A 60,948-nucleotide genomic window follows, 5' to 3' on the forward strand; every position below is an offset into this window, starting at 1 on the left:
GGAAAATTCATCGCAATACAGGCACATCTTAACAAACAAGAAAAATCCCAAATAAGCAACCTTAAAGCACACCTAACTGAACTAGAGAAAAAAGAACAAATGAAGCCCAAAGTCAGCAGAAGGAGAGAAATAATAAAAATCAGAGCAGAAATAAATACTACTGAAACAAAAAAGGCAGTAGAAAGGATCAATGAGACAAACAGCTGGTTTTTTGAGAAGATAAATAAAATTGACAAACCACTAGCCAGACTTACAAAGAAAAAAAGGGAGAAAGCTCAAATAAACAAAATCAGAAATGAGCGAGGAGAAATAACAACAGACTCTGCAGAAATACAACAGATTATAAGAGAATACTACAAAAAACTATATGCCAACAGAATGGATAACCTAGAGGAAACGGATAAATTCCTGGACTCCTACAATCTCCCAAAGCTCACTCAAGAAGAGGCAGACAATTTGAACAGACCAATCACAAGGAAAGAGATTGAAACAGCAATCAAAAGCATCCCAAAGAATGAAACCCCAGGACCAGATGGCTTTCCTGGGGAATTCTACCAAACTTTCAGAAAGGATTTAATACCTATCCTTTTCAAGCTATTCCAAAAAATTAGGGAAGATGGAACACTTCCTAATACATTCTATGAGGCCAACATCACGCTGATACCAAAACCTGACAAGGACACCACGAAAAAAGAGAACTACAGGCCAATATCACTGATGAACATAGATGCAAAAATTCTCAACAAAATTTTGGCAACCAGAATTCAGCAATTCATTAAAAGAATCATACATCAGGATCAGGTGGGATTCATACCAGGGACACAGGGATGGTTCAACATCCGCAAATCAATCAACGTGATACACCACATCAACAAACTGAGGAATAAAAACCACATGATCATCTCAATAGATGCAGATAAGGCATTTGACAACATCCAACAGCCATTTATGATAAAAACTCTGAACAAAATGGGCATAGAAGGAAACTACCTCAACATAATAAAGGCCATATACGACAAACCCATAGCCAACATCATACTCAATGGGCAAAAACTGAACCCCATCCCCCTGAAAACAGGAACAAGACAAGGATGCCCTCTATCACCACTCTTATTTAACATAGTACTGGAGGTCCTGGCCAGAGCAATCAGGCAAGAAAAAGGAATAAAAGGAATCCAAATAGGGAGGGAAGAAGTGAAACTCTCGCTGTTTGCAGACGACATGATCTTATATATAGAAAACCCCAAAGAATCCATTGGAAAACTGTTAGAAGTAATCAACAACTACAGCAAAGTTGCAGGGTATAAAATCAATTTGCATAAATCAGTAGCATTTCTATACTCCAGTAATGAACCAACAGAAAAAGAACTCAAGAATACAATACCATTCACAATCGCAACAAAAAGAATAAAATACCTTGGGGTAAATTTAACTAAGGAGGTGAAGGACCTATATAAGGAAAATTACAAGGCCTTTCTGAGAGAATTGGATGACGACATAAGGAGATGGAAAGACATTCCATGTACATGGATTGGAAGAATAAACACAGTTAAAATGTCCATTCTACCTAAAGCAATCTACAGATTCAGCGCCATCCCAATCAGAATCCCAATGACATTCTTTACAGAATTAGAACAAAGAATCCTAAAATTCATATGGGGCAACAAAAGACTCCGAATTGCTAAAGCAATACTGAGAAAAAAGAACAAAACGGGAGGCATCACAATCCCTGACTTCAAAACATACTACAAAGCTACAGTAATCAAAACAGCATGGTACTGGTACAAAAACAGGTGCACAGATCAATGGAACAGAATTGAAAGCCCAGAAATAAAACCACACATCTATGGACAGCTTATCTTTGACAAAGGAGCTGAGGGCATACAATGGAGAAAAGAAAGTCTTTTCAACAAATGGTGCTGGGAAAACTGGAAAGCCACATGTAAAAGAATGAAAATTGACCATTCTTTTTCACCATTCAGCAAAATAAACTCAAAATGGATCAAAGACCTAAAGGTGAGACCTGAAACCATAAGCCTTCTGGAAGAAAACGTAGGCAGTACACTCTTTGACATCAGTATTAAAAGGATCTTTTCGGACACCATGCCTTCTCAGAGAAGGGAAACAATAGAAAGAATAAACAAATGGGACTTCATCAGATTAAAGAGCTTCTTCAAGGCAAATGAAAACAGGATTGAAACAAAAAACAACCCACTAACTGGGAAAAAATATTTGCAAGTCATATATCTGACAAAGGCTTAATATCCTTAATATATAAAGAACTCTCACAACTCAACCACAAAACATCAAACAACCCAATCAAAAAATGGGCTGGAGACATGAACAGACATTTCTCCAAAGAAGATATACTGATGGCCAATAGGCACATGAAAAGATGCTCATCATCGCTGATCATCAGGGAAATGCAAATCAAAACTACACTAAGATATCACCTTACACCCGTTAGAATGACAAAAATATCTAAAACTAATAGTAACAAATGTTGGAGAGGTTGCGGAGAAAAAGGAACCCTCATACACTGCTGGTGGGAATGCAAACTGGTGCAGCCACTATGGAAAACAGTATGGAGATTCCTCAAAAAACTAAAAATAGAACTACCATACGATCCAGCCATCCCACTACTGGGTATTTATCCAAAGAGCCTGAAGTCAGCAATCCCAAAAGTCCTGTGCACCCCAATGTTTATTGCAGCATTATTTACAATAGCCAAGACGTGGAAGCAACCTAAGTGCCCATCAACAGACGAATGGATAAAGAAGATGTGGTACATATATACAATGGAATACTACTCAGCTGCAAAACAGAACAAAATCATTCCATTTGCAATAACATGGATGGACCTTAAGAGAATTATGTTAAGTGAAATAAGCCAGCGAGAGAAAGATAATCTGTGTATGATTCCACTCATATGAGGAATTTAAAACTATGGACCAAGAACAGTTTAGTGGATACCAGGGGAAAGGTGGGGTGGGGTGTGGGCACAAAGGGTGAAGTGGTGCACCTACAACATGACTGACAAACATTAATGTACAACTGAAATTTCACAAGATTGTAACCTATCATTAACTCAATAAAAAAAATAAGAAAAAAAAGGAAAAAATAAATAAATAAAAAAATAAAAATCTTTTATAATCTCTTTTTGAAGAACAGACTAAAAGTCCAAGAAAATCATCCTTTTAAGAGAAAGAAAACCAAATTTTAATTTTTGTACCAGCTTACTTTTGATAGTACAACTTATTTACTTAATTAAATTCATTTTAACCAATACGCAAAACTTTTCCTCAGGGTTCCTCTTCCACAAACCTTCTATAACTTTCTTTTTGCATTCAGAATTTGTCCCAAGTCTTCTCTCCTTCCTAGCACTTCAGGACAAATTTATCTTTCTTAACAAAGCAAACAAAAACATCTCCAATCTTTATACCTTTTTTGCTATGAATCAGGTATAATACAAAACTCACTAGTTCATAAAAGAATAGATCCAAATTTTGTTTCAGGATTTTCTACTAATATTTGTGGAGAAGACACTCAAGATGCTAGATTTTGGGCAAGGGCACTTCTCTAGCTGTCCTTACTTCCTTTTACAGAACAAGTCTAATTGCAAGATGGTACTATAGTGCAAAGACACATCCTCAGGCCACACCTCATCTGACCCCTGTGAGTATGGGGCCAGGCCATATTACAAAAGAAAATATGCCATTTACATTTCCCACTTTAGAGGGCTTTTTCAAGGTGGCCATAACAAACAAGGTCTTTCTAGGAGTGGTGTTTAGGGTCTGATGGTGTGGTGCTTGTGGGAACAGCTCCCCCAAGAATGACCAGACGAACATTTGTCTCCTTTATGTGTTTTGGCACCAACAAAGTTCAGGTAAGCCCCAGACAAGCTGCTGCTGCTGGCTGCTTCACCTCAGACAGTGAAGGCTTGATAAGGTATGTTCTTCAGGGCGAAGGGTCCCTGGGATGCCATTGTATGTCATGGACAGACACCCCCACATCTCTATAAAATCCCCAGTCACTTAGGAACATCCCAAAGACTGGGGGGAACAACTCCCCTTTTCTATGGAGTCAGAAGACCCTCATAGAATTAACTTATAAAGGGAGTTTGTTATGGTCACCAAGAAACTCAGTCCCCAAACAGCCAATTCAATTTGGGCAAAGAACATTAATACACGATACAATTCTGCACAATACATAGACATTACAATTCAGAACCAGACTACCAGGATTAACTCACGAGCGAACACTTTATCCTGGCTCTAACTATCTTGGGTGGTTCAGGCCCAAGATTTTGGACACAGCCTGCCAGGATTCCCCAGAATACAAGTCAAACTTATATTTCCAAGGGATCAAACTAGAGAGATGAGGTAAAGGACAGTAGCTTTTTTAAGGTTACTCATCCAGAGCCCAGAGACATCCTGATCCTGAAGCAATTTCTTTTCACAAAAGTTAAAGAAGTGCTGAGGAGCCTGGAGTGCGGCAGCAGGAAACGGACTCCAGTCAGTGGAACCTCTAGACCAAGTAGTCTAGGCGGCTGCTTATGGTTGGCAACGAGAGTCCTTACCCTGCCAGGGGCTGCAGAGCCTTGGGCAGGTGGTCACAGGACCATGGTCCCTTCGTGGTTGCCAGAAACTGTTACTGATCAAGGGCCCACTGCCCAACATGCACAGAAGTCAACACTATGGCACCGGCTTTTGAGAAAAGATTTTACTGTAAGGCTGACTGGCAAGGAGACAGGAGACAAAGCTCTCAAATCTGTCTCTCCAATCCAAGGTTTGGTGTGAAATTTAAGGAGTTAGGGGCTATTCATCTACAGCACGGCCCATGTAAGCCGACTGGCTAATCTCAAATCAAGCCATATATAGTAATCAGGCTACTTGGGCTGCCAGAAGCCAGATTTTCCTTCCTGAAGATTCTTGGTTCTGGGGTCATCCTAGGGCTATGGGTTCCTGCCTGGCACATGCAGAGTACCATCTTTGTTACTGAGCAAAATTTGATTAAAACAAACTGTTTTAAGGAAGCAAAACTACTTTAAGCTGGTCAATGTTTTTTGTGCAGTTTCAACAGTTTGAATGCAGAAGCAGGCGCGAAAATCCAGCTAACTTCTATTAAGCTTGACATTAAAGAGAATAGCACAAATGTAAAACAATGCCAGTCTTCTAATTTTTTATGTTTTGGAAAAATATGTATTTTTCATAAAGTATGTTATTCATGTTCTCATATAATGGAGTCTATTATTTTTAAATGAAATAATGAGTAAATATTTCTTAAATTTCTCAGTTTTAATTTTAAAAGTTTTGATAGATGTAGCATACATAAACAACCTCTTTGGAGCCTTTAATAATTTTCAAGAGTGTAAAGGGGTCCTGAGTCCAAAAAGTTTGTGAATCTCTGAACTACAGTATTACTTTTTAATAGCTGATTTAGTCCATTGCCCTGGAGTGTCATAATTCATGTAACCAGTAAGTAATGCCAAGAATAAGATCCTTAAGGTTAAATTTGGGTACACTCAATTATTTCTTTAGGATAGTTTTCAGGGACGGTTTTTAAAATGTATACTTACTTGCTTATTATATAAAAATGGACTAACGTCAACAATGCAATCCACTTCCTCAACCAATCAATTCTTTGCATTCTTTCTGTTTTCTTCCAATAAACAAAGGGGACTGTAAGGCACTTAAGACTCCCACTAGCTTAGGATTTAGTACTAGGTCACATTTCCAAGGGGAAACTACCTTGTGGGTCATCTAGCCCAATGGGCTCCAAATTAATCACTCTGGAATCTTTTTTTGTTGTATGCTGAGGAAGATTCGCCCTGAGCTAATGTCTGTGTCAGTCTTCCTCTATTTTGTATGGGGGTCGCTGCCACAGCATGGCGTAGGTCCCCCTTGGAACAGAACCAGGGCCACCTAAGTCAAGCATGCTGAACTTAACCACTAGGTCACAGGGCTAGCCCCTAGAATCTTTTTATTTATTTATTTATTTTTGAGGAAGATTAGCCCTGAGCTAGCATCTGCCACCAATCCTCCTCTTTTTGCCGACGAAGATTGGCCCTGAGTTAAGATTCATGCTCATCTTCCTCTACTTTATATGTGGGATGCCTGCCACAGCATGGCTTGACAAGCAGTACATAGGTCTGCACCCAGGATCTGAACTGGCAAATGCTGGGCTGCCAAAGCAGAATGCATGAACTTAACCACTGTGCCACTGGCCGGCCCCTAGAATCCTTTTTTTTTTTATAGGCCACTTTTTTTTTTAGTTCATAATAGTTTCCCTCATTACTAAATCTCAGTTGAACGTTATTTCTTGTCTGTCCCCACACAGGTGCTCTCCTTCATGCCCTGGGCCCACCCTGACCCCCCTTCCCCTGGTAACCATAGAACTGTTCCTTTGCCCATGTGCTTGTTTATATTCCACATATGAATGAAATCATCTGATGTTTGTCTTTCTCACTCTGGCTTATTTCACTAAGCAAAATTCCCTCCAGGTCTTTCCATTTTGTTGCAAATGGGATTAATTTGTCTTGTTTTTTTCTGGCTGAGTAGTATTCCATTGTATATATATACACCACAACTTTATCCAATCGTCAGTCGATGGGCACTTGGATTGCTTCCATGTCTGGGCTATTGTGAATAGTGATGCAATGAACATAGGGGTATGCATGTTACTTTGGATTGTTGATTTCAATTTGTTTGGGTAGACACCCAGTCGTGGGATAGCTGGGTCGTATAGTAGGTATATTTTTAGTTTTTTGAGGAATCTCCATACTGTTTTCCATAGTGGCTGCACCAGTTTGCATCCCCACCAGCAGTGGATGAGGGTTCCCTTCTCTCCACACTCTTTCCAGCATTTGTTATTTTTAGTCTTAGTGATTATAGCCATTTTAACAGGTGTTAGGTGGTACCTCAGCATAGTTTTGATTTGCATTTCCCTGACGATTAGTGATGCTGAACATCTTTTCATGTGTTTATTGGCCATCTGTATATCTTCTTTGGAAAAACTTCTGTTCATATCCTCTGCCCATTTTTTGATCAGGCTGTTTGTGTTTTTGTTGTTCAGTTGTGTGAGTTCCTTATATATTACGGAGATTAACCCCTTATCGGATATATGATTTGCAAAAATTTTCTCGCAATTGATGGGTTGTCTTTTTGTTTTGATCCTAGTTTCTTTTGCCTTGCAGAAGCTCTTTAGTCCAATGAAATCCACTTGTTTATTTTTTCTTTTTGTTTCCTTTGTCTGAGAAGACACAGTATTCAAAAAGATCCTTTTAAGTTCAATGTCAAAGAGTGTACTACCTATATTATCTTCCAGGAGTTTTATGGTTTCTGGTCTTCAAGTCTTTGATCCATTTTCAGTTCATTTTTGTGTATGGCATGAGATAACGGTCTACTTTCATTCTTTTGCATGTGGCTGTCCAGTTTACCCAACACCATTTATTGAAGAGACTATCTTTTCTCTATTGTATGTTCTTGGCACCTTTGTCAAAGATTAGCTGTCTGTATATGTGCGGTTTTATTTCTGGGCTTTCACTTCTGTTCCATTGACCTGGGTGTCTGTTTTTGTGCTAGTACCATGCTGTTTTGATAACTACGGCTTTGTAGTACATTTTGAAGTCAGAGATTGTGATGCCTCCAGCTTTGTTCTTTTTTCTCAGTATTGCTTTAGCAATTTGGTGTCTTTGGTTGCCCCATATGAATTTTAGGATTCTTTGTTCTATTTCCGGGAAGAATGTCATTGGGATTCGGATTGGGATTGCACTGAATCTGTAGATAGCTTTGGGTAGTATGGATATTTTAACTATGTTTATTCTTCCAACCCATGTGTGTGGAATCTCTTTCCAATGTCAGTATTTGTTTCTTTCAATAATGTCTTATAGTTTTCATTGTATGACTTTTGCCTCCTTAGTTAAATTTATTCCTAGGTACATTATTCTTTTTTTGTGTGTGGTTATAAATGGAATTGTATTCTTAAGTTCTCTTTCTGTAAGTTCATTATTAGAGTACAGAAATGCAACTGATTTTTCTAAGTTGATTTTATACCCCACAACCATATTGTAGTTGTTAGTTATTTCTAATAGTTTTCCAACGGATTCTTAGGGTTTTCTATATATAAGATCATGTCATCTGCAAACAGTGAGAGGTTCACTTCTTCACTCCCTATTTGGATTCCATTTATTCCTTTCTCTTTCCTAATTGCTCCAGCCAAAACCTCCAGTACTATGTTGAATAAGAGTGGTGATAGTGGGCATCCTTGTCTTGTTCTTGTTCTCAGGGAGATGGTGCTCAGTTTTTGCCCATTGAGTATGATGTTGGCTGTGGGTTTGTCATATATGGCCTCTATTATGTTGAGGTAATTTCCTTCTAACCTCATTCTGTTCAGAGTTTTTGTTTTTTTTTTTTTTATCATAAATGGCTGTTGGATGTTGTCAAATGCCTTCTCTGCATCTATTGAGATGATCATGTGGTTTTTATTCCTCAATTTGTTGATCTGGTGTATCATGTTGATTGATTTGCAGATGTTGAACCATCCCTGTGTCGCTGGTATGAATCCCACTTGATCATGATGTATGATCCTTTTGATGTATTGCTGAATTCGGGTTGCCAAAATTTTGTTGAGAATTTTTGCATCTATGTTCATCAGTGATATTGGCCTGTAGTTCTCCTTTTTCATGCTGTCCTTGTCAGGCTTTGGTATCAGAGTGATGTTGGCCTTCAACAATGTGTTAGGAAGTGTTCCATTTTCCCTAATTTTTTGGAATACCTTGAAAAGTATAGGTAAATCCTCTCTGAAAGTTTGGTAGAAGTCCCCAGGAAAGACCTCTGGTCCTGGGGTTTTATTCTTTGGGATGCTTTTGATTGCTGTTTCAATCTCTTTCCTTGTGATCAGTCAGTTCAGATTGTCTACTTCATCTTGACTTAGCTTTGGGAAATTGTAAGAGTCTAAGAATGTATCCATTTCCTCTACGTCATCCATTTTGTTTGCATATAGTTTTCCATGGTATTGTCTTATAATCCATTGTATTTCTGTGGAGTCTGTTGTTATTTCTCCTCTTTCATTTCCGATTTTGTTTATTTGAGGCTTCTCTCTCTTTTTTTTCTTTGTAAGTCTGGCTAGGGGTTTGTCAATTTTATTTATCTTCTCAAAGAACCAGCTCTTTGTTTCATTGATCCTTTCTATTGCCTTTTTTGTTTCAATAGCATTTATTTCTGCCCTGATTTTTATTATTTCTCTCCTTCTGCTGACTTCAGGCTTTGTTTGTTCTTCTTTCTCTAATTCAGTTAGGTGTAATTCGAGATTGCTGATTTGGGATTTTTCTTGTTTGTTAAGGTGTGCCTGTATTGCAATGAGTTTCCCTCTTAATACAGCTTTTGCCGTATCCCATGGAGTTGGTATGGCATATTATTGTTTTCATTTGTTTCCAGATACTTTTTGATTTCTCCTTTAATTTCTTCAATGATCCATTGCTTGTTCAAAGCATATTGTTTAGTCTCCACATCTTTGTCCCTTTCTCAGGTCTTCTTCTTGTAATTACTTTCTAGCTTTATAGCATTACAATCGGAGAAGATGCTTGTTATTATTTCAATTTTTTTAAATTTGTAGAGGCTTGCCTTGTTTCCAAACATACGGTCTATCCTTGAGAATGTTCCATGCACACTTGAGAAGAATGTGTATTCTGCTATTTTTGGATGGAGTATTCTATATATTCTATTAAGTCCAACTATTTTAGCTTTTCATTTAATTCCATTGTTCCTTGTTGATTTTCTGTCTGGATGATCTGTCCAATGATGTGAGTGGGGTGTTGAGGTCCCCTACTATTATTGCGTTATTTTTGATATCTTCTTTTAGGTTTGTTAATAGTTGCTTTATGAACTTTGGTGCTCCTGTGTTGGGTGCATAGATATTTATAAGCGTTACTTCTTCTTGTAGTGTCCCTTTGATCATTATATACTGACCCTCTCTGTCTCTCTTTACCTGCCTTATCTTGAAATCTACTTTGTCTGATATAAGTATCATGACACCTGCTTTCTTTTGTTTGCCATTAGTTTGGAGCATTGTCTTCCACCCTTTCACTCTGAGCCTGTATTTGTCATTGGAGCTGAGGTGTGTTTCCTGGAGGCAACAAATTGTTGGATCTTGTTCTTTAATCCACCTTGCCACTCTCTGTCTTTTTATTGGAGAGTTCAATCTGTTTACATTGAGGGTGATTATTGATGTATGAGGGCTTAATGCTGTCATTCTGTCACTTGTTTTCCGGTTTTCCTCCATTTTCTTTGTTTCTCATCCTGTGTGTTTTGGTCTACCCACTGACTTCTGCAGTTTCTTATGCTGTGTTTCTTAGATTTTTCCTTATTTATTTTTTGTGTCTGTTCTGCTTTTTAGTTTAGTGGTAACCCTGAAGTTTGTATTCAGAATCTCGTGCATAACATAGTCCATTTTCTGATGGCCTCTCATTTCCTCAGTCTAAACTAATTCAGTCCCTTTCCACCCCTCCTAAGTTATTATTTTCATATCTTATTCTAACTTGTGTTGTGAGTTTATGGTTAAACTGACAAGATTGTCTTTGTTTTTGGTGTTTTCCTTCCTTTTATCCTAATGCTATAGTTGAATATTTGCTATCCTATTCTGATTCTATCTGTCTCCTTACTCTGTGTTTTGTGACCCCTTTCTCCCTTTTGTTCTTTTTTCAGGTATGAGGGCCTTCTTGAGGATTTCTTGTAGGGGGGCATGTCTCATGGCTACAAAGTCCCTTAGTTTTTGTTTGTCTGGGAAAGATTTAATTTCTCCCTCATATCTGAAGGATATTTTTACTGGATAGAGTATTCTTGGCTGAAGATTTTTACCTTTTAAAGTTTTGAATATGTCATTCCATTCTCTCCTAGCTTGTAAGGTTTCTGCAGAGAAATCCATCGAAGGTCTGATAGGGGTTCCTTTGTAGGTTATTTTCTTCTGCCTTGCTGCCCTGAGTATTCTTTCTTTGTCATTCATTTTTGCCATTTTTACTACTATACGCCTTGCAGTAGGCCTTTTTACACTGACAAATCTAGGAGGTCTGCAAGCTTCCTCCACACACATTTCTCTCTCATTCCCTAGATTTGGGAAGTTCTCTGCTATTATTTCTTTGAACAAGCTTTCTGCTCCATTCTCCTTCTCGGATACCTACAAGTCTTATGTTGCATTTCTTCATTGAGTCTGCTATTTCTCAGAGATTTTCTTCATTTCTTTTTACTCTTAGTTCTCTCTCCTCTGTCTGGAGCCATTCATCATGTCTATCTTCTATTATGCTGATTCACTCCTCTATGCTGTCCACACGAGCATTCAGGGAATCTGTATTTTGTTTTATCTTTTCCATTGTATTTTTCATCTCTAGTATTTCTGATTGATTCTTCTTTATAGTTTCAATCTCTTTTGTGAAGTAGCTCCAGAACTCGTTGAATTGTTTCTCTACGTTTTCTTTTACCTCACTGAGTTTTTTGACGATAGCTATTTTGACTTCATTGTCATTTAGTTACTTATTTCTGAGTCTTCAGGACATAATTCTGGGCATTTATTGTTTTCCCTCTGGTCAGGAGCTTTTATGAACTGCCTGATGCTGAAATACGGGTCTTCCCCATTGTGATATCATTCGGTTGAAGTTACAGCCTATTGCCACTAGATGGGGGTTGAGAGGCCCGTATTCTGAGCCATCCACCTTCAGCAGAGATGGCACGGCACAGTGTGGGCCGGGGGGGGGGCATTTTCTTTTGTGTGCAGACCTGGTTTCCCAATCAGGTCTTGCTATCTGCTCTTCTTGGGTCTTGCCTTGATAAGGTCACACCACACGAAAACTTTTGCCCCATTAGAGGGCTTCCATCTGGGCTGCAAGGGCCCTAGGAGTCCTGGGTGATCCTGCAGACACGCAACCCCTCCCCCACTCCTTCCCTCACAGAGCCTCCTGTGCAGCGATCCCAGTCTTTAGGGGAGGGAGCAAAGTTCTCTCTTACCCTGTTCCAGCTCCTCCAAGGGGGGGCTCCAGCCTCTCTGTCCTCTGTCGTTTGGCTGCTGTGGGTCTCCAAGGATTCCTGTGCTATTAGAATATTTTTTGTTGGAATATTATTGCTCCTTTTTGTTGTATGTTGGAGGGGAGAAAGTCCCAGGCAAGCTCACTCCACCATGATGCTGACTTCACTCCTGTCTGGGAAAGTTTTTATTTCTCCATCATACCTGAAGGATATTTTTGCTGGATAGAGTATTCTTGGCTGAAAGTTTTTGTCCTTCACTGATTTGAATATGTCATTCCAGGCTCTCCTACCTTGTAAGGTTTCTGCAGAGAAATCTGCTGAAAGCCTGATGGGGGTTCCTTTGTAGGTTATTTTCTTCTTCCTTGCTGCCCTGAGTATTCTTTCTTTGTCATTCAATTTCCCAGAATCTTTTTATTTTTTTATTTTATTTTTTTCAAAGATTTTTTATTTTATTCCTTTTTCTCCCCAAAGCTCCCCAGTACATAGTTGTATATTCTTCGTTGTGGGTCCTTTTAGTTGTGGCATGTGGGACGCTGCCTCAGCGTGGTTTGACGAGCAGGGCCATGTCCGCGCCCAGGATTCGAACCAACGAAACACTGGGCTGCCGGCAGCAGAGTGCGCAAACTTAACCACTCGGCCACCGGGCCAGCCCCTCCCAGAATCTTTTTAAAAAGCAAATTCCCAGGGTTGTAGGAGAGCACTGAGTCCAGTTCTCAGTTGCCTTCATCTACAGGCTAAGGGTTAGTGGAAGGAACTCATTTTTCTAAAATACAGGCTGAAATGAGAGCTGAAGTCCTACATACCTGGGGAGCCCCCTCCTACGAGGTTGGAGTGGGGGGCATTTGTCTAGCTGTTCCTCCTCTCCGCAGGGCAGTGAGCTCCTCCTGGCCAGTACCCCTGGCCTCCTCCTTGGTTCCAGTGCTGAGCATCCTGCTGCCCCTACTAAGATGAGTGACTTGCTCACAGAAATTCTGCAGCTCCACCCTTGACGATCCTTATTCAGTAAGTCTAAAGATGCAGAAACGTCCCTATGACGTCAAACAAGCACTCAAGCGTCAGCTACTCAACCAACGGGTGCCTCAGCCTTGCATCCTCATAACCAGGGGGACACTGTCTCCCTCTCAGGGAACTCACGCACCTCCCGTGCTCCGCGCCATGACCAGGACGCGCTAAGGGCTGAAGCATGGGTAGCCATGCAGAAGGGACCCAGACAACCGGCCTCAATGAAGGGTCAACTGGCCTGAGCAGGCTGACAAAAGAAGCCAACCTGGGGCAGGGAAGATGGCCGAGGAGAAGCGCGGGTGGGCGTGGCCCGGCGGGGGCGTGGCCCGGCGGGGGCGTGTGCTGACAGCAGCGCAGGCGAGCGAGAGACGCCTCCTGGCGGGAGCTGTTGGCGGTGGCCGGGCGCGCAGGCGGAGGGAAGAGGCGCGGGGAGCGGGGCGCGGGTTGCGGGGCGGCGGCGGCGGCGGCGGCGACGGCGCGCGGGCCTGTGTCTTTAAGCTGCCGGAGGCTCGCTGGCGCGGCGCTGAGGGGCGGCGCGGAGGCGTGGGGCGCGGCGGCCTCCCTCGCACAGCCCCGCGGCTCGCCCCCGGCTCGGCCGACCCGCAGGGGAAGCAGGGCCAGGCGGCCTCGCGGCGCCGCGGCGCACGGTGAGCGGGAGCGGGCGGGGCGGCCCTGTGGCAGGCGGGAGCTGGGCCGAGCTCGGGCCTGTGGAGGCCGAGGCGGCGGAGGGCTTCGCGGGGCGGGGAGGAGCGGAGCGACCCGACCCTGCGAGGCCCGGCCCCGCCCACGCGGCGACGAGGCCGGACAGCGGCCGCGGGCGGGGGCTGGGCGTGAGCGCGCAGGCCTGCCCGGGCCCGCCGCCCCTCCGGGCCTGGGCCGCGGCGTCGGCGGCGGGGTGGTACCGCGGGGCTGCTGCGGCGTCGCCGGCGCGACTCCGTCCCCGCCACGGAGACTGCGGTGTGCGCCGGGGCCGAGCTCCGCGGGGCGGGCCGCGAGGCTGGGCCGGCTCTGACGCGGCCCGGCTCCCCAGAGCCCGCGGGAAGCCTTTGGGATGGCTCCGTTAGCTGCTTGGCGCACGCCCGCGCTTAGTTGAATCCTTTCTCTGGTGAGATTCTGGGAGCAGGAGGTTTTGTTAAACACTTCAGAAGACAGCCTTAAGGGATGGGGAAAAACCCCATTTTTAGTGTTGTAGGATGAAAAATGGTTCTGGAAAAATCAGCTTTTGAACGCCGCCTTTTGCTTCGACAAGCTCGTCCCGGTGGCTCCGGAAATCATCCGGCTCGGTGCGCGTTGTCGGATGCGCGTGACAGTTGGTTCCCGGCGGGCCCGGGGGCGGTCCGGGGCGCGCGTCCGGAACCGGGCCCGGCCGGAGCCCTGTCTCTCCGCCTGCTGCCTGCTTTTGCTGTGTTGTACTCTGTAATGTTTAGAATAAAAGTTTACAGTAATCATAAAGGCCCCACAAACCCGCCTGTTATTCCTCTTACATCACTAGTCAGTCACTCACTTTAATTGATCATATTTTGGGAATGTGTTTTAACCCCAAGAAGTTTTATCTTCCTTCTTTAAAAGTGTAATAACCATGTTGGTTGTTTAACCACTGTCAGAATTTGTGTTGGCCTTTCTTTCCTTTTTCTTTTTGTAATATCTTGATTTTTAATATCTTAGGATGTTAAATCTGTAATATCTTAATAACTTTGAAGAATATGATACCAATAGAATTAAAAGAGTATCTTCGCATTTTAATAGATTACCCAGAGTTCTTAATGCAATTAATAATATATTATCCCCTTTGTTATTTGCTAAATCATTTAGGGAATGACTGTCGACTCCTTTCTTTGAGCTGCTTCGTTCTGGCTAATATATGTTAAAAGACAAATGAGATAGTCATAAATAATCGCTAGAATAATTTGCATTTTAAAAATTTGTTTTAATTCTAAGAATTAAAATCTTAAATGTTTTAAATTACAATACAGTATTAATAGTTTTTATATTGGCTTAAAGTTGAATAATGGGCCTAAAACTAAAGTGGAATAGTAGCAGCGCAGTATTGAAACTAGTTATTTGCCTGATACACTCTCAGGTTACTGACATAGGTACATGTTAGATACATAGGTAGATATGTTTATATAGATATAAATCTGTATGTGTATCTATGGAGAGAGACAAATAAAGATACAAGTATATTCACCTTAACTTTCACAGTCGCCGTTTCTGAGTAGTCTGAGGAATTTCGGTGTCCTAGATCCTTGAGGATGGCTAACAAGACATTACAAGATAAAATTGTAGGTGTTTTTTTTTTTTTGGTTTAAGTCCTCTCTCATTGAAAATGATCTTTAAATGATCACTTAAGAGTCTTAACACAAACAATGAGTCTTGGCTTGTTTTGTTCATTTTTGTATTTGTTTTTACCTTATCACATACCTTTGAATTAAAGCTTTATTTTGTTTTCTTTTTGTTTGTCTAGCTTCCTGGAAGTGACTGATTCTCTTTGAAGAAACATGAAGTCACACTGTGTTGTTATGCTTACGCTAGCTGTCCTGGTGTTGCTGACATGGGTCCCTGTGTCCCTGAGTTGCAATAAAGCACTCTGTGCTAGTGACGTGAGCAAATGCTTAATTCAGGTAGGATTAAGAGTACTTCTTGTTAGTATTAAAATATATTGTGGAGCAGACATCGAGCGCAGATATACACATGTGGAGTATGTATCTAATATGGTATAGGGCCTGAGTATTACATCAGGGCCTGGGGTACTGAACCATGACACAGTGGTTTGGATTTTTGTCCGTGTGGTTCTCTTGCATCCAAGCAAGGTCAGAGTCAAGAAGTTCAGTACTGAGAATAGTATCGTGCTTTTAAACATGCCATTACAAAGTGATGAACACTCTATTCGGATGAATTAAAGGATTCCCTTGTATAGTCTAGTTTACATGGCAAAGAGGCTTACTTACTATATTTAGGAAAAAATTTAGCTAGTCGAATAATGGACAAATTGTACCCTAAGTATAATGTATTAGTTATCTCTTCTCTGTAATAAGTTACCCCCAAACGTAGGTACTTAATGCAGTAAACGTTTATTATTTCATGCAGTTTCTGACAGTTGGAAATCTGGGAGGAGATTGTCTGGGTGGTTCTAGCTCAGGGTCTCTCATAAGGTTGCAGGCAAGTTGTTGGCTGGGATTGGAGAATCTACTTCTGAGATACTTGACAGTGAGCTCTCTCTCAGTCATTAAGGCATGCCTCGTGATGTGTAGCTACCGCTGTCATTTCTTTCTGAGGAGAAAAGTGAGGTTAAGTAATTTGGCTAGGTTTATATAGCTAGTTAAGTGGCTGTGGAACGTAGTCTGTGTTTAACACAAAGCCTCTGGCCTTTCCACTAAACATACTGGTTATTACTCCATAAAGTGTGTTAATTAGTAGTAAACTTCATGTCCTATACAGCTGTTCTCTTTTTTCCCAGCATATTAGACCGTCGGCAGTCTTGTGCCCATTGTGTGTCTGCCTTTATTAGTCTCCCTTCTGGTTATTGGCTGTTGGCTAAGAAATTCAGTAACCTCGTACTAGAATTCTGTGTAAAGTGTGAGTCACCCACCTCTAGGCTGTAATCCTGACATGAGAGCAATTGTGTGTATGTCCTAGAAGTGATCATTATTTTTATAGATTAGAGGCATTTTGTGCTTATCTGACATTTTGGTTCTTCTCATTTATAGTTGAAATTCTAGAAAGCCTGACCGTGAGCATGTTTTGCCACCATCTCATACTGTTTACTCTTACTTTGCTTTCAAACGAGAACATGTAACTAGAGAATTTTGTTGGTTGGTTGGTTGTTTTTTTTTTTTTCCTTTTTCTCCCCAAAGCCCCCCGGTACATAGTTGTATGTTCTTAGTTGTGAGTCCTTCTAGTTGTGGCATGTGGGACGCCGCCTCAGCGTGGCTTGATGAGCAGTGCCACGTCTGTGCCCAGGATTCGAACTGATGAAATACTGGGCTGCCTGCAGCGGAGCGCGCAAACTTAACCTCTTGGCCATGGGGCCAGCCCCATGTTGGTTGGTTTTTAATTTCTTTCCTATGGACATTTTCAAGCATAAATAGAAGAGAAAAGAGTGTAATGAACTACTCATCAGCAGTTACAAAGTCATTAACTCATGGCTGCCCTGGTTTCCTCTATACTCCTCTGTCTGTGCCAGCTCTGTTTTAATTTCATGAAAATCCCTGATAGTATTTTGTCATAATTCTCTTAAAGATAAGAATTCTTTAAAACATAGCTATTAGCAATTTAAAAATTAACAGTAAATCTTTAATATCATCTAATTTTATACAAGGAAGTTTTGATATGGTACGTCTTCTTAGTCTTGTGCTGGCTGAAAATTTCATAGTTTGCACATAAAGTCCAGCTTTGTGCTGGGGTCATCAGATGGGGAATCTGAGCTATTTCCCAGGGTGTTTCAATATGGCTTCATGATTTGTTATTAGAGATAAAGTCTCCTAGCATTTGCTGTATTCATGATGGAAATTCACTTAAATCCCAGATTATTTTTTGATTCTCCAAGTCTCATTTCTGTTCGTTCAAATAATTAAAAGTTAGACTTTATTTAAAATACCTTGCCTTCTAAGGGAATATTTAGAAGAGAAAGCTTTTGGTTAATATTGATAAACACTCTCAAAGACTTTTGTTTGTTTTACTTTTTAATTTAAAAATATTTAAGACTTACAAAAATACTTCAAAAAGTAAAGAGTACTATGTAAGTGTAAAAACTGGTAAATGGAGATTCTAATAAATTCATTGGAAAGAAGCTAGGACTTTTTTTTTGCCACAATTAACTGATGCTGACATCTCTCAGATTCCTGTTGTTCCTTCAGAGCCAAGAGTCATCAGATCTTTTTCTGGAGTTGTAGAGATAACTCTTCTGCTGCATAAGTGGCAGAGTATTTGAGGTTAAAAATACTGAGGGTTCGAGGATTGAGGATTTTCTGGTTTGTTTTATTCACAGACACTAATTGGACATTGAAGTGAAATGTGATTAATTTCACCATTTGACTGCTTTTGTGGACTCCAGAACTCCAGCAGATTACTTCATATTCTGAACTATGCTTTCTTTGTCTTTCGCTTACTATGGCTATATAACAAACCACCCCAAAAATCCCTGGCTGAAAACAACATATATTTTGCTCATGAGTTTGCATTCTGAGCAGGGCTCAGTGGAATAGCTCGTCTCTGTTCCACACAGCGTTAGCTGGGGTGGCTTGAGGGCTGGGGGCTGGAATTATCTGGAGCAGTGCTGTGCACTAGAACTTTGTGCTGTGATGGAAATGGTCTACACCTGCCCTATCCAGTGCAGTAGAAACTAACCACATGTGTTTAATTGAGCCCTTGAAATGTGACTAGTGTGATTGAAAAACAGATTTTTAAATTTTATTTAATTAAATTTAAATTTAATTGTGACTGTTGGCTACTGTACTGGATGTCACAAATCTGAAGGCTCACCAGTAAGTCTAACACCTTGGCTAGGAAGTCTTCAGTGTGAGTGCACTCACTCACGTGCTCTCTCTCTCTCTCTCTCTCTCTCTCTCTCTCGCTCTGTCCCCCTCCCCCACCCCCCCTCCCTCCTCTCTCTCCCTCTTCTCTCTCTCTTACCTCTCTCACCTCTCTGTATAATCTCTCCAGCACCGGTTGGCTTCAGAAATGCCACATTCTTACATGTTGGCTCAGGGCTTCCAAGGTGTGCGTCTCATGAAAGAGAGCTGGGGGAAGCTGTATTGCCTTTTGTCGCCTCACCTTAGAAGTTACGGTGTCACTTCACTGCAGTCATAGACCGCCTGGATTTAAGTGGAGGGAACATAGGCCCCACCTCTTGATGGAGGCGCATGGGTGGCACACTGTAAGGAGAGCATATGGATGAGGTATAATCTAATCTGCCGCATTTTAACTGTAAAATGAATTGGCTGAGTGAGTGATCTCACAGTTTCCTTCTAGTTCTGCACAGTTCTAAAGAAAGAAACCAACTATTATGTGTCATGGTAATGCAAGTCTCTTTTTAAAAAGTCAAATTTTCAGAAGGATGCATAATGAAAAGTAAGTTCCTTGACCTAATTCTCCCTACTCCTCATTCTCTTACCCAAGGAGAACCACTTTTAATCTAGTAACTGCTTCCATTTTTACTTTTAGTGATTTTTAACCATATGGCTAAATAATATGTTTATACTGTTTCTTAATTTATCAGTTCTAGATATTATATATCTAAAACTGCCTTTCTGCTATACTAGTTTAGGACATAGCTCATGTACCATCCTCTCCTTCCCAACCCCTGCCCTGCCATAATTGTGTCGCTGTTTTTAGTTTCTCTCTTGGTTACCTTTTCAATTTCTACAGTACAGATAAACCTTTCTGTTCTGTTCTGTCAACTAGAAACACTCTCTCTTGATTCCTGATATAAGAGGAGAATATTAGTAGCCCTACCCTTTCCTTTTTAAATTTTATTTATTTTTTTGGCAGAGAGACCAAGTATAATTTCTTTAGGGATCTAGAAAAGGGAAGGCTTATGGGATTCCCTTGGGGGTTATGTGAATCTACCATTGATTGCCACACTTAACATCATAGCAAACAGGGAAAGCATCTGTGAATGCTGCCTTTAGAATTTTCACCTTTTGGAATGACTTCTGATGGACTGTATCAAAGTCTCTGCGGAATGGGATGTTATCTGTTCTTTTAGGTTGTCAAGCTTGATGACATCTACATTTTGAGGGGCAGCATAGTGTAATGGTTAAGTGCATGAACTCTAGAACGAGACTGTCTGAATTTGAATCCAGTTCGGCCATGTACTAGCCGTATGACCTTGGGCAAGTTACTTAATCTTGCAGTGCCTCAGTTTCCTCATCTACAAAATAGGGATAATAGCCGTACCTACGATGTATGGTCATTGTGGAGATTAGGTGCAAAGTACTTAGATCAGCGCTCAGCACTTAAGTGCTCTATCAGTGATTTTTATGAACCTTATTCCTCTGCTTTGTAACTATATTTGAATCTTGCATGCTTTATTTATAGGTATATTCTAAAATTGACACTCCATAAACCATGTTTATTTTATAGTGATTATATAAATATTGTTGACTGTAGTCACATAGGGTACTATGATTATGTTTCCTTTCTTGAATGATTTTGTTTTTCTTGAGTTTCTAATTGTCTTTCTTGATTTTGCATCATCAGTCATTAACTTTTCGTGTCCTTTTACATTCTTAATCTGTTTTTCTCCAAATGGAGCCTTCAGTCTTGTTTGCGGATTTAACTCATTGCCCTCTGTGTCTGATGCATGCTGTCATATAGTACATTCCCATTATTACTTTCCTAGGTTGGTTCTACCATTTCTTGGATTCCGTATCTTGTTCTTTCTTAATTTACTCTCATTTTGTTGTAATATGCCCTGAAGTATCTTCTAAGAAAGGCTGTGTTGGAAGCAAACTTCTGGGTCCTGCATATCTTGGAAATGTATTTATTCTCACTTTACATCTGACTGGTGGTTTGCCTTAATATAGAATTCTGTGTTAAATTCCTTTCCTTTGGAACTTTGAAGACGTTTCTGTTATCTCCTAGTATTCCATATCGCTGGTAAGAAGTCTGATACCAGTGTGTTTTTTATTCTCTGTAGATGACTTTGTTTATGTCTTCTCTCTGGAAATTTTTAGTTTCATCTCCGTATCCTTGGTGTGAGTCTTTTCCTGCATTGCGTTGGGCACCCTGAGAGTCTTTCTTGGGAGGAGGGATTCTCTTTCTTTTTTAGGTGAGGTCGTAATGGTTTATAACATTGAAATTTCAGTTGTACATTATTATTTCTCAGTCACTATATATATGTGCCCCCTTACCCCTTATCTCCTCCCCCACCTGGGAGGGAATCTGTTTTGAGCTAAAGACCAGAATATTCCATTTTACTATTATTTTTATATATAATATTCTTCTTCCTTTCTGGAACTTTGATTAGTATAAATCTAAGATGGATCTCTGCGTTTTAGATGTTTTTTTTAACAGCTTTATTGAGATATAATTCAAATACTATAAATTCCACCCATTTAAATGTGCAGTTCTCTGGTTTTTAGTGTATTCACAGAGTTGTGCAACCAGCACCACAATCTTATTTTAGAACATGTCCATCAGACTAAAAAGAAACCTCATATCCCTTAGCAGTTATTCTCCATTCCTTCATCCACACCCCTAGGCAACCACTAACCTACTTTCTGTCTCTCTGTATGCCTGTTTTGGACATTTCATATGAATGAAATCATACAGTATGTTGTCTTGTGTCTGGCTCCTTTTATTGAGCATAATGTTTTCACAATTCGTCCATGTTTTAGTATGTATCAGTACTTCATTGATTTATGGTCAAATAATAATCCATTGTATGGATATACCACACTTCATTTATCCATTCATCAGTTGATGGATATTTGGATTGTTTTCACTTTTGGGCTATGGTGAATAATGTTGCTTTGAATATTCATGTACAAGTTTTTGTGTATGTGTATGTTTTCATTTCTCTTGGGCACATACTGAAGAGTGGAATTGCTGGGTCATATGGTAACTGTGTATTTAACATTTTGAGGAACTGCTAAAATATTTTCCAAAGTGGCTGCATATGTTCCTACCAGCAGTGCATGAGGGTTCCACTTTCTCTCCATCTTCACCAGTGCTTGTTACTCTCTTTTTTATTGTAGTCATCTTAGTGGATATAAAGTGATTTTTATTTGCATTTCTCTAATAGGAATGATGCTGAACGTCTTTTCATGTGCCAGTTTGCCATTTGTATATCTTCTTTGAAGAAATGTCTATTCAGAACCTATGCCAAATTTTCAATTGGCTTGTCTTTTTTATTGCTGAGTTACAAGAATTTTTTATATATTCTGTGTATAGGTCCCTTATCAGATATATGACATGCCAGTAATTTCTCTCATTCTGTGGATTGTCTTTTTACTTTCTTGATGATATCATTTGCAACACGAAAGTTTTAAGTTTTTATGTAATCTATTTTTTCTTTTGTCTTTTATGCGTTTGGTGTTGTATCTAAGAAACCATTGCCTAACCCAAGGTCACAAAGATTCACGTGTATATTTCCTTTTAAGCATTTTATAGATTTAGGTCTTATGTTTAGATCTATGATCCATTTGGGGTTGATTTTTGTGTATGGTGTAAGGTAGGGATCCAACTTTACTATTTTGTGTATGGATATTCAGTTGTCCTAGCACAGTTTGTTGAAAAGACTGTTTTTCTCCCGTTGAATTATCTTGGCTCCCGTGTTGAGAATAATTTGACCATAAATGTAATAGTTTATTTCCTGACTTTAAATTCTATTCCATCGATCCATATGTCTGTCTTTATGCCAGTATCACATTGTCTTGATTACTGTAGCTTTGTGTTATGTTTTGAAATCAGGAAGTATGAGTTCTCCAACTTTCTTCTTTTTAAAGATTGTTTTGACTATTTTGGGTCCCTTGCATTTCCATCTGAATTTTAAGATCAGCTTGTCAATTTCTGCAATAAACCCAGGTAAGAAGTTATTTTATAATAGATTTTATTTTTTGGAGTAGTTTTAGGTTTACAGGAAAATTGAGCAGAAAGTGTAGAAGGAGCCAGTGTACCCCTTCCCCCTGCACACACCCACTGTTTCCCCTATTATGAACATCTTGCATTAGTGTGGTACATTTGTTAGAATTGATGAACCAATATTGTCGCTCTATTATTAACTAAAGTCTACAGTTTACATTAGGGTTCTCTCTTTGTATTGTACAGTTCTGTGCGTTTTGAAAAATGTATAATGTCATATAGCTGCCGTTACGATGTGACACAGAATAGTTTCACTACCCTAAAAATCTGTGCTCCATCCCCACCCCCAAGTCCCTGGCTACTACTGATCGTTTTTATTGTCTGTATGGTTTTGCCTTTTCCATTATGTCTTACGGTTGGAATTATACAGTATGTAGCCTTTCCAGGCTGGCTTCTTTAACTTAGCAATATGCATTTAAGGTTCCTTCACGTCTTTTCACGGCTTGATAGCTTGTTTCTTTTTATTGCTGATTTATATTCCATTGTATGGATGTACCACCGTTTGTTTATCCATTCACCTATTGAGGGACATCTTGATTGCTTCCAAATTTTGGTAACTAAGAATAATGCTGGTATAAATATCCATGTGCAGATTTTCATGTGGACATACATTCTCAACTCATTTGAGTAGATGCCAAGGAGCACAATTGCTGGATCATATGCTAAGAGTATGTTTACTTTTGTAAGAAATTGTCAAACTATCTTCCACAGTGGCCTTAACATTTTGCATTCCCACCTGTTGCTCTGCATCCTTGTCAATGTTTGGTTTGTCAGTGTTTTGAATTTTAGCCACTCTAACAGGTGTATCTTGGTATCTCATTGTTTTAATTTGCAATTCCCTAATGACATGATGTTGAGCATTTTTTCATCTGCTTTATTTGCCACCTCTGTATCATCTTTGGTGAAGTGTCTGTTTATATCCTTTGCCCATTTTTAAGTTGTTCATTTTCTTTTTTTTTAAGATTTTATTTTTCCTTTTTCTCCCCAAAGCCCCCCCATACGTATTTGTGTATTTTTAGTTGTGGGTCCCTCTACTTGTGGTACCTGGGATGCCGCCTTAGCACGGCTTGATGAACAGTGCCATGTCGGCGCCCAGGACTAGACCTGGCGAAACCCTGGGCTGCCAAAGCAGAGCGCGTGAACCCAACTGCTCGGCTGCAGGGCCAGCCCCTGTTCATTTTCTTACTGTTGTGTTTTAGGAGTCTTTGTATGTTTTGGATAACAGTCCTTCATCAAATATGTCTTTTGCAAATATTTTCTCCCAGTCTGTGACAGGTCTTCTCATTCTGTTGACAGTGCCTTTTGCAAAGCATACGTTTTTTATTTTGGTGAAGTCCAACATTCATTTTTTCTTTCACGGGTTGTACCTTTGGTATTGCCAGCTAGGGTTTTCGTAAGGATTGCATTGACTATATAGATCAGTTTGAGAAGTACTGACCTCTTAACAGTATTTAGGTCTTCTGATTCCTGAACATGGAATATCTTTCTTCTATTTAGATTTTCTTTAATTTCTTTCAACAATATTTTGCAGCTTTCAGTATTTTGTAGAAATGTAAAGAAGTCTTACACTTCTTTGGTTAAGTTTATTCATAGGTATTTTATTCTTTTTGATGTTGTTGTAAATGGAATTGTGTCCTTAATTTCATTTTCGGATTGTTCATTGCTTGTATCTAGTGTCATGGATCTTAAATTTGTTTTTACCTTCTTATTCTGCCTTTGGGGAGATTTCCTTGACTTTAGCTTTGAACGCTTTCCATTGAATTTTTTAGTATTAGCAATGACTTTTAAATTTCGAGAGCTCTTATATTCTGCTTGTTAATTTTTTTGGATTAACACTTTCACTTGTTTTTGAATGCATCATTTTCTCAGATATCTCCAAGGATGACACCTATTGTAAGTTTCACTGGTGGAGGTGGAGGTGTGTGTGTTTTCCCCCTAGTTCTGTTACCTGGATTATTTCTTTCTTCCAAGATTTTTTTTTCTTGTAACTTATGTCTCTTCCATGTGACAGGCTTTCCCCGAATCTATAGTATGCTTTAGTCGTCCATTTATACTTAAGAAAGAGGCAGTAAAAAGTTGGTTGAGAGACTGTGTACATGGGTAGAACTGACATACACAGACTGGAGGGTTTCACTGGAAGGACAGGGAGCCCTTGAGCCTGGAATGTGTTCTCTGCTGTGAAGCTGGTCATTTTCCTGAAAGGAAGTTTGTGGTTGGTTGGTTTTGATTGGCTGGTTTTCTTGCTGTGGTTGGGGTGGGTGGGTGGGTGGTGGATCTCTAGTTCTTTTTGCTGTATTCGGGGGAGAGTAGCTTAACTGCTGTGATAGAAACTTGAACTTTAATGCCCTCTTTTTAGTTCTATTCACAATTATGTATGTACAGTTTTCTAGGAAAAAAGTCCATAGCTTTCAAGAGGTTCTTAAAGTGGTTAATGGCGCTGAAAAGATGGAGAATTGCTGGCACTTTGCTTTCCGTTGCACACGCTAAGTTATTAAAATTCTGCTTTCATATTTAAGAAAGAACAAGGCACATTGACATTTTAGATGACAGTAATAGCTTTTCTCCTTAAATTTACAGAAGAAGAACATGTACAGAAATGAAGGCAGGAGATAAGTACTTTTAAGAAAGGCAATGCTATAGAAGTTTAAAGAAAGATACTAATTACTTCTTAGAGGGAATTTAGATTTTCTTTTTGTTGTTTTGGTTTAGTTTGAACATTGGTAGTGTTGAAATGAGGTACTATGAGGATAAGTTAGAACATTTGTCTATGTTGAGCCCTCTGCCCTGATGAAATAACTAAGTATAAAAAATTTTCCCTGGAAGCTCATAGTTATGTAAATATTTTTTACCAGCATGATCACAAGGCAGCACAGTCATTCCTGCCACTCCTTTAAGTTGTTATGCGTAAGGGTGGTCCCTATATAAATATTTATTTTGTGCTTCTGACAGGAAAGGAATCTAACTTTAAACATCAAGAAAGTAAAATTGTTGTCTTGGTGTACTCTTGCTCATATAATGAGTGGTTTAGCTGTCCTATTTCAGGAAAAAACTTGATAAGAAAAGATTTTGCTTTTGACAAGATCTTTACTTGTTTTTTCTTCTGCTTTTGTGAAAAGAACTTTTAAGTTGTGGATCAATATTACACTTCTAGCCTAGAAATTCCAAGACCTATTTTGTATTAAGAAGTGAAAAACAGGTTTATTGACCTGTAGGTACTTTTAACCAATATTTATGGTCATATTTAGGATGATATAAACATTATAATTCATGAAAATATTCAGACTTAGGTTCAGATATCATTGATGCATCATTTTAGCACTTGTTACCTGAATATTTATTTAGCACTTTTATGTGCCAAATTGACACTCTGCTTTTTTATTCTAAAAATTGACTCAGCTATTAAACGAATCTTAGATTTCCTGAAATAGGTTGGGATTTCAAAATAGTTTCCTACTAAGAATTCTAGTTTTTTAAAGTGTATTTTGTCTTTAATCACAGTAAACTAAAAAATTAATTTTCTCTTCCTTTTCCTGAATCAGTGCCTAATTAAGTTCCATGTTAGTCTCTTGCTACAGTTACCCTGATTTGTTACTATACTAGTAATATTTTGATTTACAATATACAGTGTTTGTTCTTTCCTCTTATGAACACTGTCTTATTTTCCTATAGTGTTTTTTCCTCTTCATTCTACTTCCTCGTTCTTCAAAGTTGTGACTCTCCAGGCCTGCCTGGTGGTGTAGTGGTTAAGTTTGCGCACTCCACGTTAGCGGCCTGAGGTTCATGGCTCCAGATCCCGGGCATGGACCTACACACCGCTTATCAAGTCGTGCTGTGGTGGCGTCCCACATATAAAACAGAGCAAGTTTGGCACAGATGTTAGCTCAGTGACAGTCTTCATCAAGCAAAAAGAGGAAGATTGGCCAATCTTTCTCACCAAAAAAAAATTGTTACTCTCATTTTTGTCCTGTTTTGCTTCAGTTAACACCTCATGTAAATCTTTAAAATTAATGTCCAAAAGTAGTGAGTTCAGCCTGATGTAATTTAAGGGAAGAATAAGTCATTGTTTCCCTTTCAGATGCTTAATGCAATTAGAATAGCTGCTAAAATTTATTAGTGGAAACTAAAATTTATTTTCACTGGCTGTTTCCTTTTTAAAACAAAAATAAAGCTTTCATCGGGACACTTGGAAAAATTCAAATATACTTAAAATAGGGAGGATAGTAAAATAGCCTCTCATACTCATCACTCAGCTATCAACATATGGCCAGTCCTCTCTCATCTGTACCTCCCTACTTCACCCCACCTCGACTATTTTAAAGAAATTCATTGGGCCACTTTTAAAGTAAGTAGGATTAAAATTTTGTTACTAAGTTTATATAAGAAATGGGTGCCATTTGTTATATTTTGGTAGTTCACGTATATACATGAACCTTTATGATGATTTATTTAGCCAAAAGGATAAATTCTGTTTTCAGTCTTGTGTCACTTAAGTTTATATTATTTTCAGGACGAAAGTTTACTACCCAGTTAGAATTTGTAAAGAACAACATGATAATGAGGTTCAGTTGATATTTCTCTTCCAAGTTTGAAAGTTTGTCTGATTTCCTCCTTAAAGAGTATAATATGTCAAGACAGATTTGTTGTAATCCAACCTAATTATAATTATGTTTGAATAAAGGCTAATTGTTTGAGGATATTTTGTTTTATTTATTTGTTCTAAAATACCCATTTGACCTAAGTGACAGTTGTCAAAGTAGTATCAGTATAGGGACACTCTACTGCTTTATTGATTACCAATGCTCACATGATATGTGTTTACTTAACTAGCTTTGTTCTGACGTTCCTGGGTTGTTTTTTTTTTTAAGATCAAGCTGTTATAAATACTTAGTTTGCTTAATGTAATATTTAAGAACCTCAGTTTGTGTTTTTGAGTATTTTATTTTTTTTATTGTACAACCATTAAACAATCTTAAGAAGTCATACTACGCAAGTAAATTAAATTTTATATGCCATTATAAAATGATTTTGTACTCAAAGAAAATTCATAGAATACATAGTGGTAGAAAAAGGAAAGTAAGTCATTCATAGTCCTATTATCCAAACACAGACTACTTTTATAGTTTGATATAGTTCTTTCTAGGTTTTTATTTATGGTTAGGTGACTTTTAACAAATATATTGTATATACTACTTTTGTGTTCTGTGTTTTTCACTAGCATTGCTTTATGTTTCTTTGTAAAAAAAAAAAAGGGAAAAGTATTTAGGTTAGTTTAGAGAAGTTTAGTTTTAGCTTAAAAGTAGAAAAGTAAAACAGCAGCTTGCATTTATATAATGCTTTATGTTTTTCAATTCAGGTTTGTTAAAATAATAAATTTATGGAGAAACCACGATGTACCATAATGGTCTTTCAAAGATGAAATAAGGTATTCCCTGATCTCCCAAAGCATTTTTTTAGTCAAATTTATTGCTGTATAATTCACATACAATGCAGTTCACTCTTTTTAGGCATAGTTTTGATTTTCGACAAACATATGCTCATGTAGCCCCTACCACAATCAGAGGAAATATTTTCATCACCCGAAAAACTTCCGTTGTGCCCCTTTGTAGTCAGAACTAGCCCCTTCCCAAGCCTAAGCACCTGGCAACCACTGATTTGATTTTTGTCCCAATAGTTTTGCTTCTTCAGAATGTCGTATGAACAGAATTGTAGAGTATGTAGCCTTTTGTGTCTGGCTGGCCTCTTTCATTTAGTATAATGCTTTTGAGACTCATTTAAATTGTTGTATGTATCAGGTAGTTTTCCTTTTGATTGCTGAGTAGTATTCCATTGTATGGATGTACCGCATTTCTTTATCCATTCACCAGCCCACAGACATTGGGTTGTTTCCAGTTTTTGGTGATTATGAGTAAAGTGGGCAATTACTTTCAGATAGAGGTCTTTGTGTGGACATATGTTTTCATTTCTCTTGAGTAAATACTTAGGAGTGGAATTGCTGGGTCGCCAAACCTTTTTATAGTCATTATTTCATTTGGATGCCAAAGTCTGTAAGGGAAAGTCTAGCAATACCATCTCCTTTTTATGACTGAGAAACTGAGACTGCAGCTTATGGGCTAGGACTTAAATTCAGATTCTCTTAAGTCCAAGTCATTTGCCCTCTATCAGACTATAATGTTCTTTTCAATGATGATGTTCCCCTGGTTTAACAACAGTGCTAACAGATATCTCAGATCGTGGCAACAGTTAGAGAATGGAAATATTTATTAGTAACTGAACAGTAGAATATAAATAAGATTCTTTCTCAAGTTATTAGTTTCCATCTCTGGCCTGGAAGTTTGGAAGTTTATGAAATAAATTTTAACTCTTAAAGTCTAGTCTTAGTCTCAGATAAGTAATACCGTCCCCCATTTATTTTGCATAGAGAATTAAGATCTCACCAGAACCTTAGTTGTATAGAGAATAAGATTTTTCCATTAAAATTGACTGAATAATTATATAAAATCTCTGTCTTCTGGCATTCAAAAATTTCACAATTTTCCATAATACAAATGTAATGAAGTACATTTTAAATGATTAGACTTCCCTAAAACTTTCATAGTGCTGGCACACATTTCTTATAAGCTTTTTAAGCAGCTTTCCAGATTCTCTCTAAATACTCATTTTGGTCCATATAGGGCAGCCCAAATGTATAAATTTCTGTTTGCCATTTAGTATAAAGTTTCAGTTTTTTCTGTCATAAATTTATTGAACAATGTGATTACCAAACTTTAATAACGCCTGGCATAGTACTACACACGGAAAACAGATGTCTTCTTCCATATTACTCTGACTCTAACATGCAGAAGCAGTGGTGGTAGGAGCAGCCTTGAGTCAGAAGCCCTGATGTCAGAGTCCCAGTTGTGTGAACTCAGACAAATCACTAACCACTCCTTCTCAGCCTTCTCATCTGTATGGTGAGCAACACCCACACTTTCTCTGAGACGTGCAGACTAGTGAAGCAGATGATAGGGTCATTAACTGGCTGAAGCAACAAAAGAATTAAGTATTAAATTCCAACTCACTGGTTTTGCAACTCTTAGCCAATGATATTTATTTTGCTTTTACAAACAATGATTAAACTTGGGCAATAGCACTTCTAATTGTATTCAGGTACTGAGAGTGAAAGATATAATAATGTCTTTGCTCAAACAACATGAGGGATTATCTCAATTTAATTATGGGCTCATTCTTTCTGAGAAAGTAATAACTATAATTATTGAAATGCTAAATTAATAAGAAATAAGCTATATAGTTCCCGTGTCAATGTTTAAAAAGCAGGAATATCTGACCAAAACTGGGGTCACATCTCAGCCACTTACTAATTGAATGATGTACAAATTTCATAACCTTATTTGAAAAATGAAGATAAATAATAACTACTTTGATAGAAGCTTTATGAGAATCAGGATAATGCATGTGAAACACTTAGCACAGCGCCTGTTAATGTCAAATAAATCCACTTGGGAGCTTCGGGGGAGGGGCAGCAGGAAGTAGTGGAGGTGTTGCATCTGTCTGTTTTTTGGACCTCTGTGAACTCTGTGTTTGGTTATAATCACATGTTCCACTCAACTGAGCAGTACTCAAATTTAGTCATAGTAAGATTAATAAAATGTATAAACAGCCAGTCCCAACAGAATATTCGACATCTCAACTCAACCATATGTTCTATTTAAGAAGTAGAGATTTTGAAATAATAGTGAAATGGAAGATACTAATAAACGTGGTGGTAAAGAATGAGAACATGGACAAGGTGTGGAAGGGATCAAGAATGTAAGGCCTATTTCTGAATTTTGGTACATAAAATGTGGCTAAGTTGTGTTGACAGATTTTTACAATAGGGAAGTGCTTATTTCTTTAGATCAAGAGAGTGCACAATCATTATTTTATTAGAAATGCATAGGAATTTACCAAAGTGGGAAGAATTTGGGTAATTTCTCCTTCTACTCTAGCAGATATTTTTCAAAATTTTTTACAATTAAAAAAATATTTTTAAAGCATTCCTTTTATCTTGGTTCTAGCCTCTTCAGCACAGCCTTTGTAGTTACAGAAGACTCATAACTAAAACAACTAAAGGTAAAGGTTTCTTTTTAAGTATCCTGAAGAAAAGATTCTGCTTAATTTAAATGGAGTAATTTTTTATGTTTTTCTGTGATCCTTGATTCATCACAGTTACGTTTTGAGTTTTTTTTTTTTTGTATTTCCAATACTTGACTCCAAAACACTTTAGAAATGTTCCTTATATTTAAAAACGTTCATCCTAACCACAGCTTGCTTACTGTCAAAAAAATTAAAGTATGCATTTCCAAATATGTTTATGACAAAACGTTATTCAATGATGTGGTTTTGAAAGACATGCAAAGTGAATAGAAAAGAGTGAATTACTTGATGAGCTGCACATGGCTGTTATTCATAATTATTTACACATGGAAATTCATTGTTTCCATTTTCTTCTTGACTATGACAACAGTCTAAAGCAAATCATTTCCATGTATTTTTGCTTTCTAGATTTGCAGTGAGGTTTTTGAGATCCTAAACGCCATCTCTTAAATTTGCCTGTATAGTATATTTCTCCTGGAAAGTGAGAAGTTAGGTGCATTATTCTGTCATGCTGACATGTAAAAGTAAAGCACAGGCATCTCTTGAGAGGGGGTGAAATGCATTTAATCTTGAAGGCTAGATAATCTGGACATGTTCAAGCAACTTTTAAATAGTTTTAGTTTAAACCTTCCATTAGTTAGCAGTAATCTGATGTTTTCATTTACCTTTCATTCCAGCTTAAAACACGTAACAGATATCCGACAGTAAGAGGCATAATGAATACTTTAAAGACTCAGATTTCTCTAATGGAAACCGTTAAATTGGCATTCATTTTAAAATTATTTAGCATAATTTACAGTAATTCATTTAACAAGCTACGATTTGGAAGCTATGATAGGAAAAAGGAGAGAGAGATTCTTTGAATAAATTTGTTACTTTTCTAATTTATTTCTCCTGTGCTAAATAAATAATGTAAATATAAGCAACTATGATAGAAAGGGGTATTTTCTATGTATAATATAAATTAAAAATTTTTTAAAGCTTTATTTCTTGTGATTAAGTGGCAACTTTTATAAAACTAAAAACAAAAAGTATCAATATCCTTAACTCTGATGCTCTTTTTTAAAAATGTGTACTCAGAAAATATTCTCTTACTCCAAAGATAGGACAGACAGTTTTTTATGGAGAAATAAGTCACAAAATATAGCTTTGGCAACTCTTCTTTCTCTAGATTTCCAAGTAAGTTTGAGCTTGTCTGAATCAAGCATCACCAGTTTTATGATGAAGCATCTATACTTCTCAGGAAGTCCCTGCCCTTTTAGCCTTTCTCTTCCTAACAGACTTAGCAAAGTTACTTGAGGTCTGCGTTACATGGATGCAGCCTGAGTATACAGAATTCCACAGTGCTACAATATTATAGTTTGCATATATTGAATCACAAATACACACTGACATCAAACTAATGAATTAGTTAGAAAATAGCACAAGTGTTGATCTTGAATGTGCTGTGTAATAGCTAGGAGACTTTTGGAGAAGAAGAAAACAAGGAATTATAAATATCAGTCTTGCTTTATCTGATAAGGGGTTCGTATCCAAAATATATAAAGAACTCATACAACTCAATAGCAAAAACATGAATAGTCTGATTAAAAAAATGGACAAAGGACCTGAATAGAAATTTTTCCAAAGAAGATATATAAATGGCCAACAGGTACATGAAAAGATGCTCATCACTAGTCATTAGGGAAATGCAAATTCAAACCACAATGAGATATCACCTCACACCTGTTAGAATGGCCATAATCAAAAAGACAAGAGATAACAAATGCTGGCATGGATGTGGAGCAAAGGGAACTCTGTACACTGTTGGTGGGAATGTACACTGATGCAGCCACTATGGAAAACAGTATGGAGATTCCTCAGAAAATTAAAAATAGAACTCCATATGATCCAGCAATTCCACTTCTGAGAATATAGCCAAAGGAAATGAAGACACTAACTCAAAAAGATATTTGCACCCCCATCTTCATAGCATTATTCACAATAGTCAAGACATGGAAATAACCTAAGTGTCCATCAGTGGATGAATGGATGACGAAGTTGTAGTGTATATATACAGTGGAATATTACTCAGCCATAAAAAAACGAAATCCTACCATTTGTGACAACGGGGATAGACCTTGAAGGCATCATGCTATGTTAAATGTCAGACAGAGCCAGACACTGTGTGATCTCACTTAAACGTGGAATCTAAATACAATAACAACAACAAAAAAACCCCACCAAACTCATAAAAAAAGAGATCAGATTTGTGTTTACCAAAGTGGGAAGTGTGGGGAGGGGGAATTGGAGGAAGGGGGTCAAAAGGTACAAACTTCCAGTTTATAAGGTAATGAATACCAGGGATGTAATGTACAGCATGATGACTATAGTTAACTGGTGTATGGTATATAAGAAAGTTGTCAAAAGAGGAGATGCTAAGAATACTCATCACAAGGAGAAAATTTTTTTTCTTTTCTTTTTATTGTGTCTATATGAGCTCATGATGTTAACTAAATTTATTGTGGTAATCATTTCACAATATATGTAAATCAAACTATCATGCCATACACCTTAACTTAGACAGTGCTGTACGTCAATTATTTCTCAATAAAACTGGAAAAGAAAATCACTGTTGCAAAAAATTGTCATATAAGAATGATAGACTGACTCCAATGGTCTAGAAATATAATAAGATAAATTTAATAGGGATAAATGTTATGTGCTATGTTTAAGTTTTAAAAAATATATATGGTATCTCATAAAGCAGGGAAAGCCAAATAGGCAGTAATGGCTATAGAATTTCCCTTTAAGTTGCATTTATTTAGGAGTGGCTGTCTGGTGGCAAGGGCTAAAGGAAACCTTGAAGCTTCATTACAATGCAAGCTGTGTTAATTAGCTTTCCTGGAGTAACAAACCACCCCAAAGTTTAGTAGCTTAAAGCAATAACCATTGAGCCAACCCAGATGGCCTAGTGGTTAAAGTTTAGCGCACTCCACTTTCGTGGCCCAGGTTCCATTCCTAGGTGTGGAACCACACTACTCCTTCTCAGTAACCATGCTGTGGTGGTGGCTCACATAGAGAAACTAGAAGGACCTACAACTAGAATATACAACTGTGTACTGGGCTTTGGGGAGGAAAAAAAAAAGGGAAGATTGACAACATGTTAGGTCAGGGTGAATCTTTCCCAGCAAAATAAATAAAACATGCTCTTCAGCCCTGAATCCAGGTTGTGTATATTTTCTGTTATTTCAAAATATCCCTTATTTAAAAAACAAAACAAAATGTTTATTTAGCTCTTATTCCTGGGGATTAGCAGTTTGGGCCTGTATCAGTTGGGTGGTTTTTCCGGGATCATACCTGTATCTGGCCTCAGCTCCTGGTTGTTTGGAGGCTGGCTGAACTAGGATGGCTTCAGGTGGACCAGTTTGTCCACATCACCTTCTCCCAGGCGTCACATGGCAGCTGGGCAAAGTTCCTAGAGAAAAAGGGGAAGCACTCTAGATTTCTTGAGGCCCAGACTCCAAACTGACACGAAGTCACTTCCACCAAATTCTGTTGATCAGAGCAAGTCTCAAGAACACCTACATTGAAGGAGTTAGGAAATAGACCCTGTCCCTTGATCAGAGGACATGCAAAGTCACATTGCAAAGTGGGTGGACATAGGGAGAGGAATAATTGCTACCTTCTTTGTAAAAAGTCTGCCACACCAAGCACACTGTTTTAATATGTCGTATATCAATAAAAATAGCAGTTTTCAAAACATACTTTTATTCACACTTTGTATATTGAGAAACCACAGCTTCCACTACAAGTCAGCTATTCATTTAGATTAATTCGGACAATGAATCTAATAGCTGGAAAGTAGATTTTGTTCTTGTACTGAATTATTTGTTGAAGTAGTGTAGGGGGTAAAGTTATGGGTTATAAAGTAAAATATTTTCTTTGTTTCAAAATAAGATAAAAGGATCCAAAATGTGTTCACTGAATGTTTCCAAAAGAAAATATAAATCTCCTTGACATTGTAGATATTTATGTTCCTGCAAATAGTTAATGATATTGAATAAAAAATTGTGTCCAGTAAATTATTATAAATTCAAATATTGTGGGGGTTTTTTTGCTGTAAAAATTTAACAATTTTAAGTACAGTTATTCAGAATTTTAAGTTTGAACATCTGTGTTATTTCTAGGAGCTCTGCCAGTGCCGACCTGGAGAAGGGAATTGTTCCTGCTGTAAGGAGTGTATGCTGTGTCTTGGAACCCTTTGGGATGAGTGCTGTGACTGCGTTGGTACGTTGACATGCAATAAAGTTTGTTAATTCTTATCACAGAATCCTTGATTTTAAAGAATGTAAATGTATTTTATGTGTATAGACTACTGTGTGTATAAGATGTAGTAGGTTAATAGAAGATTATATTGCATTCAGTTGTATGAATAGTATTTACTTATGTATGTATTCTAATTTTTATAGAAAAAGATCTAGGAGGGAATTAAGTGCTTATTCTTGCGGAGTAGGAGTGGAGGAACAAGCGGGGATTTTTTTACTTTTTAATTTTTTATACCATTGAATTTTTTATAGGACACATGTATTATGGTTGCAAATAAAAAATAGGTACTTATATTAAAAAATAAATTATCTTCCTTTGTATATAAGACTTCACTAAAAGATCCTTGAGAAACTAAAAGCTGTTTTCAAGGACTTTCTGAAGAACAGTCTTTAAGATGTATTAAGTAAAAAAAGCAAGGTGCAAAGGTGTAGTTATAGAATGCTATCATTTTTGTTTTAGAAAGAAAACTTACATGCATAGACAGTTGCTGGGAGAAACATACATCATCCCCTCTCTGACCATTTAACTCTTTTTCATCCCTTAAAACCACACTTGAAGTGTCCCCTTTTCTCAGAAACTTTCCTCATTTGATGAGATAGGATCCTCTATTCTATTCAGATTGTCTGCTTCCATTGTATCACTTATTGCATGCTTGTATAATTGTTGTTTTGCATGTCTCCCAATAGAGTATGAACTCCTCAGGAACAGGGATGGTGTCATGTTGATCTTTTCAAAATTAATCTCTATTTTTATCAAAGTAGGATATATGCACGTTCTTTAGATATAAGCACATAGTGCTATAACAATCTTCTGTCCCATTTTTTCCCAATGTTTTGATCCTGTGGCAAAGACAACCACTTCCAACTCTTCGGTATTGTATTACTTCCATAATTCTAAAAATGTTCTTCTACTGGTCTCTTGATTCTTTGATTTTAGAAACTATCTGTTGACTTCGTATTATGGTATATGAGAATTTAGCTCCCTTATCTTTCCAATATGGTTTTATCACTATTTCTAGTTAAATCAGTACTTATTTTAATAATCTCTTGAATAAATGAATGTTCCCACTAGTTTGATGTATAATAGTGTAAACACTAATTTATTAAATGACTAATCTTATTATCTGTCTTTTTGTATTGGAGTATACTTCCTGAGAGGTTTCCTAATCTTGCCTTTGTGTTAGTGTTTAAAATTTTGGCTTTCATTTTTAATTTCCAGGAGCCCCTCCCTGATTGTCCTTTTTGGAGAGCATACTGTTCTTATTTTATAGATAAGATGTTTTTCTTATCTTTCTGGGACTGTTAATTATAAAGTTTGCTTGTTATTGAAGATTTTCCTTCTACTGCTTCTTCTAGTTCCATTTCCTCAACTGTCTGGTGCTCTCAGCCATCTGTTCGTCTGTAAAAGTTAGACACTCTACAGCTGATCAGGAGCCCTGTGCTTGTAGACAGGGCATGAAATCTAGTTTGTTGCCTCACTATCGGATGATTGGAGATGAGCTGGTTTTTTCATTGAGGAGCCCTCTATCTCAGTATCTATAGATCTTTTCCTTTGGGTTGTACAGCTTTTTCAGAGAAGGATCTTTGAGTTTTTTGCCTGGGTTGGGGCTGGGATAGTAAATCTGGCTGCAGTTCTGGGATCCTGAGGGGCAAAGTCAGTATCCAGTAAGCATACTGTCTTTTACTTTCCTTGTTTTTTTCCATCATCGTGTCCACCCTGTAGAGTTGTTGGTGTTCCCAGTCCAGGGCCTCTTTGGTTTAGTTTCTCTAGAGAATAACCCGCTCATCTCCTACAGTTGTGAAAGAGAGACAGGGGCTTGGAGGCGTAACTATCCTCAAAATAAGCTTGCCTCTGCAGCACCTGGTGTCTCCAGCCCCTGCGTCTTGCCAGAGTTCTGTGGTGTACATCTGCCTGTGAGCAGACCACTGAGTCGGTCACATTTAATTCTTAGGTTCTTCCACAGTGGAGGTAGTGTTTCAGTTTCTTGTTTTTCCTTATTGTTTTGTAGTGAGTAGTGAGAGAACCAGGACAGAAGTGTCTTTTCCTCTGTCCTCTTATATTCATCTTGATATTTCTAACAGCTAGTGTAGTCCCTGGCACCTAGAAGATACTCCAGTGTTTTATGACTGTCAAATAAATGAATTCTTATTGCATTATTCTCTCAAGATGGACAGTTTATTCTATGTCCTTGTGGCTATAATTTTTTTATTATGTCAGCTGAAATAAAAGAAGCTTTGAATTATTTTAGTGCATTAAATGTAAGTTAATTTAGTATGTACAATGAAAGTAAGTCAAAAAGAGAAAATAAGCATATTAACTCGTAATACAAATATACAAGCATTTAATTTAAACATGGATACCAAATACACAAATGCACTTTTAGCATTGCCTAAAATATGTTTGTGTGTGTGGGTGTGTTATATATGTGTGAGGGGAGGGGTGTTTTTTTTAGGGTTTGTTGTTGTTGCTGCTGAGGAAGATTAGCCCTGAGCTAACATCTGTTGTCAGTCTCCCTTATTTTTCGCTTGAGGAAGATGAGCCCTAAGCTAACATCTGTGCCAGTCCTCCCCTACTTTATATGTGGGTCACCACCACAGCATGGCTGACGAGTGGTGTAGGTCCAAGCACGGGATCCAAACCTGTGAAACTGGGCCACCAAAGTAGAATGTGCTGAACTTAACCGCTACGCCATGGCCTGGCCCCTATGTGTGTGTGTGTTTTAACCATCACACAATGGTAACGGTGCCATTCAGCTTCTTCTTCTAGACAAGTTCTGGAATTCTTCTACTGAGAAGGAATGATTGATTATACATGTTCATATCTCTACAGTTGTAAAGATTGATGCCTGAGCTAACATCTGTTGCCAATCTTTTTTTTTTTCCTCCTCCTTCTCCTCAAAGCACCCCAGTACATAGTTGTATATTCTAGTTGTAGGTCCTACTGATTGTGCTATGTGGGACACCGCCTCAGCATGGCCTGATGAGCAGTGCCATATCCATGCCAAGGATCTGAACCGGCAAAACTCTGAGCCACCAAAGCAGAGTGCATGAACTTAACCACTCAGCCATGGGGCCAGCCCCTCTCTACAATTTTAGAAGCAACTGGTGTGCTGCTGGGCTAGTACCCATTTTTTTTTTAAATGTATTATTTACCTTTAAGGGCAATGACCAGTTTTAAACTTTGAGTGAGTTCATAATGTAACTTCATGTTTAATTTTCAATTCAGTTAATCTTTCTATTTCCTAGGATAAAATTTAGATGTCCCAGTTCTTTTTGTACAGTAGTCTTCTTCTGGTAGGCAGTTCTCTTCCACGTTAGACTCTCTTGATGTCCTTTGCAGACCTGTGACTGCTTCCCCCTTCTGAGTGGAAACACTCCCCATACTTTTCATGGGTGGGGCACAGACTTCTGAGAGCTTCCAGATTAGAGTACAGCCTTCCCTTCCCTTTGTTTGTCTTCTCTGAGTTTCTCTTAAGGTAAGAGTAACTGCCATAGCTCATTTTCGTACTTGCTGTCCAACTGTTCTTCAAATCCTCTGGTTTTTGGATCCCACCTCTACCCACAGGTTTTTGTTTTGTTTTGTGTTTTAGTGTTTGTTTTGTTTTTACTCTTCTGAATATACACAAAAATAGAGAGTACAATGAACTGCTGTGTACCTACTCCTCGATTCAACAGCCATACTTGTTTTGTCCATTCATCTGTCTGTCCTCCATACTTTTTTTAGTTGGAGTATTATAAAATAAATAATTCTACTACACCTGCAAAGTACTTTAGTTATGCATCTCAATAAAAGAGTAAATTTTCTTACATAATAGAATATCATTGCCACACTTAAAATAATTAACAATACTTCCTTAACATCTAGTACTCAGTTCATATTCAGATTGCCCTAATTGACTGAATGTTGTTTATGTTATTTTAGTCAAATCAAGATCCCACAAAGTCCACTTACTGTATTTGGTTGTTAGGTTTCTTAAGTTTCTTTTATTCTAAAACATTCCTCCTCCCCTCACCACTTTTTAAAATTCCATTGACTTGTTGAAGAAACTGGTGAGTTATGATGGAAAATATACCACATTCTGGATTTGGCTGATTGCTTCCTCTGGTTATTTAGCTTGTTACTCTGTCATGTCTGTTTTCTGTAGATGAAAGTTAGATCTAAAGGCTGAGCAGATCCAGGTTCAGTTATGGAGAGATGGGGTACAGTGGTACACTGTAGACATTAATAACACCTAGTTGTCCTTCTTTTAGTGATGCTAAAATTGGTCAGTGAGTTCAGATGGTGAAAGTCTGATCCCTTTGTAGAAGGTTCCCCATCATTCTTTGACCTCGTGGTTTCACCCTTCATTGATGACCATTGCCATTGCCAATTTCATTAAATAATGAGCGGCTATTTTTATCATTCCTTCTGTGTTTATTAGCTGGAATTATTCTGTATAGAAGATCTTTCCCACATCCACTAGAGCCCTTTGGTTACCCTGAAATAAAAGATAAATAAACAAAATGTAAGATAAATAGTTAATTCTTTCTCTTTATCCATTTTCAGAGTATTGACTTCATGCCCTAGCAAATTCTAGTAGGATTCAATACATTTTTACTTTGCTTTTTGGTAGGGTTTAAGTATCATTATAAACTCATGACTTTTTAATATGTACATTTAGTGTTTTAATCAGTTACTGTCATTCTTTTTACTCAAATTGTCCCATCTTTGGTTAGTAGGAGCCTCTTCAACTTGGTTTTTGAGTCCTTTTGATGTGACTTCTGTCATCTTTGTTAGCTTCAGACAGGCTGTCTTGGGCTCATCTTATTTCTGCCTCACATTGGAATTAGCCATTTCTCCAGGGAACTTGGTTCCCTTTAGAAGAAAATGGTAGGTAGAGACCACAGTCTTGGCATTAGGGGTACTTGTTGCTTTTACTGGGTTATCTTTTCTTCTAACCCTTTTTAGGGGGCAGAGCTAATAAATAGCTAAAGAGAAAAAACTTAGAGTTTGTGCTAATATTGCAATTCAGATTTAAGATTACAGGGGCTTTACTCCTTTTTATTTTGTATCTGTAACTCGTTTCTTTTATGCTGGAATTTTTGGTTTCTGACAACATTAATGTAATTACTTATATACTTTATTGATAATACATCAATAAGACTATTCAATGACAGTTAAGATTGCTTTGTCTTTGAATATATACTGAAGATGTCAGCCCAAATACCGTCTTCCAAGTTCAGTTGGAGTAATTTTCTGTGAGTGGTTATGTGATCAACTTGATATAAAGTTAGGTTCACGTGTGTTAGTTTGTTTTCATTTTTTTAGGGATTGTTTATTTCCTTTTTGATTTATTTTTGTGTTTTGATTATGTAAAATATTTACATAATTAGACAAATATATATAATAATGATAAAAAACAGTTAATTTCCATCTCTGTCACCTCCATTCTGTTCCCTCCCTCAATTATAGATAAGGTGACCACATAAATTATTGTCCAGACTAGAACACGTTTGAGAGTGAAACCAGGACAGTAGGATAAACCTGAACCTGAACTGACCTGAAGTGGCTCAAGGAAACTGCGATGAATGGTTTCCTTCTACCTATAGCCATTTTTAAAAACTTCAATAAGCATTTATATCTGTTATACAAAATGTTCATTTGTTACATAAAACATTATGCCTATTGCTTTTTCTTTCTTTTTTCTACTTAATTGAATGTGCTGGAAGTCCTGTTGTTGACTGCAACACTTTGTGTACTTATTTGTCCATAGATGGACATTTGGGTTATTTCCAATCTTTTACCATTGCAAGTAACACTATAATGAATAACCTTGTGTACATAGTCAATTCTATGTAATATTGCTAGATATTGTCAAATTCTCCTCCAAAAGGATTTTTATCATTTGCATTCCCAGCAATGCAGTGTAGCAGAGTACCTGTTCCCCAACAACATGACCGAGAAATTGTGTTGCTTAACTTTTGTTGCTGTTCTTACCAAACTTTTGGATTTTTGTTAGTCTGATAGGTAAGAAATGGTATAGTTTTAATTTTCATTTTTCTTATTTCCTGTGAGATTGAGCATCTCTTCATATGTTTAAGAACTATTTACATTTACTTTTATGTGAATTGTTTGTTCATATCTTTTACCCATTTTTCTACTGGGTTATTGTGTTTTTATTCATTTTTTAGAAGTTTTAAAATGTATGTATATATTAGGGATATAACCACAACCTCTGTGTTATAAATTATAAATTTTTTCCCAGTTGGTCATATGTATTTTAACCTTGCTTTGTTGTTTTTTAGCCTGAAAAGTTTTTATTTTAGGTTGTCAACTTTATCGATGTTTTCTTTTATTACTTCTAGATTTTGTGTCATAGTGAGGTTTTTCTTGCACTCCCAGATAGTATTTATATGGTTTTGTTTGTTTGTTTGCATATAGGTCTCTAATACATTTGGAATTTATCCTGGTTTGTGTGTGAACTATGGATGCAATTTTTTCTTTTTCAAACAACTACCACTGTTTATTTAAATATTATTTATAAAGTCCTAAAACTATTTATTTAGAAGAATTTCTTCCCCCCACTAATTTGAGTTGTCGTTTCTCCTATGCACTTTATTTCTGGGTTTTCTCTTCTATTCCATTGGTCTCTGTGTTTATTCATACATCAGTACCACACTTTTATTTATAGAAGCCTTATGAATGTTTTAATACCTGGTAGGGCTAGCCCCCTGCCATTGCTTTTCTGCCCAGAGTATATTAATTTTAAGCATACATACACACATACTGGGGTCAATAAGAGGATGCTTTTCTTCCCGTTGGGTTTGCATGTGTTCTTTGTAAAGGACTTCTCAATTAAACTTAGCTCTTGAAAACTAATTCTCCAAAAAGTTATTAATATAGTAAACAAAAAAGCACTGACTTCATTTTTCTTAAGCAGGCTGTTTTTTCCTGAGATTTTCTGCCCTAGAGGACAAAAACAGACTGACAATATCCAGTTTTTGTGTAATTAAAATGCTCTTTTTTGTATTCTGGGCCTGGTATTAGACTGCACTTTTAGGATAATGTGCAACAAAAACAATTGGGTGGGTCTGACCTTTTAACAGGATCCACTAGCCAGAACAGCAACTCTGTCTGCCTAACCTAAATCTAACCTAAACTAAATGGCTTCCTGTTTTGACTTCCATTCTTGTTTACTTGCCTGCTTTATAGTTTCTGATTCTTTTCTTTTTTCTTCTGCTTTTTCTCCCCAAATCCCCTTAGTACATAGTTGTATATTTTAGTTGTGGGTCCTTCTAGTTGTGGCGTGTGGGATGCCGCCTCAATGTGGCCTGCCGAGCGGTGCCATGTCCGCGCCCAGGATCAGAACCGGCAAAACCCTGGGCCGCCGCAGTAGAGCACGTGAACTTAACCACTCGGCCACAGGGCCGGCCCCTAGTTTCTGATTCTTTTTTTTTTTTTTTTTTTATTAATTAATGTTATGATAGATTACAACCTTGTGAGATTTCAGTTGTACATTATTGTTAGTCATGTTGTGGGTACACCTCTTCCCCCTTTGTGCCCTCCCCCCACCCCCACTTTTCCCTGGTAACCACCGATCAGATCTCCTTGTCAATATGTTAACTTCCACCTATGAGTGGAGTCATATAGAGTTCGTCTTTCTCTGACTGGCTTATTTCGCTTAACATAATACCCTCGAGGTCCATCCACGTTGCTGCGAATGGGCCAATTTTGTCTTTTTTTATGGCTGAGTAGTATTCCATTGTGTATATATACCATATCTTCTTTATCCAGTCATCAGTTTCTGGGCATGTAGGTTGGTTCCACGTCTTGGCTATTGTAAATAATGCTGTGATGAACACAGGGGTGCAAGGGACTCTTGGGATTTCTGATTTCAGGTTCTTAGGATAGATACCCAGTAATGGGATGGCTGGGTCATAGGGTATTTCTATTTTTAACTTTTTGAGAAATCTCCATACTGTTTTCCATAGTGGCTGTACCAGTTTGCATTCCCACCAACAGTGTATGAGGGTTCCTTTTTCTCCACAACCTCTCCAACATTTGTCACTCTTGGTTTTGGATGTTTTTGCCAATCTAATGGGTGTAAGGTGATATCTTAGTGTAGTTTTGATTTGCATTTCCCTGATGATTAGCGATGATGAACATCTTTTCATGTGTCTATTGGCTATATTTATATCTTCTTTTGAGAAATGTCTGTTCATGTCCTCTGCCCATTTTTCGATCGGGTTGTTTGTTTTTTTGTTGTTAAGCCATGTGAGTTCTTTGTATATTACGGAGATTAACCCTTTGTTGGATAAGTGGCTTGTAAATATTTTTTCCCAATTAGTGAGCTGTTTTTTTGTTTCAATCCTGTTTTCCCTTGCCTTGAAGAAGCTCTTTAGCCTGATGAAGTCCCATTTGTTTATTCTTTCTATTGTTTCCCTCAAATGAGGAGTTATAGTGTCCGAAAAGATTCTTTTGAAACTGATGTCCAAGAGTGTACTGCCTATATTCTCTTCTAGAAGACTTATTGTTTCCGGCCTAATCTTTAGGTCTTTGATCCATTTTGAGTTTATTTTGGTGTGTGGTGAAAAAGAATGGTCAATTTTCAATCTTTTGCATGTGGCTGTCCAGTTTTCCCAGCACCATTTGTTGAAGAGACTTTCTTTTCTCCATTGTAGGCCCTCTGCTCCTTTGTCGAAGATTAGCTGTCCATAGATGTGTAGTTTTATCTCTGGGCTTTCAATTCTGTTCCGTTGATCTGTGGACCTGTTTTTGTACCAGTACCATGCTGTTTTGATCACTGTAGCTTTGTAGTATGTTTTGAAATCGGGGATTATGATTCCACCGGCTTTGTTTTTCTTGCTCAGGATTGCTTTAGCAATTCGCGGTCTTTTGTTGCCCCGTATGAATTTTAGGATTCTTTGTTCAATTTCTGTGAAGAATGTTCTTGGGATTCTGATTGGGATAGCATTGAATCTGTAGATTGCTTTAGGTAGTATGGACATTTTAACTATGTTTATTCTTCCAATCCATGTGCATGGAATGTCTTTCCATCTCTTTATGTCGTCGTCAATTTCTTTCAAGAAAGTCTTGTAGTTTTCATTGTATAGATCCTTCACTTCCTTGGTTAAGTTTATCCCAAGGTATTTTATTCTTTTTGTTGTGATTGTGAATGGGATTGAGTTCTTGAGTTCTTTTTCTGTTAGTTCATTGTTAGTGTATAGAAATGCTACTGATCTATGTATGTTGATTTTATACCCTGCTGCTTTGCTGTAGTTGTTGATTATTTCTAATATTTTTTCTATGGATTCTTTGGGGTTTTCTATATATAAGATCATGTCATCTGCAAACAGCGAGAGTTTTACTTCTTCATTGCCTATTTGGATTCCTTTTATTTCTTTTTCCTGCCGAATTGCTCTGGCCAACACCTCCAGTACTATGTTGAATAGGAGTGGTGAAAGTGGGCACCCTTGTCTTGTTCCTGTCCTCAGAGGGATGGCTTTCAGTTTTTGTCCGTTGAGTATGATGTTGGCTGTGGGTCTGTCATATATGGCCTTTATTATGTTGAGGTACTTTCCTTCTATACCCATTTTATTGAGGGTTTTTATCATAAATGGGTGTAGAATCTTGTCAAATGCTTTCTCTGCATCTATTGAGATGATCATGTGGTTTTTGTTTTTCATTTTGTTGATGTAGTGTATCACGTTGATTGACTTGCGGATGTTGAACCATCCCTGTGTCCCTGGTATAAATCCCACTTGATCATGGTGTATAATCTTTTTGATGTATTGCTGTATTTGGTTTGCCAAAATTTTCTTGAGGATTTTTGCATCTATGTTCATCAGTGATATCGGCCTGTAGTTCTCCTTCTTTGTGTTGTCCTTGTCGGGTTTGGGGATCAGAGTGATGCTGGCTTCATAGAATGTGTTAGGGAGTACTCCATCTTCCTCAATTTTCTGGAATAGTTTGAGAAGAATAGGTATTAAGTCTTCTTTGAATGTTTGGTAGAATTCTCCAGAGAAGCCGTCTGGTCCTGGACTCTTATTTTTGGGGAGGTTTTTGATTACCGTTTCTATTTCCTTACTTATGATTGGCCTGTTCAGATTCTCCATTTCTTCCTGATTCAGTTTGGGGAGGTTGTAGGAGTCTAGGAATTTGTCCATTTCTTCCAGGTTGTTCAATTTGTTGGCATATAGTTTTTCATAGTATTCTCTTATGATCCCTTGTATTTCATTGGTATCTGTTGTGATTTCTCCTCTCTCATTCCTAATTTTATTTATTTGCAATTTCTCTCTTCTTTTCTTGGTGAGTCTGGCTAAAGGTTTGTCGATTTTGTTAATTTTTTCAAAGAACCAACTCTTTGTTTCATTGATCCTTTCTACTGTCTTTTTGTTTCAATATCGTTTATTTCTGCTCTTATTTTTATTATTTCCCTCCTTCTACTGACTCTGGGCTTTGTTTGTTCTTCTTTTTCTAGTTCTGTTAGGTGTCGTTTGAGGTTGCTTATGTGAGCTTTTTCTTGTTTAGTAAGGTGAGCCTGTATTGCGATGAATTTCCCTCTTAGGACTGCTTTTGCTGCATCCCAAATGATTTGGTATGTCGTGTTCTCATTTTCATTTGTCTCCAGATAATATTTGATTTCTTCTTTAATTTCTTCAATGATCCATTGTTTGTTAAGAAGCGTGTTGTTTAGTCTCCACATTTTTGCACCTTTCTCTGCTTTTTTCTTGTAGTTGATTTCTAGTTTCATAGCATTATGATCAGAAAAGATGCTTGATATTATTTCAACTCTCTTGTATTTATTGATGTTTGCTTTGTTTCCCAAAATATGGTCAATCCTTGAGAATGTTCCATGTGCACTTGAGAAGAATGTGTAACCTGCTGTTTTTGGATGAAGTGTTCTATATATATCTATTAAGTCCATCTGGTCTAATTTTTCATTTAATTCTATTATTTCCTTGTTGATTTTCTGTCTGGATGTTCTGTCCATTGGTGTTAATGGTGTGTTGAGGTCCCCTACTATTATTGTATTGTTGTTGATGTCTTCTTTTAGTTCTGTTAAGAGTTGCTTTACAAATTTTGGTGCTCCTGTGTTGGGTGCGTATATATTTATAAGTGTTATGTCTTCTTGGTGGAGAGTCCCTTTTATCATTATATACTGTCCCTCTTTGTCTTTCTTTATCTGTTTTGCTTTGAAGTCTACCTTGTCTGATATTAGTATAGCGACACCTGCTTTCTTTTGTTCATTATTAGCTTGGAGTATTGTTCTACATCCCTTCACTCTGAGTCTGTGTTTGTCTTTGGGGCTGAGGTGTGTTTCCTGGAGGCAGCATATTGTTGGGTCTTGTTCTTTGATCCATCCTGCCACTCTGTGTCTTTTGATTGGGGAGTTCAATCCATTTACATTTAGAGTGATTATTGAGATGTGGGGGCCTACCACTACCATTTTATGTCTTGTTTTCCGGTCTTCTTCAATTTCCTTTGTTTCTCGTCCCGTGGTTTAATCTGTTCTGATGAAGAGCTGCTACTCTTTGTTGTTGTCCTTCTACTTATCTCCTCTGCTCTTGGTTTTGTAGCCCCTTTCCTTTTATTGATTTTTCAGGAATGAGGGTTTTCCTGAGGATTTCCTGAAGAGGAGGTTTTGTGGCAATGAACTCCCTTAATTTTTGTTTATCTGGGAAAGTTTTTATTTCTCCATCATATTTGAAGGATATTTTCGCTGGGTAGAGAATTCTCGGCTGTAGGTTTTTGTCCTTCAGATTTTTGAATATATCATTCCACTCTCTTCTAGCCTGTAAAGTTTCTGCTGAGAAATCTGCTGATAGCCTGATGGGGGTTCCTTTGTAGGTTAGTTTCTTTTGCCTGGCTGTCCTTAGTATTTTCTCCTTGTCATTGACTTTTGCTAGCTTCACTACTATATGCCGTGGGGTTGGTCTTCTTGCATTGATAAAGTTTGGAGATCTATTGGCTTCTGTCACCTGAAGATCCATCTCCCTCACCAGATTTGGGAAGTTCTCAGCCATTATTTCTTTGAATAGGCTTTCTGCCCCTTTCTCCTTCTCTTCTCCCTCTGTATACCTATAATCCTTACATTGCATCTCCTAATGTGTCTGATAATTCTCGGAGAGTTTCTTCATTTCTTTTTAGTCTTACTTCTCTCTCTTCCTCTGCCTGCAGCATTTCTATATTCCCATCTTCCAAATTGCTAATTCTTTCCTCCATATTATCGGCCCTACTGTTCAGTGCATCTAGATTTTTCTTAATCTCCTCTATTGTGTTCTTCATTTCCAGTATTTCTGTTTGGTTCTTCTTTATCGTATCAAACTCTTTTGTGACATAGCTCCTGAACTTGTTGAGTTGTCTATCTGAATTCTCTCTTAACTCATTGAGTATTTTAATGATGGCTGTTTTGAAGTCATCGTCATTTAGGTTATATATTTCATTTTCTTTGGGATTGTTGTCTGTGTATTTGTTATTTTCCTTCTGTTCTGGAGATTTAATGTATTTTTTCATATTGCTTGATGTTGTAGATTTGTGCCTCCGCGTAGAGATAGAGATTAGTTGCTCCTTCCATTTGTTTCTGCTGGTGTGGTGGGGGAGCAGCTGTTTATACTGCACCAACCAGGAACCCTATCCACAGTTGCTAACTGGGCCTGGGCCCCTCCTTGTAGTCACAGTGGTCCTTTGGATTCCTTCTTCTGCCATGGGGGCCGTCACGGGGGGGTTTCAGGCTGCTGGTGCCTACTGTTGCAGCCCACCTAGATGTGCTCCCTCCTTGGGGTCTGCAACGGTGTTATGGGCTTTTCCAGCAGCCAGGGGTAGGATCACTTATATTTGCCGCTCCGTCACTGTCGGCACCCACAAAATCTCACTTGTCCACTATGGGTCGCAGCAGAGCTATTGGCATCTTCTACAGTCTGTGGTTAGCTCACCTAGCTATGCTACTTTTGTCCCGGGATCTTCCAGCCTTGTGGCTGCCGGATGGGTGCTCTCTACTAGTGCTGTGCAGAGGCTTTCGCTGAGGCTGCTGTGAGCCTGTAGGGTTTCCCCCTAGGCTATGGAGCCGGGTCGCTGGAACTCCACCCAGCCGCAGTCCTGTTCCCCAGGAACTCGGGGAGCCCTTTGCCTTGACTGGGGGATAGCCGGAGATCCTGATTTCAGTGGTAGCTGGTCAGCTGCTGCCCTGCCTGATATTCTCCTCTCTGGGACCCTCCCGGTGTTGTGGATGCTGGGAATGGCCCCTCCGCTAATGGCAGACAGAGAGTTTTGTCTGCTGCCCGGGCGGAACTCTGGAGCTTCCCCTCTGGGGCGCGGAGCCGGCCTCTGGAGCTTCACCCAGCCCCAGTCCTCTGCGAGCTCTCCGGCAATCCCTTGCCCGGCCGTGCAGGCAGTGGCAGCCAGGGGGCCGCCATGCCCTCTGTGATTCTCTCTGGGACCCTCCGGGTGCTGTGGACACCAGGTGGGATCTCCCCGCCAATGGCGGGGTGAGACTCTCCCCACGGGCTCAGGTGTGTAACTCTAGAGTTTCCCTCTGCGTTTAGGAGTAATTGCGGGGGGTTTAGGTAGGGTTCTGGTCACCTGTTTCCACCGTCGCTCCTCTGGTGTGTGCTTGCTCCTGCCCTAGGTGTGTGTTGATCTTCTGGGGGCGTCCGTTGGAAGAAAGCCGCTTGCAGGTACTAGGCTGTTTGGTCGGGGTTGGAGAGTTTTCACCTATCTCCACCTCCTCCCGGAGGGAAGTCCGTCCGCCTTCCGATGTATAGTCGCATGGGTCTCTCAGACGTCCTGAGATGCTATCTGGATATTCTTTGTTAAGTGATGAGTGTCCAAATAATTGTAGACTCGAAGGGGGAGAGACAAAGAGGACTACTCACGGCGCCGTCTTGGATCTTCCCCCTAGTTTCTGATTCTTAATGCCTGTTTTATGACTATTGTTCTGACTTTAACCCCTTAGGTTAGTTTTGTCTGTTATATATATAATTTCATATAAATGGAGTGCCACATAGTGGCTTAAAATGCACTTTAGAAAAGCATGAAACGATGCATGATTTAATAATAGACTCTTTAAGAAATTATAACTTCGATCCATGTTTAATGTGCATTTAAAAATTGAATTCATGACAAGTATTAAATTATAAGAAAAAATGAATAACAAACCAATGAAGAAAAAACGTAGCAACCATAACTTTTTCATATTTGGACAGTTGTTTAGTATTTCATGGAACACTGGACTTCAGTGGTGCACTGTTTAAATAATGTTGATTAGGAAATACTAGATTCTTTCTGGTACTGGGGTCACTTCCAGTAGTTAATGAAAGTATCATTAAGTATCATAGGCTCCAAGACTAGGCTCCTGCTGAAAACCTGCTTGGGAACAACAACTTGTTGACCCATTTTGCCCCATAATCTCACAGATCCCAGCCTTTACCATGGTGAGTGGAGAAAAGGGGCCTATGAAAAGGGGCAAAGAAGATGGGAGGTGTCAGGTATGGGTGGTACCTGCAAAACCCGGGAAAACAAGATCAGACAGTTATGCCCTTGATATGTGGCACACGACCCTGAGCCTTAGATAGGCTTTGCCACCCTCTTGTTCCAGTGTTTCTTCTGTAATCCTGGTCCTTCATTTGCCTTGCGAATGCCTTGAACTCGGACTTTCAGTTCATAGCTACACTTCTGGATTGGGTCTTGGCATCTTCCTTTTGGGACATGCAGGCTTTGTCTTATGACTCTGCCCCTGTGTCTCAGATCAGATCTAGGTGTGTTCATTGACTTGCAGAATGGATTTCTGTCTTCACACCAACACATGCCACATTCTAATATTAAAGAACAAATACACATTAGGAGTTCAACCAGACTAGTAGTGTGGTAAATGTTTATTTTTAAATCCTTAATAACTAATACAGTTTTCCATTTAAAATACTGATATTTCTTCCTTTATGAAACTATGCAAATTGTTTAGCTACATCATGGTCTCCCCCAAATTCAACCATTGTAAATGTTGCATTTGATTGAATACATATGCCAGAATTGATATGGGAAAGGATATATGCTTTTTTTGTTGGGTTTTATTTTGCTAAGGATATTTGATTGGTCCAGATGTTTATAATTGTTACTCACCAGGTCCTTAAGGGGACACCAAAGACTACAGTCTCTATGTGCCTATTCAGAGTTCACCTTTAAACCTGATGCCTTGATTTACAAAACTGATAAGAAAGAAAACTGTTTAATTTTTATCAGTTGTGACAAATAGCCTAAACCGAATCCTAAATTGACCCCAGTCACCACTGTTTTCTCCTAGTAACAGTAGCTTCTTCCTTAAAGTGAACTTTCTTAAAGGCCAATCATTAAAAATCCTTTTTTTGCTTTGAGCCCACCAAAATCTGTTATATAAAATATGAGTCATAGCATAATATTCAGGAACAATTTCAGTAACCTTTTTTCCCCAAAATAATATATGTTAGCTAAGTGTTTGTTTTTTAATTAAGGTGATTTTTTTTTTTAAGTAGCCAAAATGGAGTAGTAATCGCTTAACTCTGAGATGTTTCTCTGCTAATTGAATAGCAGTACCTTTACTCCAAATTAACCTCACAAAAAAGGATTCTCTTTTGTGATACCCATTGAGCCATTAGATTTATTTAACTTTCTTGACTCTTAGAAATGATAACTGGCCCCAAATTTCTAAAGTAAATTTCTTTTTCTTTCTTTCTTTTTTTTTTTTTTTAAGAAGATTAGCCCTGAGCTAACATCTGCTGCCAATCCTCCTCTTTTTGCTGAGGAAGACTGGCCCTGAGCTAACATCCATGTCCATGTTCCTCTACTTTATATGTGGGACGCCTACCATAGCATGGTGTGCCAAGCGGTGCCATGTCCTCACCCAGGATCTGAACCAGTGAACTCTGGGCCGCTGAAGCGGAATGTGTGAACTTATCCGCTGCGCCACTGGGCTGGTCCCTAAAATTTTTAGTATAATAAGTGTTTAAATCTCAATGTAGTGAAAGAATGCCACTATAACAAACTACCTCTAGAAAGGATCATGAAAAGAAATGAAAGCCAAAAATAAACTCTATAGTCAAATAAAGAAAAGCTCTCTAACAATGATACACTTCAAGATGATGGTGAGATGCTTCCCAGAAAGGTTTAATAACAGATTGAAGGGCCGGCCCCGTGGCTGAGTGGTTAAGTTCGTGCGCTCCGCTTCGGCAGCTCAGGATTTCACTCGTTTGGATACTGGGCGTGGACATGGCACCACTCATCAGGCCATGTTGAGGCGGCGTCCCACGTGCCATGACTAGAAGGACCCACAACTAAAATATGCAACTATGTACCGGGGGGATTTGGGGAGAAAAAGCAGAAAAAAAAAAACCCAGATTGAAACTGTGGGTAGTTAGTAACTCTCCAACCGGAAATTCATCCATTGTACATGAAAATGGACAACTAAAGAATTTCCAGAAATTACAAAAGGTTACTTTACCTGATCGGGATAACTCCCACACGTTATTGGAAGATCAGATTTCTCAGTGCACCACGTGTGGAAGAACAGAATTTGAATAGTACCCGTGGCAGGAAATGGAGGGTCAAAATCAGCATTGCCTAAGGAGAGTCTCTTATGATGATCTCTTTGGATCCTGATTAAAAAAGAGAAGATAGTTAAAAACTTTATAAGAATGCCATGGAAAAATATTGCCCAGCAAGCATTTACTTCATGCATATTGGTTTTAATGCAGTCTGTTGAGATTCAATTAAAAATGTTTCTGGCCTAACTTTGTTAAATGCACAAAACTCCAAAAAAGACTTTATTTAATGTAATGAAATCTCTAATAATGAGCACTGAAGGTTCTTTAAAGTGTCACTAGATGTTGAGTTTAGCCCTTCCAACCATTGAACTCAGTTGTTAACCTTTTAATCTCTGATTACTAATTTTCATTCAGTGTAGAATCTCACAGAGGAATATATTATGGATATTTGTTAATACAAATATTCTAAGTATCATTTGCTTTTCAATGGCACTTAAAGATTATAGAATGTTATTATTAGAACAGTGGACATGAAATCAGGCGGAATCATAATCTTAGCTCTGAACCTGGATTAAGTATCATTGGACAAATCATTTAATTTATCTGGGCCTATTTCTTCTTTTAGGAATAAAGGAGTCAGATTTGATCATTTAATCCATGATTCTGTCACACAATCTAAATCATAGAAGTTCAGCTATATTGAAAGATTTTACAAAGAGCACGCACAACCTTGTTAATCTTCAGCTCTTGCCATGTTCCTTAAACTAACAAAATGTGGAAAACACATGAGATGGTTTTTCCTTCTCCCTAAATCTGTAAAATATAGGAATTTATAAATTGGGTCAAACCTTTTCAAACTTTTAATCTGGGGGAAAAGAAAAACTCCACATTAGATCTAATAGATGCCAAACAAAAGTGAAACTATTATTTAGCTTTTAAAAGTATAACGTTCGCAAAGGGAGATCCAGAGGGCTCTGTTCTAGTTTTTACTGCTACTAAACAACCTGCGCCAACACATAGTGGTTTAAAACAATAGTGATCGTTTAGTTAGCTGAGAACCTACATTTGGGCAGAATTCCTTGGTGTAGCTCCCCTCTTCTGCTCCGCACAGTGTCAGCTGGGATAGCTCGAAGGCTGGGGCTGATTAAACATTTTCTCAGCTCTCCTTTTTATAGTAAAACTTCTTGAAAAAGTTTTTTATAGTCACTATCTCTAATTCTCCACTGCCTTTTTCTCTTCTTAAAATTATTTTTAAAAATAATTTGTTTTGAAATAGTTTCAAATGTGGAGAAAGTTTGTCAGAAGGGTGAAAAGACTCTGGTATCCCCTCACCCAGATTCCCCAGTTACTAACGTTTCATTGAATTTGCTCCATTGCTTAGTACCCTTTTCTCCCTCCCTCTCCCTACACACACACACTCTAACATGCATAGGCACACACCCTCATGATCATTCTCTTTCTTTGCAACGTTAGAAAGCAAGCTTTATACACGGTGTCCCATCACTACTAAATACTCCAGTCTGTATTTTCCAAGAAGGACATTGTCCTATGTAACTAACATACAACCCTTCAAAACAGAAAGCCAACATTGGCACAATACTGCCACCCAATCCACAAACCCCTTTCATATTTCACCGGCTGTCTCAGTAGCATCTCTTGTTCTTTTCTAGTTCAGGATCCTGTCCAGGAATGTGTGATGTATTTAGTTGTCCTGTCTCTTCAAACTCATTCACTCTGAAACAGTCCCTTAGTCTTCCCTTGACAGTTTTAATGAGTACAGACCTTACATTTATGTAGGATGACCCTCAGTTTCGATCCACTTGATTTTGACTGATGACCATACTTAAGTCACTTTTTCTTGGCAACAACATCACTGAAATGAAGCTATGTACTATGTCAGGTGACAAAGAACATCACCCTGTCCCATCACTGGCGATGTTAACCTTGATCTCATAGTCACATTGGTGTCTGCCAGACTTTTCCACATTAAAGTCATCATTAACCCCTTGGTAATTGATTAGTATTTTGTAGAGAGTTTGCCAAGAGTACATCAATATGTTCCTCATCAAACCTTCCCCCACTAGCCTTAGCATCCATTAACGTATCCCGTCTGAATCAGACACCTCTATGATGGTTGCCAGATGGTGATTTTCTGTTTCCTTCATTCCTTCTACATTTATCAGTTAGCAGTCTACTAAAAGGAAGAGCTTTCCCCTCTCCATTTATTTATTCATTTATTTATAATATAAGGACTTACCAATTTCTGTTTTGTTCACAGGGTGATAATCTATTACTGTCATTTTTTTTTTTTGGAGGAAGATTAGCCCTGAGCTAACTGCTGCCAATCCTCCTCTTTTTGTTGAGGAAGACTGGCCCTGAGCTAACATCCATGCCCATCTTCCTCTGCTTTATATGTGGGATGCCTACCACAGCATGGCTTGCCAAGCCATGCCATGTCCGCACCCAGGATCCAAACCAGCGAACCCCGGGCCAGTGACGCAGAACGTGCGCATTTAACTGCTGCGCCACCAGGCCGGCCCCTCATTATTTATTTCAATGTTAAATATGTCAGTTTGGCCAGTGGGAGCCCCTTCAGGTTGCCTTCTGTGTTTTTTCAATGTGTCCCATCATTTATTGAGCACTTCCTTACTTTCTGGCACAAAAAGGTATTCCAGGGTCATTCTGTACTTTGCCTGCCTAGCCCTGGAGTCAGTCTTTTCTTTAAGGAGCTGTGGTTCTTCTTAGTGGAGGATAGGTATTAGGAAACAAGAACTGGGCAGTCAGTGTGCTTGGGGCTGTGGGGGGTGTCATCGCTTCCAGGCCCTCTCAGCCAGAAAAGCTAGGAAAATACCTATGTATAATGTTAGACGTCACATGATTTTAATGTGTTCGAGCTTTGTTTGCAAGGCAATAACTAACAATATCTCATGACATTACAACCAGTGAGAAAAATAAACTTTCTTTGCTTTGTCCCTCTCCCCCAGGTATGTGTAATCCTCGAAATTATAGTGACACGCCTCCAACTTCAAAGAGCACGGTGGAGGAGCTTCATGAGCCCATCCCTTCTCTCTTCCGGGCACTCACAGAAGGAGACACTCAGTTGAACTGGAACATCGTTTCCTTCCCTGTTGCAGAAGAACTTTCACATCATGAGAATCTGGTTTCATTTTTAGAAACTGTGAACCAGCCACACCACCAAAATGTGTCTGTTCCCAGCAATAATGTTCACGCACCTTATTCCAGTGACAAAGGTAACTGCCAATAGTTGACTTTTTCTATCCTGCCCCCCTCATTTTCTATGTGGTCTATGAAGCCTGTCTTAAGATTACCTTTAAGAGCAGCTTTTTGGGTTGTTTTTGTTTTTTTTTTAAGATTGGCACCTGAGCCAACATCTGTTGCCAATCTTCTTTTTTTCTTTTTCTTCTTCTTCTCCCCAGTACTTAGTTGTATATTGTTAGTTGTGGTCCCTCTGGTTGTGCTATGTGGGATGCCACCTCAGCCTGGCCTGACGAGTGGTGCTATGTCTGTGGCCAGGATCCGAACCAGTGAAACCCTGGGCTGCCAAAGCGGAGTGTGCGAACTTAACCACTTGGCCATGGACCAGCCCCCAGCTTTTTGGTTTTGAGTTTGTATAGTCTGTAACTGTAAAGTAAATTCTGGACCTTAATAAACCCAATCATTGAGTAAATAAGGAGGCATGTCAAGCATATTGTCTGAATTCCTTCAGTCTATTGGTGATAGAGGCTATGCTGGAAAATAGATAACCTGGTCCTAATTTTGATATTTGTTTGCGGTAGGTTTTAATTGTTCTTTTCATAAGATCGCAGCAGTGCTGCTTTCCTAATACAGTATTGCTCGCCATCAGGTAACATTCACAGTGGCCTGGGAAGTCAGGTTTTTATAATAGCATTGGTACCACAAATGACGGCAAGATCATCAGCTGAATTTCTTTATGAGCAAGTTGGTGCTATAGACATCTGATTTCCAGATGTAAGCTAACCCCAGCTGGTTCTCTGCAGATAAGTGCTGTTGGTCAGAAGAAGAACTAAGTGAGAGAATGACTTGTACAACTTATTAAATAACATTTATTAGTGAGGATAGGTCATACCTTAATTTTGGATTGTAAAAGGTGTGTAACTTTTATGAAGTCTGTGATATATTCAAATAAAAAGCTCTATACAATTTTACTGTAGAAGAATAAGGCAATTATGAAAATTGTAGTTATTTCTTAAAATATGACATGAATTATGCATAAACAGTATAATTTATACTCTTTTTTATTTGGCTTTTTGTTGTGCCCTCCCATTAACAATCCTACCTATCTAAACTAGTATGAACTTTTGCCAGCAGTAGTAAAAGCAATACAACTTTTGTTAATGATACTGAGTAATAATGAGTAAAACTTCTGATTTCCTTTTAGGTTAAAGTACTTTATAAGACAAATTCTAGAACCCGGAAAACATCAGAAATGCATGGAATGTGTCTTGCTGCTGTTTTTCCTGTTGTTAAAATGTAAATAAGGGGCCAGCCTGGTGGCACAGTGGTTCACTTCACACGTTCTGCTTCAGCGGCCGGGGGTTCACCGGTTCGGATCCTGGGTGCGGACATGGCACCACTTACCAAGCCATGCTGTGGCAGGCGTCCCACATGTAAAGTAGAGGAAGATGGGCACGGATGTTAGCTCAGGGCTAATCTCGCTAAAAAAAAAAAAAAAGTAAATAATCAACATAGTAGATATTAAAGAATAACTCATACATTTTTCTCAAAGATTATTTAAATTCAGGAAATAATAAGCAAAGCTAATTCCTGGGAACACCGGCTATCCTTCAAGACAGAGCTAATGTTTCTCCTCTGTGACCCCTTCCCTAGGTGCCCCTTGCCCAGGTAGAGTTAACTCTTTCCTACTCCTTCTCTCACATTTGTGGTTCGATTTGTTGTCTTTTTTAACTTACAGGTCTACCATTTTCCACTTAGTTCTTTGGATTCTCTGATTACTCTCTGAGTCCCTCATGGCTTTCCCTAAGATGTTCAGTCAACACTTGTTGAATAAGTAAATGAAGCACCAGTCACTTGGAGATCCAAGTGCTCCCCCTCCTGCTCACTGCTAAGCGCTCTGATCTGCTTGGCCCAGTGCTGTACTGGCCTCCCTGATCTTCCTCTGACCGGTCCGTCTTCTACATGCAGTGCTGGCTCTGCTGTCTCCTGAGCCCAGACACCCACTGCAGTCGACTTGCCTTCACTCCTTCCCCATGCATGCCACACCCATCTCCGTGTGACTTTCCTGACTTTGTGTCCTGGTAGCTTTGCTTTTAAATCTTCTAGTACCCGTCCAGTTTTTTCCATTAAGCCTTCTCTTACTGTCATACCCCTGGTGATTTATCAGTTCTAGAAATGGCTCTCTAAAATAACTTCACCTGTAACCATATACTCTCTATTAATGGTTTTTATTGTCCTTTATTTATTTCATGTATCCTCTCCTTCTAGCTAGGATAGTCATATGGGGTTAATCACCAGAACTAAAAATTGAAGCAATCAAATATGGTTACCTTAGAAAGTAGGACTAGAAATTGCTGTTAATGATAGTTTTCTAATAACTAATGCTGAATTGTGCCAAGCACCACTAACCACTTTGCATCATTTGAATTACTTGTTTGTTTTGTTTTATTATAAATTCTCAGTATAACTTTAGAACAGTATTTTTCAAACTTCTTTTAGCTGGAGAATTCTCTCCTTGTAGGAAATCTTATCAGAAATTCCTAATTTAAAAAACATAGTTCTGAAGTATAGCAAATGTTGTTAAGCCCAGTAATCTAACTTTCAGATCAAAGTCTAAAATCTGATAAAGTGACTAAGGAAACCGTCTGCCTTCTTCAGCTGGATTGGGAGACTGTGGCTTCCTTCTCAATATAGTTAACAAATGTGATCTATTTTCCTGTACCTTATCTGTTGTCCTGTGCAGACTAGCAATTTGAGAACTAAGATAAACAACTGTTAATAATATTCAGCTAGGCATTAAAGCATTTCCGTTCTTCCTCTTTCTTGCTCTGAAATCTTAATCTTTTCTTTTTCAGAACACATGTGTACTGTGGTTTACTTTGATGACTGCATGTCCATACATCAGTGTAAAATATCCTGTGAGTCTATGGGGGCATCCAAATACCGCTGGTTCCATAACGCCTGCTGCGAGTGCATCGGTCCGGAGTGTATCGACTATGGGAGTAAGACTGTCAAATGTATGAACTGCATGTTCTAAAGAAGGAAAGAAATGCCAATCAAAGCAATTTAATTGAAAAAAAAAAGCATGCAGAGCTATTCATTGAGGTCTCCTGGTCACACCAGAATGCTTGCAGGTTAAGAAGACGTAAAGCATTTGGACTGAATTACTTTTAAAGTATTACAAACCCAATAATGTGTTAAATTATGGCCATAACTGCTCTTTTTATTTTACTGCCGCTAACAATAAGCTGTTTCCTCTAAGTACCTGTACAACTGTGGTCATATGAGAAGCAAGTGCACAGAGAATTCCTTGAAAGATCTGAGATTTCTAATATAAAGCCTGATGTTATTTTCTTCTAGCATTCCAGAAGCCTTTTATTTTGAAAGCATTAGAACGTTAATGTAAGTTATGATTTCTTCATGTACCACACCTAGGACACTGAGTTTTTATAGTTGTATGCCATTTTTCACTGTGCCTTGTATTGTTTATCTGGTCTATAAATAGGGTAGATATTCAGATATATCACCCTGAGAATTCACATAAAAATGACCATGAAAGGCTTAATTTCAGACCTTTGTTGGTTTTAGAAAGTGCCTACTATATTTTACAGTTTAAAACTCTCATATGGTAGACCCATCCTGTAATACACATATGGCAAAGCTGTAGGGAGAGTTCCTCCTCTTCCCTCCCTCTGCCCAGAGTGCTGACACAGAGAGTGCTGAAGAGTCTCCCCCAGGAACTCCAGGGCGCACCTATGAGACTGCATTAAATATTCTGCTAGGGTAAATAATCTGGAAGTTAAAGCATTCCTCTGACTTAAGGTACCTAAAGAGCACTAAAGAGCCTGAAGAGCACTAAGAATGGGAAACAACTGCCAAATCAGAGGCCTTGTGGAGCACCAGGGGTACAGCATGTCCCCTTGTACAGAAGTGTCAAGGCTGGAAGGTGAGGCTGTGCTCGCGGGACAGAGAGAATGAGCCCGCTGAACCTTCGCGCTGACAGGGCCGCGTTCTCCAGTGGACGAGCGATAGGAGGGCTTCAAGAGGAGAAGTGACAGGTATGGCCACGGAAGGTTGGACATGCTGGGGATTCTAACATGAAACCAATGAAAACTATTTAATGATTTTATTTTGTAATCGTTCCTTTATGTTTATATCTGGATCAAATATTCTTAGTAAACAAGTATAATCAGTCAGTAGGAGGTTAAGATTATGAAACCAAAAAAAGACTGTTCAAGATGACGTGAACTCCAGATACACTATAGAGTATTTGGTCAGCTTTTTATATAATGTTTCAGTAAAGACAAACTTAAATACCACATGCCCTGCATAGTAAGGAAATCCCAGTCTTCATCCTCTAATCTACAACATGCATATTTAGATTACAGAGACTCTTAACTTTATAAAATGATTTTTCTCAAATAGTATGTGTTTGAATTACAAGTAACTTTTTAGGAATACCTCTTTATATGTCTAAATATTTTAGTATATAAAAATAGGTAATGCTCTTAGACACTTTGTATTCATTATCTGAACAGTAATTAGTTACAAGATCATATGTAATATTATGATTAACTATCGTAAAATTTAAAGCTTTGATACCTTTTCTACCCTTTCTGATAACTCTAATGAATACCCAAGGTACCTCAGCTTTTTAGAAAGCTGAAATTTAGTTCATAGGAATATATATTTTTTAATAGGAAATCATTGGGATATCCTTTTCTTACATTTACCTAGAATGCCTCTGTTTCAAAGTGCCTTGAAAACATTTTAGCTCCCCTCTTCATTAATACCTAGAAAGCTGAAGGTTTTCTTGAACATAAGAAAGTTTTAAAGGATCTGCAGCCGGCTGCTTCGTTTCAAATTTGCTGTTTTTCCAAGTAATTTCATACTTTGAGTACAGGAATGCTTTTGTGTTTATTGACAGCATGGCTTAATCTTTCCTTAAATATGCCAACAAACTTTTTTAACTGCATTTATCATCTTTTTTAGGTCTTCATTATTAAATTTTAAAGTGTGGTATCTCTTCCACCCCTACATTGGGAGGGTAATTTCTTGAACCATGTTATGTTTTAACTGATTTTTCTTACCTCTTTCTCTCCCAATAGAAATTATCCCTAAACGTAATGGACTTCTGTATTCAGATTGTGCTTAATTTGTCTGGTTTATGAAGGGTTGAGAGAAAAAGTTCACTTAAAAGATTCCATTTCCAGTTCTATAATATAATCAGGTTTTGAATAATATTTATTCCAATTTAAAGTATAACATTTGGGCAGCCAGTAGCCCCACTAAAATTTAGACCTTCTATTACCATTCTAGGCACAGTTGACTTCTATATTGAAGCTCTGGGAAAAATTCTTTTTTTTAATCAATGATTAGATTGTTACCTTTTTTATAAGTAGGTCAGAAAACCACTAAATTTTAAATCAATAGGTATTATAAAAGCCATGTATAAAAAGTTCTTTCCTATAGTCAGATTATGTCCTTGTCAGCAGGTTTTTTGTCTCCCACCCTTCCCCATGATGTGTAATTATTACTGAAACTGTAGCAGCATCAGTCAAATGGTAATTCAAATAAAACAAGTCTTTTTTCTTTTACAGAGAATGCTATAAAGGAGAGACCTTCATTTAGAAATATGATTTCTAAAGTTTCAGAAAACAAAATTGTTAAGGTGTTAGACTATTTGAATGATTATTTATAAATCAGAGTAGCATCAAAATGGAGAAAAGAAACTAAAACTTCTGAAAAATGAGTAAAATATATAAATAAGCCAAACATTTAAAGTTGGTTTTCGTGAAAGCTTCTTTGAGGATTTTTGGAGTCTATTCTGCATTCCCAAGAGTCTGTGTTTATTGTATTTTACATGATCTGCAACATAGAAAATTACGTATTTTTTCTTCAGTCGTCCCTATAAAGTATTTTAATAAAAAATTGAAATGAGTGTGTCATGTTTTTGTTAACTTCAGCATAGAACACCAAATAAGTTTGACATTTCTTTCCACTGATGTTATTGTTTAAGGGATCAGCCAGAGCATGTTCTCTTCTCTCTGCATGTCCCTACAGATTCTCTTGAAACAGAGAGTCTGTAACAGTCTTCTCTCTGCTTTTCAAGATCTTCTTTATTCCAATATGAAGGAACCCTTGAAATGAAGTACTTAACCATGCTCCTTGCTCTGCGAGCCTTGTGATGCCGGACA

General features: G+C 38.4%; 1 protein-coding gene across 3 annotated transcripts; it reads left to right on the top strand.

Annotated features, from left to right (window-relative positions):
* Positions 1-11,351: 11,351 nt before the first annotated feature.
* On the top strand, positions 11,352-60,692 carry TWSG1 (twisted gastrulation BMP signaling modulator 1). Of its 3 annotated transcripts, none has more exons than XM_023647455.2 (5): positions 13,382-13,663; positions 15,481-15,637; positions 34,904-35,003; positions 54,520-54,786; positions 57,607-60,692. In XM_023647455.2, exons 2-5 carry the CDS (start codon positions 15,515-15,517, stop codon positions 57,786-57,788), a joined length of 672 nt encoding a protein of 223 aa, XP_023503223.1. In that variant the 5' UTR covers positions 13,382-13,663; positions 15,481-15,514; the 3' UTR covers positions 57,789-60,692. The 3 variants fall into 3 exon arrangements, 2 of the variants coding, with proteins under 2 accessions (XP_023503223.1, XP_023503224.1); XM_023647456.2 differs by lacking the exon at positions 13,382-13,663 and adding an exon at positions 13,837-14,121; XR_011420920.1 differs by lacking the exon at positions 15,481-15,637 and having other exon boundaries at positions 11,352-13,663.
* Positions 60,693-60,948: the final 256 nt, after the last annotated feature.

Source organism: Equus caballus, chromosome 8, assembly GCF_041296265.1.
Source record: "Equus caballus isolate H_3958 breed thoroughbred chromosome 8, TB-T2T, whole genome shotgun sequence".
In the NCBI taxonomy this organism is placed as follows: Eukaryota; Metazoa; Chordata; class Mammalia; order Perissodactyla; family Equidae; genus Equus; species Equus caballus.

Coding starts and splice junctions, on each gene's coding strand:
- TWSG1 (XM_023647455.2), top strand. CDS start 15,515: ATGAAGTCACACTGTGTTGTTATGCTTACGCTAGCTGTCCTGGTGTTG. Junction 15,638..34,903: donor TGAGCAAATGCTTAATTCAG/GTAGGATTAAGA, acceptor TGTTATTTCTAG/GAGCTCTGCCAGTGCCGACC. Junction 54,787..57,606: donor ACCTTATTCCAGTGACAAAG/GTAACTGCCAAT, acceptor TTTCTTTTTCAG/AACACATGTGTACTGTGGTT.